This window comes from Equus przewalskii, chromosome 32, assembly GCF_037783145.1.
Source record: "Equus przewalskii isolate Varuska chromosome 32, EquPr2, whole genome shotgun sequence".
Taxonomy (NCBI): Eukaryota; Metazoa; Chordata; class Mammalia; order Perissodactyla; family Equidae; genus Equus; species Equus przewalskii.
In genome coordinates this window covers 23,220,768-23,292,856 of record NC_091862.1, presented here as the reverse complement: position 1 = coordinate 23,292,856, position 72,089 = coordinate 23,220,768, and the positions used below count along the sequence as shown (strand labels likewise).

The following is a 72,089-nucleotide window of genomic DNA, read 5'->3' as shown; positions in this document are numbered from 1 at the left end:
CCCTTGAAGAGACTGAGCATTTTGGGCAGGCACAGCCAGAGGGCAGTCTAGAGACGCGGGAAGAGGCCGGGCCCTGGTTACGAAAAGGTAGGCTGGAAGGCACTGAGAAAAGAGTTGTCTCAGACTGCCTGCTTCAGTATCTTTTTTCTTAATTTTATTATTATTTATTAGTCCTTACTCCCAACGGGGATTGTCTGAATTCAACTCTAGTGAGAACAGATAGATACCAGAGCATTTTCCACTGCCTTTGCTATTAGTCATCATGCTCCTTGGCATACATTGGCCAACTCAATTTATGTGTGTTTTGTTGTTGTTATTTCTTTTCTGTTTTACTAAAATAATCATTCTGACAGAATGGCAAACACTTCGCTACCTGTATTTTTTTCTTTCCAAATTATTCACCAGATTGTATGTGTTTGCGTAAGCCCATTTTCCACCATGACCCATACTGGATAATTAACCACCCTCGCTCCTTCTAATAACGGGGACCACAAAATCGATCTCTCAGCTGTTCTGACCTAAGATCCAAATACTCATGCTGAAGCCAAGGCTTTTAGACTTCCTATAAATCCAGGCAACTTTTTCCCTGGCTATTGTTCACAGTCTTGGAAATGTGAATTCAGCTGGAACTGTTTCCGCGTAAGTGGATAAAAGTCTGTGATGAGAACACTAATCTGCGAGTCACCTGGCTCTCACTGTGTCACAAGGTCTTCCAGCAGAACAAACATTCTTGGTCTAACTACTGACAGGGGTATGATGCTCTCTCTTTCCCTTGGCTCCCGAAATCTCCATTAGTCATATCCTCGTTGAGACCGTTTGCTAAAATTCTCCATAGCTTGAAAGTTGAATCTATTCTTGCTGCTTAATAGGCCATCTTATGATCTAGTTTTCTTTTCAAAAGCTTTTTATGTTCCTTCTTCTCAAAATCATTTCTACTTTGCCAAACGATACTATTTTGAATAACAGTAAGAGCATTCTAGAAGTAAATTATGATGCGAAAATTGGCTTCATCAAAATAGGAGCAGATGGAAAAAAAAAAAACTTTTAATGGGCCTAATTCAAAGGACCTGAGCCAAGGAGGAGAGGCAGAAATCAACTGAACCTCTAGAACTGCATCTCTCAGGGAGGACCACCCACTTCTGAATCACCTGGATTGCAGGTTAGAGACGCAAAGTTCTGAGTCCAACATCCAACTTTTAGACTTTATGAGTATCAGGCCTAGACATCTGCATTTTGAACACCCTCCCCAGGGGCAGTGACATTTGAGAACCTCTGCCCGAACAGCTGGGCCCATGCCTGCAGAACCTTCTCTACGTGGCATTTTCCTCACCTGGGTAGATCCCCTCCCTCACTTAGGAGGCAAAAACAAGACTTTGAGTCCTTGTTAGTCTAATACTGCTCCAGGACCATTGATGATGCCCGAGTTGTTCAGAAATCCTATTCCAGGGGCAAAGTGAGGGGGTATTATGATAAATCAGCCCTGGTCCACCTTTTCTGTTGAAAAGATGGTGCCAGAACATCCCCTCCTGATCATAGGGCAACTGGTATCATGAGAGAACACCATGTAGCAGCTACGTAGTTCAGTACAGCCTTACGTGTATGGGGGAGTCTAAAGAGCACCTCTCTCAATTTTCACACGTTCCTACCATGTGATCATCCCCGTAAATTTCTCTGTGCTACCCAGAATCATTCTCAACCTCTTCCCACATCATTATTATTTCCTTAGACACCTAAGTTGAATTCACTCATCTATCACTGCATACGGTAGACGTGCTCACAAAAAATGTTATGAAATGGTGTTTTTTGTCTTTGTTTTTAAACCAAATCATCTTCCATTGACTCAAAATTTTATAGGATCTCAAGAAAAATTACGCTTCAACAATCATCCATTCTAACTCCTCGTGTCACAAATGGGGAGACTGAGTTCTTCCTGGTTCTAGAATTATATGATGCTAGATGTCTTTGTCCTTCAATTACAAATTTTACTTTTAGAGATTGAGTCTCTTTTCAAGAATATGAGGGTTTAGTTCCTTATTTAGCTATCCCTAGATCTTAAACTATCTTTTGTGACCTGTACGCTTGAGAAGGTTTTTTAAAAGGTCAAATTTGAGACAAAGGAGAAAATTGTTTAACTCTTGCCTCCCCCCACTTCCAATTTACCTGTATTAGCCAATTTTTCTGTTTTAAGACCTTAGACTATATTTTCCAAAGGTAATTTTCTCACAGACAAAATAACCTCTTTCTTTCCTAAAAGTTAATTGATTTAATTCCTCTTAGTAGAAGGGCTTAATATTTCAATGTATATCTGTTTCTTATTCTACAATTGATAGTGACATACCTCTGCCTAATCAATTCTTTCTTCTAAATAACCCTTCCCATTCAGCTTAGAATCACCTTTTCTGGCACCCATAATCAAAACTTAAAAGTTCCAAAGTTCTATTTCTCCTGCACATGTGAGGTGGGAAAAGCGAGGGAGATGGGCTGAACGGTGAGGCAGAAGAGAAGAAAAGTGTGATTGGATGTCTAACGACTTAAGCAGTCTACTTCTGAGGCAGCTTCCAGTTTTACAGTATAGTCTTCTTGAACTCTTCAATTGCAACTTTATCCACGTCACACAATTCATTAAACAATATTTACTTCCCATTTACCTCTGTGCTGAGCACCTGGAGACACAGAAGCAAATAGACAGTAAAATCCTCAAATGGCTCATTCTCTAGTGGGAAAGAGACAGAAGAGTAAATAATACAATGTGTTGAGTGAACTTACAGGGTTGTGAAAAAAGGAAATTAGAAGCAGAGAACTCTTTTTTTTGGAAAGAGTCCAGATTTCTCCTCAAATATTGAATGATGTAAAGAAGGAGGAGATTTTGAGATTTTGAGATGACACCTGTTTCAGAGTAGATGGCAACAATTGATTGATAAGGTTAAATATCAGGTAGACAAGAAACTTTGTTACCAATTGCCACTGTTTATCCAGGAGGCATTTGAGGACGCCTGATATCAGGTAAAACAGTATAACGGAAGTTGAAGTAAGTGAAAATATAAAAGAAAATGAACTTTAGCATCAATGGAGGGATTCTGTCATGCATAAAAAGACCTAGATTTTAAGACTAAATAGTATGTGTTTTATTCCTCTATTTCTCAGGATGTTGCATCAAATACTTTATACAGAAAACTCTGCCATTAAAGAGTCAGAAACTTGAAACAATGAATGCTCATTTTTAAAAAATAACTTCTGTCAGGGCCTGGCCGGCGGGTCATGGTTAAGTTCATGTACTCGATGCTGGAGGCCTAGGGTTCGCTGGTTGGGATCCCAGGTACGGTCTTACATACCACTTGTCAAGCCATGCTGTGACCATATCCCACATTTAAAGTAGAAGAAGATGGGCACAGATGTTAGTTCATGGCTAATTTTCCTCAAAAAAAAAAAATTAGATTCTGTCATTCAAGGACTCTGGTTAGTCAGCAGGGGAAGTTGGCCATTCTAAAATGCAATACAACAATTTGTAAATGACTGGCTAAACTAAAGGGTTTCTTAAAATCAAATGACCAAAGAAACTCTCGAACAGTTTTGGTTTTGGCAATATCTGGAGATATTTTCATTGTCATGACTGAGTCGAGTGGGGAGGAGGTGTTACTGGCATTCTGTAGGTGAGGCTAGCGATGCTGCTAAACATCTTGCTATACACAGGACAGCCTCCCACAATAAAGAATTATCCAGCCCAAGACGTCAATAGTACAAAAGTGAAAACTCTGCGTTAGAGTTTAGCCAAAGTGCTGTGACATTGGTATATTAAATCTGTGGAATATGCATGTTTATAAAGAAAATAGAAGTTATCATTAGTAGATAACCTGTGTGGAACATAGAAAAAGGGGCTGCATGAGAATTTTGTTAAGAGTGTATTCAGAACTACCCGAGGGAGAGTATCCTTGGCTGTTGGATTGTGAGTTCCTTATCCCATGATCACAGTTATCCCTCTCTCAGCTGCAGGGCTTCTTATGAGATCATCTGAATTCCTTTTAAAATTGATCTCTATGTCCACCAAAGAAACATTCTGATTATGATTTTGCTTCTTACATTACTTAGCATCAGTGAGAAATTGCCTTTGGCATTCTAGAGAAAGCTTTCATCTTCCTTTTTAGACATTGATGTTTTAGTTTCCCTTTGATTCAGAAAATCTTCCATGGCTTCTTTAATAAGAGTACTATATAGCGTTACATAAAAACTTCTGGGCTACCACTTTATTTCTTTTTTTTTATGGGAATTTGCTTCTGACTCATCAATGGGTGTGAAATAGAACTGTGGAGGAAAAGAGATAACAGGCTCTGATCAAACACCAAGCATCACATTTTCCTGAAATTCACAGAAGATGCATAATGAGATATCACCTTACATATTCTCGCAACCTACATTTACCCAGAAGTACCAAAATGCAAAGTGGCCCCCAAGGAACCCCTTCCATCTTATAGGCTGCATGGCCTCAAAAGACCAAATAAATTGTGAGCATTTGAGCTACAACTGACACCTCTTGTGTGCATTTTTACTTATCTGAATTAAGATTTTCCACCGAGTTCAAGCATCTATTTAAGGTTCAAGAACTTATGATTAATATCTAAATTGCTGATGAGATATTTTTCTGATCCTGATCATTGCTGAGCAAATGGCATGATGTTAAATGCTGGAACAGCAAGATTTATTTTCCAAAGGTCTGTACTCACAGAACATGAGAGGGAGGCAGGAAGGAAAGGGGTGGAAGTCTGAGCAGCTGAATGATAAACAAAGAACCCTTTTGTTCTTTTCTTCACACTACAGAATCAAAGGCATTTCAGCTCACTTCCCACACCTGAGATGTTGTCACTGAGCCACTTCCTTCTCTCTGAAGTGGTTTTAGACAGTCATTTTGCTGTTCTGAAATTCACATCCTGTTCTTTTCCCAAACCACATCCATCCATGCTTTCCTCAGCTCATCCTCCCCAGAAACACCTAGTCTCACGGAGGGTTTGCATACGCAAGCTGAGAGCCTTACGCAACAGATAGAAAACAAGTTAAACTGGGAGGTAGGAGGGGAGGGAGTCATTTTCCAAGGCAACTGTAAGACCTTTTGAAATGCAGCCTATTTTGCCAGATTTCTGATCTTTGCCAGCATGAAGGCCAACCAAAGCAAATTACTTTGTGATAAATGTTGTCCATCCCATCAAGTTTCCTCTAAACTAAGTGTGTTGATGGAAGCTGACAATTTAACCTGTTTCACTGGGATGATTACCTGAAACTCACCTCACACATTCCAATTACTGAAGCACATGGCAAGCTTTGACTTGTTCATAGTTTCCTCCTGAGTTTTGAAGAGTAGAAACCTGGTATTTACCTTTATGGTTTGTTAGGGTTTAAATTTCTGTTGCTATTGCAGCTGTCTTAGTATTGCTAATCCCAAAGCAAAGAATGATGCAAAAAATTCATGCTCATTTTGAAAGTGTTAGAGAAATTTCTTTTAAACATTGACTCCTTGAATTCTGCAGGAAATGATGTCATTCAGTTCAAACAAACACTGCTCTCCACAGTGTTGCTCGTCAAAGGCACATGCTGTTCTGTGTTCTTGGAATTCATCAGCTTTCTCTTATGAAAGGTGGACAAGGCCATTAATAAATAATGGCAGGAGAGAGTTTTAAGGAATTTTAGTGATGGATGAGTTCTTGAATGATTATCTAATTCATTCCTTTAACTTCAAACAGCTCTTTTGATAAGCCATCCATGATCAATGCCTTTCTTTTGCATTTTCAAATATTTTTAGAGAAGATCTGCCTTTCAGATTAGATAAAATGAGTAAACAGTCAACCTTCAGATGGGCACTACATGGGACTAAATATATCCACTTTCACGTCTGTGAGCAAATCCTAGATTTGACTAGATCTCTTCACATTCAAGAATACGTAAAGAAATCTTTAGAGAAATGATACTGAATTGTAAGAGCATGTAAACATAGTTCCAAAGACTTATAGAAAGAGCTCGTCTTTGAAGAATAACTTTAAATAAGAAAGAAAAAATTATAGATAATATTTTCTTAATGTCATTAAAAAAAGCAAGACTACATGGCAATATGGAAGAGGAATAGGAAATTGCAGAGAAAATTCATTAAGATGAAGACAGATTAAAAAAAAGTACTCTGAAATGAAAAAGCAAAAAAATCTTCTAATGCAGAACCCAAATTAATACCTGAATTGGAGGCATTAATGAATAGAACTGGTAATGCACAAAATAAATTGGTCTTGTAGAATATCAAGTTATATATCTCCCAGAATGTCAAGTAAGAAATCAAAGAGCTTAAAATATTGACAGTGAAGATGATTAATGATCAACATGGAGGCCAAGGGAGAGAGAGTAATAAAATTATAGGTGTTCCAGGAAAAGATATGCGACTAGCAAGAATATAATGGAAATCAAAGATTTAGTAAAACACAATAAATACCAAGAAAGGTCAAAAAGGAGAAGCGTAAAACAAAATAACAGAAGAAAAAGCAAGTAAATTAGTTAAGACAACAATAAAGGTAAATAGGAAAAAAATTCCTTTCTAAAAGGCAAATGCCAAGGGTAAACATAAAAATTCCCAGGCTACTAGGCTCCTATTGCATAAATCAAAATGATGAAAAAATATTAAATATAAAAGAATAAATAGTATTAGGCAAATATTAAACATAAAAGAGACCAGGGTTATGATATTTTAACCCAAAGTAAAATTATAATTACAATGAGAAAAGGACTCTTTCCATTAATTGGTAAAAGCTATAATCAATAACAAAACTAAAACAATCAAAGATATTTACATGCTCAAAAACACAGCATCAAAATACTGAAAGCACAAATTTTAGACAATCAAAGAAGAATTAACAAAACCCAAACACATGTTTCAGCCAGAGGCATATTGAGGAAATAATAGCCATCTATTGACTTCTGTACTTTAAAATTGTTTCCCAACAATAAGCCCTCTTAGGTCCTGGGATTTCCTAAGCCTGTGTTCATTCATGGAGCTTGGGGTTGCTAGAAACTTCAATTTGGCCACCTCCAACCTTGAGCAGCTTCATATGGGACTATTCAGGGAACCATTTGATGAGAGTGCAGTCTGCAGCATGGCCTACAGTCTCTGACACCAACTGATGCAATAGTGACATCTCTTCTCTACATCACAATACACAGGGCATGGTCAAAGAAAGGCTCTACCACTTAGGCATCTGATTCAGCAGCCACCTGAAGAGTGACCTGCTGGTACCTGTTAAAGACAAAAGGCCGTGCAGCTGCTAAGAAGTTCATACAGTGGTGCCCGAGGAGCAAGCTGTGCAGCTAAGATTGTGGCTGAAAGTTAGTGAAGATGAGCAGGAGGCATACCCAGGCAGCAGCCTTAAAATCTCTGCTATCATATATTTTGGATACTCCCATGCCTTTGTGGTTGATAATGCCTTTCAAGGCAGCAGCCAGCAGCAGAATGACTGTTATAGCAATGCATGCACAAACCACAAATTAAAGCTTCATTGTTATTTTTAAATATTGATATAAAAACTTTTATTACATATAAATCTGTTTGCTTTATCACAATGTATTTTAGGAATGCATTTGTCAGAGAAATAAAAGGAAGAGCTGTTAGTTTCTTCAAATATAATTTTAACTGTTGTAAAATTTAGGGTGGCTATTTTTAAAAATTTAAATTTGTTGTTATCTGTGTAAACAAAATTAATTGTCAATTGTAATGATAAATTATTTGAAAAAATTATCCTTAAAAAGTCATGTCTAGGAATTGTGTGCACATTTAACTAGAGAATAAGAACGAATGTTCATGGAAGTAAGTTCAAGTGCTCATTAGTAATATTTGGGGGGATGCTCGGCCCTGGGGCTGAGTGGTTAAAGTTCCTTGCACTGTGGCTCAGGCTCATGGGCTCAGATCCCAGGCGTGGACTTACTCCACTCACCAGCTACACTGTGGAGGTGTTCCACATACAAAAGAATAGAGGAGAATTGGCACAGGGCTAATCTTCCTCAAGCAAAAGAAGAAGACGATTAGCAGTGAGTGTCAGCACAGGGGCGAATCTTCCTCAGAAAAAATAAAATAAAATAAATAATAATTGGGAAATATTTTAAGTTTAATGGTATTATATCAAATCAGCATTTATTTTATTTTACAATCTTGGTATTCCATTTTATTATCAAGATTATATAATATAAAGAAAACTGTAATTTTTTTTCACCAAGTCTATATATATCTCTATATAAACCACAGAGAGAAAGTATTACTTCCTTTTCATCTGTAATCAGTTTATATGTACCTCAAAGTGTAGCTGTATTTGGAGATAGGGCCTTCAAAGCGGCAACTAACTTCAAGAACGTCAAGGGAATAATTAAAAATTTATTCAAAGACCTAGGGAATTACAAATATATTCAAGATAAGTAGGGCCATAATAAATGAACTTACAGGGCATCTCACTAGTGAAATGAAGATAGATAGAACACAAAGGAAGTTCCAGAACTGGAAAATGTAATATCTGGAATAAAAAAATTCACTGGATCAGCTTAACATCAGAGTAGAAACAGTAGAAGAAAGAGTAAGTGAACATGAAGATAGAATAATAAAAATTATCCAATCTCAAGAAGAGAGAGTACAGGACTACCAACAACAAAAACATGCAGAGCCTATTGACTCTGGGGAAATATAAAAACTCTAATATACATGTAGTTAGAATCCCAGAAAGAAAGAGAATTGAGGAAAGCTTAAAGAAATATTTACCAAAACTTTTCCAAATTTGGTCAAAAACATGGACTTAGGGGTCAAAGAACTACAAGTAAGGCACCTTAAACACAGGCATACACACACATGCATGCGTACATACACACACTTCAGTACATCATAATCAAACTGCCGAAAACGAAAGATAAATAATTTTGAAAGACGTCAGAAAAAAATGGCACATTGCCTAACAGGAACCAATATATGAATCATAGTTTATATCTCAAGAGTCATAGTGGAAGCCAGAAGACAATTAAATGGCATCTTCAAAGTATCTAAAGAAAAAAATCTATTAAGCCAGAATTCTATACTCAGAAAATATTCCTCAAAAATGAATACAAAATAAAGACTATCGCATATAAAACAAAAGTAAGAGAATTCACTGCTAACAGAGCTTACTTACAAGAAATGCAAAAAGAAAGTCCTATGGCTGAAGGGAAATGATATCAGATGGAAACTTGTCTCTAAATGAAGACGTGAAAAGCCCTGTAAATGGTAAATATGTGGGTAAATATAAAAGATAGTCATTTTTCTTTTCTTATTTTCTTTAAAGGTATATGACTATTTACAGGAAAAATTCTAATACCATATTGTGGGGTGCATAATATATGTGGATATAATGTAAATGAAAAACTCACACAAACAATGGAGGGAAAATAAATTACAGTATTACAAAGTTCTTGCATTTCATGTGAAATAATATAATATCAGCTCTAAGCATATGCAATAAATTAGGAATGCATATTGCGATCTTTACAACAGCCTATATAAATGAATAAGTAGTGCAAGGAAATACACTAAAAACCAACAGAGAAATTAAAATAGAATCCGACAAAACACAATAAACAATTATCCCAAAAAAGGGCAAGAATAGAGCCAGAATAAAAGAAAGATGGTACAGTAGGAAACATAGAAAACTAGTAGACATAGGTCCAGCTATATAAAATAGAAAGAAACACTCTAATAAAAGACAGATATTGTCAGTGGATTAAAAAAATAAGACCCAATCCTTAGTTGCATATGAGGAACATTTTAAATGTAAAGAAACAGAAAAGTCAAAATAAAAGAATAGAAAAAGATATATAAAAACAGTAAGATAGGAAAGCTAGAGTAGCTATAATAATATCAGGCAAAATAGGTTTCAAGACAAGAAATATTATGGGCAATCAGGAGGGACATTTCAAAATGATAAATGATCAATTCATCAGGAAAAAAACAGCAATCATGGTTCAGTAACAAAATTCATGAAGGCAATAACTGATAAAATTAAAGAGAGAAATAGCCAAATACATCATCATAGATGGAGATTTAAACAACTCTCTCAGAAATTGATAGAACAACTAAACAAAAAGTCAGTAGGGGTATAGAAGATTTAAACAACAGGATCAATTATCATGACCAAATTGATGTTTACAGAACAAATCTCCAATAACTGCAAGACACACATTCCTTTTAACTGTGTATAGAATTATTACCAAGAACACCCACACTCTGTGAAGCTAAACAAGTACTAACACACTTCAAAAGGTAAAAATCCCACCAAGTATGTTTTCTGAACATAGACAATTAAAGTAGAAATTAATAACAACAAAACAGCCCCAAATATTTAGAAATTAACCAGCACACTGCTGATCCCATGGTTAAAGAAGAAATCAGGTGGAAAATTATAAAATATTTCAACTGAATAATAATAAAAGTATAACATATCATGATATGTGGAGTTTAGGTTAAAGCAACACATGGAGCAAATTAATAGCTTTAAATGCTTATAAATATATATTTTAAATAGTCATTTAAATTCAATAATCCAAGCTATCATCCTAAGAAGGTGGAAAAAGACAATCGAATTAAATCCAAAATGAATGAAAGAAAGGAAATTTTAAAAAAGTGGTAATCAATGAAGTAGAAATGACACAAACAATAGAAAACATTAAGAAAGCCAAAAGTTGGTACCAACCACTTCTACTCAATATTGTACTGGGAGTTTGAAACAGTACAGTACTGCAAGAAAAAAAAATAAATGCTTAAGGACTAGAAAAGAAAAAGTAAATCACTTTTTATTTACAGACAATTTGATTATGCATGTATAAAATGGTAAGAAATTTACAAGGCAAATATGAAAATAAGAGAATTGAGCAATGTCACAGGACATAAATCAAAGGAGAAAAATCACTGTCTTTCTAAGTACTAGCAGCAAACAAGGGGGAAGTTAACATTTTAAAAAATTCTTTCAAAACAGCATCAAAATCATGAGCTAGTAAGAATAAATTCAAAAAAATGTAAAATTTCTACCTCCTAAACTATAAAATATTGCTAAGAGAACTTTTTAAAGACCTAAAGAAAGAGATATACTTTGTTTACGGATTGGAATATTCAACATTTTTAAGATATTAATTCTCTCCAAATTTTTGTATAAAATCAAGGTAATATCAATTACTTTCTCAGAAAACTAAAAAAAGATATTTAAGAAGGTGATTTGGAAATTTATATAGAAATGCAAAGGACTTAGAAGAGCCAAGCTAATCTTGAAAAAGAACAAAGTTAAAAGACTTACTTTACTTGAATTTAAAATTGACTGTCCTAATCAAGAAAGCAAGATATTGGTGTCAGGATAGACAGAGTTCAACAGAAGAAAATTCGAGCCCAGAAATACACCCATATTTGTTTGGTCAATTGACTTGGACAGTATTTTCAACAAATGGCCATGGAAGAAGTGAATATCCACTTGGAGACAAAAAAACAAATAAATCCTTGATCCCTACCTCAAACACGCACACATGCAGGAAAATTAAATCATGTTGGATCACAGATAAAACCACATAGGCTAAAATCACAAAGCTTCTAGAAAGAAAGATAGAAGAATATCTTCATGAACTGGATGTAGCTAAAGATTTCTTGGAATACAGAAGCAGTGACCATAAAAGCAAATGAGTGATAAGTAAGATTTCATTGGAACTCAAAATTGTCCTCTTTAAAGGACTATGTTAAGAATATGAAGAGGCAAGTCACAGAGTGGTAGAAAACATTCTAAATACATATAGCTGACAAATGACTTGTATCAAAAACGTATTGAGAATTTCCACAAACAATAAATTATTGGCAAAAGACTTGAACAAACTTATCACAAATGACACTGTATGAATGACCAATAGTACTGGAAAAATTTCTCTACATCATTGGTCATCACAGAAATGCAAATTAAAACCACAATAAGATGCCACTTTTCATCACTAGAGGGGCTAAAATTACTACAGCTAACAGCATCTATGTTGGTGAGAAGCTAGAACAGCTAGAACTCTCATACCCGGCCTGTGGATATGTAAAATGATAAAACCACCTTTGAAGTGGTTTGGCTGTTTTTCATAAAGTTATATATACATCTAGCCTCTGATACAGCAATTCCAATAAAAGATATTTACCCAAGAAAAACAAATATATGTGCACGTACTTTAAAGACTTGTACACAAATGTTCATAGAAATGTTTTTCATAATAACTCAAAACTGGAAAACTGGAAATAATCTAAACATGTATCAACAGGAGAAGGATTTTAAAAATTGTGGTATATTTACAAAATAGAATACCACTCAGCAAGAAAAAGGAACGAGCTATTGATACATACAACAATGTGGATGAATTTCACTGACATTGTGTTAAATGAAAAAAAAAATTCTCTATGATTTCATCTATGTGATGTTCTACTACAGGGAAAATTAATATGTGATGAAAAAAATCCGAAAGCAGTTGTCTTTTGGTGGGAGTATGAACTGGGAAGGGAGACAAGAAACTTTCTTAGGTGATGGATGTGCTCATTATCTTCATGGGAGTTTGGATTACACAGCTGTATGTGTTTGTTAAAATTCATCACCTTGTATACTTAAGATATATGCTTTCACTTTATGCAAATATTATCCCTACATCAAAAGAAATAAAAAATAAAAAGGAATGTAAATAATTTTGAACTCTATTTAGTGTGTTTGCTATTTTTGCAAAGTTTTGAGTCAGGAATTCTAAACTACTCCCTGTGTATTCTACTCTTGAGTGAACGAATAACTATATTGAGGATAGTGGGAATCGACTTTCTAAACTCTTGGATAATGGCATTGTAAATACAGAAAGCACTGAAACTAGAGCACACCCTGTAGTGTTAGGCTGGAATTAGAGACGTCAGTATTAACTCCTTACAGATGATAGATAGATAGATAGATAGATAGATAGATAGATAGATAGATAGATAGACAGACAGACAGACAGACAGATAGATAGATAGATAGACAGATAGATAGATAGACAGATAGATAGATAGATAGACAGACAGACAGAAGATAGATAGATAGATAGATAGATAGATAGATAGATAGATAGATAGACAGACAGACAGATAGATAGATAGATAGATAGATAGATAGATAGATAGATAGATAGACAGATAGATAGACAGACAGATAGATAGATAGATAGATAGATAGATAGATAGATAGATAGATAGATAGACAGATAGATAGACAGATAGATAGATAGATAGATAGAGAAAAGAAAGAAAGAAAGAAAGGGGGAAAGAAAGAAAGAAGGAAAGAAGAGAGACTGTGTAGATAAAGGGAAGGTGTAAGAAAGAATGTCAGGTATGGGGCCCAGAGGCAATGATATAACTGGAGAAATAAGCAAATGTAGCACCTAAGTCTTGGTTTCTATAGACCATTCTCAACTGAAAGAAACTAGGTCTTGGAGAAAAGATTTATTGAAGGCTGGAGCAGAAAAAGTACAATGTGAGCCTGTCATATTTTGTTGTAACAGAAGGTTAAAAAGTGCTTAAAGAACCATAGAGTTGGGGCTGGCCCTGTCGCCAAGTGGTTAGGTTCACACACTCTGCTTCAGCGGCCCAGGGTTCACGGGTTTGGATCCTGGGCACAGACCTACATTGCACTCATCAAGCCATGCTGTGGCGACATCCTACATAGAACTAGAATGACTTACAGCTAGAATATAGAACTATGTACTGGGGCTTTGGGGAGAAGAAAAAAAAAGAAGATTGGCAACAGATGTTAGCTCAGGGCCAATCTTCCTCAGAACAAAAAAGAAAAGAAAAGAAAGAAAAGAAAAGAAAAGAAAAGGTGATTCACATTGATTGTCAAAGGGCAATTTAGAAAAAAAGAATTATAGGATTGTATAAAAACAAGAACAACAGAGAATCATGCTTCTATGCAAAAGCAAAGAAGGTTGGAAACACCTAAAATGGGAAGATTGATTTTTCTCCTTAGAGAGTTGGAGGAGAATGGTCAAAATGCGAGGGGAGGGTGGCAAGAAGGGAGAAAGATGATCAAGAAACACAGGAGGTCAGCTGCAGGATCTTTAGGAACAAAGATGGTTAACAGTCTATGTAAATTTTTCTGCTCCTAAAATGTAAACCTCTAACTTTTGGCAAAGTTTTCTGTGCATAAGAAAGTCCTTTGTGAACAGATTTGTTGTAGAAATCAAGAACTGTGGCTGCGTGCATCTCTGGGAGATGCCATGATAGAGATAAATGAGAACTGTAAGATGCAAAACTGAAAATAATAATTCAGTAGAGGCAAAAGTCCAAACCAGAGGTCATCATTAGATGGCACAAACTCCCTCCCAGAAATTCATAGAAATCTTGGGAGGGCGTTCAAGGCCAACTTACCCAGATCTTAAGACATCTGAAAACCCCAAGGTGACAAATAGACTATAGGCTGCCCTCTTTCCCTACAACCACGTTGTTAAAAAGATATCTGTTTTCAGCTGCATTTCAAATTCTCTTATTTCTTTAGCAGCTTCTTTGTCTTGCCAAGACCACTTTTCTGTCTTTTTAATCTAAATTAGCTCTTCAAGTAAATAGGTGTGGAGAAAATCGAGGGAGAAGAGAGAACAGATCTGCAAGTAGAAATCAGAACTGAAACGGGAAGGAGAGCCTGCGCCTGCTCAAACAATCTCACGGGGCAGCACGCGCAGGACAGCGGGAAGCGGAATGGATATTGAGCTTGGCCAATTGAAGGACTTTCCAATCACTTTTGAAGCCACCAGTTGAATTTTCTCTTCTGAAATAAGTAGTCAGGTAGTGTCCAATTGCTCTGTTCGGGACAGACACTGTTACAGAGCCATCAGTGGTTTAGCTTCTTAAACCGTCAGCCAAATTGAAATCACTTGGGTGTCTGACACCTCATTTTTTATGAAGTTTGGAAATGAGATGTAGTGAGAGGAGACTGGTCTCCAAGTTAGAGAGAGTTCACAGCTCTAGAGGGAGTGAATACAAGCCAACTACCCCCATCCCGAAAAGGAAATGCTTCCCAACACCTACATGTTAAAAAAAATAAGTTGCATTTCGCATGTTGCTTTATTAAAAAAAAAAAAAAACAGCTTGAAAAACTCTGTAGTGTCATGTACTACAGCTCCTTTTGTGACATTTTCTTTTCTGATTTCCCAGGATTTAATTTCTCCCTCCTGTCTTATTCTGCATTTATCTTGAGTCAGAGCAGTTACTCCCTTTCAAAGTATTAGCGCTCCAGACAGTTCAAGGACCTCCCACCAAATGGTCAGAGGAGTCATCTAGACTTTGTGCTTTGCTTTGATTTCAGTAGCCACCTTCTATAATGAACACCTAGCAACCCATCCTATAGCCTAGGAGTAGAAATATTAAATATGCTGCTGCTGAAGACCACCTTTTTAATTTGTATGGAAACAGGGTTTAATGACCAAAAAGAAGGATTATGGATGAGGTGAGTATTGACATAACGGTCTGGTACGTCCATAAATGAACCAGAATTTTTAAAATAAGGATTGATCAATTTTGTTGCCTGTCAAATCATATTTAAAGACAGGATTTATATACAGCTTTTAACATCTGATATCTTACTGTCTCGTACAAAATTCCTACGACAAGACAGAACTCTCATTGAAAACAAGATTTGACCTGGACCACATGAAAAACAAATGGTTGTCTCTGAGATGTTTGTTTATGCTAACGGGTCTTTGGCTGCTCCCAAGTGTTGATCTCTACCTCAAAAATCAACATATTTGCGCAGAAACAAATTTAGCTTGGGTTCACAGTTACTATTTCAGGAGTTTGGTTTTTTGTTTTCGTTTTTTAAAAATTCACTGGTCTCCTCAATTCTTGATAAAGACTCACAATGTTTGTTTTGTAAAATAAAAACCAGAATTGAACAATATCATTTAAGATGGTCAAGAATGTCCTCTGGTGTTGAAACCAGAATTGAGAGTTTCTGTTTCTGTCCAACCTACGCTATTTTCTGATTCTTCGCTGTGTTATAAAAGGATAGATTGAAGTTTAGAAAGGACTCTATCCTAACTCTCCTCCCCCAAATCTTTCTTCCCTCCTGCCCCAAAACGTTTCATTTAAAGGATGACAACAGATGGTCCACAATGCTTGGGACTTTTAGGAGTGACCAATACTATGAGGAAAAAAGCAATATTAGGATAAAATAAGAATGAGATGAGATTGAATGAGCAACTTGGAGGTGCCTATGCGAGTCACACAGGCGATTGCCAATCGAGAGGCATTACTCTTTATAAAGGGAAAGGAAGAGCCTACAATGTTCTCTCATTTGATTTTCAAAAAATTAAATTCACTTTTATGGATAAGAAAGCAGGTCTCTGAGAAATTAGGTCATTGTCCAGAATGAAGCTACAAAAATGAGGGGCTGGCCCCGTGGCCGAGTGGTTAAGTTCGCGCGCTCCGCTGCAGGCGGCCCAGTGTTTCGTTAGTTCGAATCCTGGGCGCGGACGTGGCACTGCTCATCAGACCACGCTGAGGCGGCGTCCCACGTGCCACAACTAGAAGGACCCACAACGAAGAATACACAACTATGTACCGGGGGACTTTGGGGAGAAAAAGGAAAAAAATAAAATCTTTAAAAAAAAAAAAAATGAGTGATGGAGTCAGAACGAGATTCACAGCCATCTGCCTCCAGCATCTATCTTCTTTTCATTAAAAAGCGTAGAGATGTAACATGTTTATGGAGTTACAGCGGGAAAGGAGGCAGAATTTAAGATAGAGAATGTGAATGCAAGGGGAGAGAGGGGGCTCCAGTCAGAATGCAGTATCTCCAAAACAGAAGAAAGACAGGCAGAGGAATTTCTCAGCACAGAGGCCAAGGGAAAATGCCAAGTTGGATTTCAGGAAGTGATAAAGGAAATGGGTATGGATTTATTTATTTATGTTTGTTTGCTTGAAATGTAAGGGTCGCCTCCGCACGGTGCTCTCGTTCTCAATGCTTCCTGTTTGCAGGCTCTTTTCTCCCCACCTGTTAGTCTCTTCTTTTCTGTAACTTCATCCTATCTGTCTCTACAGACTTCTTTACAGCGTCATTTAAATATCTTCTTGTGTCTTTCAACAGCAAACACCTTTTCCTCTGCCCTATCTGTCCTTTCAGCTATGGCTCTATTTCTTTCCTACTTCTTTTCAAGCAAACATGTTGACTCCGTTGGTTTTACCTCCTCACTCCCCATTCTCTCCTCAGTCTGGGTTCCTGCCCGAACCCATTACCAACACTTCATTAATTCTAATGAACGTTTCCAGACCTCCTCCTCGCTTGTCGTTTCAGCAGAATTTGACACCTTTATCATTCTTTGGTTTCCCTGACATCACTTTCTCCTGGTTTTCCTCCTGTTCACGCTTCAGTATCCTTTGTAGAGTCATCTGTTTCTGCCTGTCCTTCAGGTACTGGTGATCCTCAGAGTTCTGCCATAGGCCCAATGCCTTTCCCACACTAATCGCTGTCCTATGATGTCCTTATCCAGGCCCATGGCTTTAATTACCACAATCTCCAGTCTACTCTCCCTCAAGAGTTCCCCAACCTTATTTTCAACCATCTACAGAACATGTACACTTGGATATCTCATTGACACTTGAAACCAAGCATCTCTAAATCTGGACATACTATATTATTCCCCAAAACATATATTTCCAGAGATGTTCACATTAGCAAATCACTCTACTCACTTTTTAGTTGTGAGAGGTGAACACCCAGAAATCTTGGCTTGTTCCCTCCTTCACCAACCCATTTCCACTGCATCTAATTAATTGCCGAATCAATTTTACCTCCCAAATATTCAGATCTGTCCACGTCACTCCCTTCTCACTACCACTATCCTAACTAAGCCAACATCATTTCTCACCCTCACAATAGCAGCCAATTCTAACTATCTTCTCTGCTTCCAGTCTTGTACACTTTAATCTGTTCTTCATACTGTTCTCAAAGTCCATCGGGTCACTCTTTTTCTTAAAATATTTTAATGGATTCCTAGGGTGTTTTAGACGAATTTCAAACTCTAAAATAGCTTGCAAAACTCTATCTGATCTGATCTCTCCCTCGCTCTCCTACCTCATTTCTCGACACGCTCTCCTTCCACTCTATGCTCTAACAACAGAACTTCCTGGGACGCTGTTCCTTCCACCACATCACCCTTCCTTTTCATCTGGCTAACTCCTGTTCATCCTCCAGGACTCAGCTCAAATATCACTTTTTAGAGGGGCCTCCCTGGCTCTCATGTGTGGTTAGGTTTTCACTCCCATGGCACCTAGCATTTTTATTATCACAATATTCATCATACATTATGGTAACTAATCATTGGATTGTCTTTCCCACTGGACTGTGAGTTCTACAAGCACAGGGCCCATAGGAACCTGCTTGCTATTATATTTGCAAAATGGTGTGTCTGACACACAGTCAGTTCTCAATAAATACTTGTTGAATAAATGAACCCAGCTCAAAGGACAATCCCATAAAACCAGAAAGTCTTCACCAGGAAGTCTAAGGTGGCTGGACACAAAGTGGTGCCCTTCAGTCCCATTGCTTTAACCTCATTGTTTGTTCGTTGCTCCACCAATGTCAAGGACAGTGAATACATGGGATACAATATGATCGGAAGCTCATGGAATGAATTTATTGATAATAGAATTTTAAAATCCTAAAAACAATCTAATCATGAAGTGTTTAGAAGAAACTGATCACCACCATCTCATAGACTAAGAAATAAACACAAGCTAATAATCTCTTGTCCAGTTCATAACAAATATTATTGAATCCAAAAATAGATTTAATAGAAATAACATTACAAAAATAAACAGCTGGACTGGCCTATAAATTTCATTATTGTCAAAATATTTATTAAAAAATGAAACATCTTAAAAGTTATAGCAGTAACTCTGACCTCAGAAAATCAGTCTTCGAGAAATAATAACCATAAAAAAGAAAATTCTAAACGGAGGAACTTATACCACATAAAACTTCATGTGGATTTTGAAAGCGATCAAATAAAACCCATAGTAAAATTAATTAATCCCATTGAGAATAATTTTAGTAAGATAAAAATGGAAAAAGAAAATTCAAAATGGTTTGACTGCCCTTTAGAGAGAAATGAACAATAAACTAAGTTAGCTTAGTGGATTTTTATCTGAAAAATAATATTTAGCAAAAGTTTACCATTAAATAAGTGTATATATGCATCATTAAATATCTATATACACTCAATACATATCACTAGCCATGTGTGTAACTGTATACATATATGTATATATAGTTGGTGATGTACACATACGTGCATATCATTAATAGAAAAAGTGTAATCTCTCTCTGTCTCTGTATATATAATAACAAATATTAAAAATCTCCTTGGAGCAAAGAGCAAAATCAGCTGGGTCAAAACAGTTGGATCAAAAGTATCTGTGACCTAGGTCTTATCTCTTATGGTCAGTCTCATAAGCTCACAGGAATGTCTAGTGAGAATCAGAGGATTGCTTGGTGAACACAAAATCAAAACAAAAAGAATGAATTCCAATTAGACAGGAGTAGCCCAAGAGAGCCTAATGTGTCCTACTTCATGACCAGGACCGGACAGCCCAAATATTTTGGCCTCATAATTGAAGTTTTTAAAAGTTGTGTGAATTTTTTGGCCAGATTTGGAATACAAATTTTCACTCCCTTACTCCTCAACATAAGCCCTTCACTCCCAATGGACTGGTTTTCTCATTTACGCACAAATAATGCCATTTGTGATCCATCTTTGCAGTCTACTCCCTGCCTGGAATTCCCCTCTCATATCATCTTATCCATGTCTAATCCATGCTTTCTGCCCCATGAGGTCTACTCTGATCAACACAGCTTCATATTTATCTTCTACACCCCTCTTTAAATTCCTAGAAATTTTTATCGTTTGTGGAAATATTTCCTTGGCATTTATGTTTGTCATGTTTTGGAGGAATAGCACTCTGTGGGAAGGAAAGTGTACTGTCTGTTTCTCCTAACTAAATAACTACTTCCTTGAGGAAAGGGAAAGATTATGCCTTCGACAGCTTTGTATCTCCCCTTCTGTCTTGTACTCAGTTGGCAACTGATGCAAGTTTTATTGTCTTTTAGATTCTAAAGGAAATGGAAAGATCTTTAGAGAACGTTCTGTCATAGCATCGTTCGGAGAGACGTATTTCTCCATGAACACTTAAGAGGAAGTGGTAATATCTTGTTTGGATAATATCATTTAAGAAAGCCAAAACTGGGATGTACAGACCAGAGACTGTAAACTAATAGCCTTTGGCCACAGACATGTTTTGTTCAGCACTTACATTGTTGTTTTCAACTTAATTCATGATCAATCTTGGAAAATGAGAAAAATTCACATTAAAATACAGATTTATTCTTCCTCTTGAAAAATCAGAGGTGTTGACAATACTGAGTCCACGTGGTTCAGCAAGGTTGCCCCCTTGTAGGTGCAAGTTCCTGCATTTCACCATCTCCTCCGTTCAGCTTTCTTCACTAGTTTTCCACTTCCAGCCTGACCCATTTAGGCATTTGAGGTTGCTTCCTGGACCCCTTCCGTCGTTCTGAAGCAATGGCGATGTTTGCAGTTAGTTTTAGAATAATTTATTTTCCTAGAAGCAAACCTCCTTCTCATAAGAAATGTGCTCCTGCTTTTTTGCCGTCAAATAGGCCAAGTAAATTACGAATCAGATCCTATTCTACTGATGTCTGCAGCAATACAAATAAAAGGTAGCTTGCCAAGTATTCAAGGAAAGAAACCAAGCTACTACTTATGTGATGAAGTCATAGGATGGCTCAGGAAAAAAGAGAATATATTATTAGTCAGCCAGCCAGAGTGTAGGATCTGCAGGAACAGGCATTTTAGTTCACTAAAATTATAGCAGAGAGGAGCACAGGCTTACTCAAAGGGATGTGCAGAGAAGTAGACAGAATGCTAGCCCAGCTCTGTGAACAACTGTTTTTGTTCTCACACTCAGGATACCTAATTTAGAAAGCTGCAAAAAGCCTCGACTGTCACCGAACCTCTCAGAAACACTGTGCAGCATAGTCCACACCAAATGACACCAAGATTTCAGTAGTTTATAAAAAGTTGATTCATTTAACATAAGAGTACATTAGGGGTGGGATCCAGAAAGACAGAAAGAGGAACTGAGTTCAATCAGGAGGAAACAGGGAAAAAATATATATATGTGTTTTTGTGTAGAAAAGAATAAGAGAATATTTAGGGGCTTTGGAACACATCAGCTCCCAGAGACATGTGCCTGTTTCTCACCGAAGATATTGTGAAGATTTGAAGTAAGAATATATCACTAAAAGGAGCAGAGTCTGTATACTCTAGCCTCTGCCCCTAAACTATCAGATCATGGGTTTGTTTTTGGGTTTTTTTGCTGAGCCAATTTTCCTCTTTTTGCTTAAGGAAGATTGCCACTGAGCTAACATCTGTTCCCATCTTCCTCTATTTGTATGTGGGATGCTGCCACAGTGTGGCTTGATGAGCAGTGTGTAGGTCCACATCTGGGATCCAAACCCACGAACCCCAGGCCACTGAAGCAGAGTGCATGAGCTTAACCACCACACCATGGGGCTGACCCCCAGACCATGAGGTTTTTAACAGGCTGTTTATTGAAAAGGCACTGTCCGAAAAGACTTGGGAGATTTTAACTCTCTTGTTTTACAGTGAAAAAATTGTAATCCAGACAATGTGCTAAGGTCATGTATTCAGAAATTATTTACTGAGTACTTCTTTCTGATGTGCAAAGATTGATTATCCAAAGTCACTGCACCCAGAGAACTTACGGTCTAAGGCAAAAAGGCAGGAACCCCAAAACAACATATACCAATGAAATAATTAATGGTAATGATAATAATAATCAGTTACTCTGTGCTGCAATGTGTCAGATGCTGTTACATGATGTATTTCTGTCACCTCATTTGTTCTCCCAAACCTCAAAATTATGCAGGTAAGTATAACTGTCCAAAGGTTAAAGATGCAGTTATTTTGACCCAGGAGTTAAATACACTCATTCATTCAACAAATAATTCTAATTCAGGTACTTGAAATAAAGCAGTGATCAAAAAGAAAAAGAAATGAGACAATGGATATATACATATGTATGCCTGGTAGGAATAAACGGTATGAAGAAAGACAAAGTAAGGCAAGAGGATAAGAAAGGGAAGGTTTCTTTGTGAGGTGATAGTTAAGAAGAGACTTAAAGCAAGTGAGGAGAAGAGCCATGAAGATATTTGTAGAAGAATGTTTGAAGCACAAGGAATGGAAAGCACAAATGCTCTGGGACAGGCGTATGTGTGAGAAACGTTAGTTCCCCCTTTCCTATTTCTTAGGGGATAATAAGATAAATCAGACTCAAATCCTTCCCTCAAAAACCTTTTCAGTTATTAGAAGGGTAATAAACATGCACTAATATTTAAAGAAAAAAGGTAAAGTAATAAAAAAAAGATAGAAATAAAATTAAAGGTCAAAAGAGGTAGAGATTTTGTTTAATTTGGAAAAAGGGAAATTACTACAGATCAAAGACTGAAAATCTCCCAGAAGCAGCTTTACACTCTACCTTCAAGAACAGGTCGTTTGACCACTGGGCAGGTGGATACGGGTAAGTCCTCAAGAGTGAGAAGCACTTGATCGAAGTAGAGCACTGCAGAAAAAGTAGTTTGATTTGGCCAGAATGTAGCAAGAATGAGAGCGAAAAGAGAGAAAACGTCTAGAAACACTGAATGAGGGCATATTGCGTCCAAGCTAAGGTGCTTGCAAGCCAGTATTGGTAGGAATTGATGACTTATTGAATATGGGGGTTGAGAGGGAAGGACGAATCGAAGATGACATTGATGTTTTGAACCTTGGTGACGAGGAGAAAGGTTAATAGAAATAAAGAAGTCAAGAAGAGGAGCTGGTTGATGATCTTGAAGACAAACAAGCACATCTTTAGTACGTCAAATATGGTTGCTGGAGCAGTGGTTCTCAAGTACGAGCACGCGTCAGACTAATAGGGAGGGGTTGCTAAAAGACTGGTTGCTGGGCTCCCCCGGCAGAGTGTTTGATTCATGAATACATTATAATTTGCAATTCTAACAAATTCCCAGGTAATTCTGATGCTGTTGAAGCAAAGGCCACACTTTGAGAACTGCTACCTTAGAAGAATATTTAAGTTGAAACAGACCGAGGAAAATTCAGGACTACAAAAAGATTATCTTCCAAGAGTGACAAAGCAGCCAATCAGAGCCTACGGAAAAGTGGCAAAGTTTCACACAAGTCACTGTGGGCATCTTCCTAGAGAACGAGGATTACAACTCAACTCATCTATTTAGGTCTCCATTTTCATTGTCACGTAGTTTCTGATCTTTAGATGCCAATGACATAGTAACTGTCCTAGGATTAAGAAGAGATGCTTACAAATTAATCTGAAAGTGTTCGGGAAAGCGCTGTACAATAGAAACATAATGAAAACCAAGTATGTGATTTTCAGTTTTCTACTACACTTATTTAAAATATTTTTTAAAAAGTAAAAACAGGATCCAGCCCCATGGCCTAGTGGTTAACTTTCATGTGCTCTGCTTCAGTGACCCAAGTTCGGTTCCTGCACCGGGACCTACACCACTTGTCAAGGTATGCTGTGGCCACAATCCACAAACAAAATAAAGGAAGACTGGCACAGATGTTAGCTCAAGGTGAATCTTCCTCTGCAAGAAAAAAAAGAAGAAGAAGAAAGGAAAAAGAAGCAAATGAAATTATGCATAAAATATATTTATTTCAAAATGTAATAAACAGAATAAATTATTAAGGAGATATTTTACTTTTTTTGTAATAAATATTTGAAATCAAGTGTGTATTTTGCACTGAGGCCATCTCAATTTGGACCAGCTCCACTGCAAGTACTCAATAGCCACCCGTGAGAAGTGACTGTCATCCTGGACACTGCAGTCAATAAGCCATATGAGGGAAATATCCATTAATAATAATGACAGAGTTAAATATATCTGCAAGTTAAGAGCAGCAGTCAGGGAGATGGGACCAAACCTAATTTAAATAGTTCTGGTCTTAACTTTATGCCAAGGCAAATGCCAAAAAAAGTAGAGGAAGATAGGGCCAAAGAGGAGATTAAACAAAACTAAATTGACTTCTCTTCAAGCCAAGATGAAGTAACAGGAACCAGATTTACCTTCATGGCTGAAAGATCCAAAAAATAAAAAATGTGTACAAAACATATGAAACAATGGTTTTTATATATTAGGTATCAGTCAGTACAGAATACAATTCCTAAGACAGAAGAAATAAGTTGAGCCTTTCAAATGCCTCAACTTACTCTTGGGAGAGAGTTTCTAAGTCAAAGTAGACTCCATATGAACTAGAAAAGTGTTCAAATAGGCTGATACTCACATTCTTTGGGCTCTGAGGATGGGAAAGTAAGTGAGTTGGTTCAGATGGATGAGATAAATTTTACAGTTCTAATTCACTTTTGTCAACTATTCACTTTACGAGTGAAACTACTGTAATTCACTCTAAATTTTAAAGTTAACATAATAGGAAGAACTCTCAAATATTTACTGGTAATTGCTCAGAGCTGCAAATCTGATCCCATGGATTACAAAATGCACTCTCTCTTCCTGCTATGACTCATCGCTGCATTTGTTTTGTATCTGTGCGTAATCTGCTCGGCTTGTTTGTCTTCATTTTAAGTTTAAAATAAAACAAAAGCTTCGGTAGTGATAGTTTCTCCTATTCTTATACTCTTACTTTAAAATATGGTCATTATTTTCATATATTTAATTTCCCAAGTTTCAGGTTTAATATCTGTTACTTCCTAATGTGTGGATATGAGAATGTTAGAATTTGTCTAATTGCTTGTAGTAGGTATTACAGAAGTTCTGATGAAATTATAATGTAAAGGTTTTTAAAAGTGAAAAAAAAATGAGAGGGAGCCAAAATGGAGCCCAGGAATCTCCCATAATTGAGAATACTGAGTTGAAAGCCCAGAAAGGCCAACGTAGGTTAGTTTGCAGGGCAGGTCATGAGAGAAAATAGAACTGCATAGACAGAGAACTTCAGAAATGCCTGAGTGAATCTGCAGCTGAATACCATAAGGAAATGACCTGAAGCTGGAGAAAAAGCACCCTAGAGTATTAGAGGGAACAATCTGTGGCACTCACACAGAGTTGCAAATAGTTTGTGTTCATTCCAGCAAGGGAAAAAACATTGTAACTCATGGGACTTTGACTACAGAATACAAAGGCATTGCCTCAGTAGTGGGACAAAATTAGCCCTAAACGAAGGAGGTACTGATCCTTGTAAGAAAGCAGAAGAAGTAACCCTCAAAAGAATAAAACTATTCCCAAATAATTTTTGTGCGAGAACAAAATTTAAGAATGTTTATATAAATTCAAAAATATCAACCACCAAACAAGGTAAAATTCACAAAATCTGGCATCCAATAAAACAATTACCAGGTATACAAAGAAGCTCAAAATATGACCCATAATGATGAGAAAAAATCAGTCAATGGAAGAGACTCAGAAATTACAAAAATGATAGAGTTAGTAGACAAAGACATTAGAACAATCATTGTGATTGTATTCTTTATATTCAGAAAACTAGAGGAAGAATTGATCATATAGAGGCATAGAAGATATTTTCAAAGGATCAAATGAATCTTCTAGAGAAAAAACTACAATATATGGGATTAACAGTGGATTAGACACTGCAAAAAAAAGATTAATGAATTTGAACACATAGCAAAAGAAATTTTACAAAATGAAACACAGAGAAAAAAGAAATTGAAAAATAGCAACATCATCAGTGAGCTGTGGGACAACTTCAAGTGGCCTAGTATATATGTAATTGGAATTCTGAGAAGCAACAGGAGTGGGAAGAAAATATATTTGAAGAAACGATAACTGGAAGTGTTTCACATTTGAAGAAAACAGTAAATGCACAAGTCCAAGAAGTTCAATGAACCTGAAATGCAAGGAACCTGGAGAACATTACACGAAGGAACAGCGTAATCAGACTAGTAGTGTCTTAGTCTCCTTGGGCCACCATAACAAAACACCATGGACTGGATGGCTTAAACAACGGAAACTTGAATTGATCTTCTTGCAGTTCTGGAGACTGGAAGTCCAAGAGCAAGGTGCCAGCAGAGCCGATGCCTGGAGAGCTCTCTCCTTTGGTTGCAGATAGCCAACTTCCCACTATGTCCTCACATGGCCTCTCTTTGATGTGGGTGTGTGTGGACAGAGAGAGCTCTGGTGTCTCTTCCTCTTCGTATAGTCTTATCTTGAGGACCCCATCCTCATCACCTCATCTAAACCTAATTATCTCCCAAAGGTCACTCCGGTAAATACCATCACATTGGAGGTTAGGAATGCAACATACGAATGGGGGCGCGGGGCACACTGCAGTCAATAGAAGCCAAAAAACAGTGATAAGGAAAATATGTTAAAAGCAGCTGGAAGAAAAGACAGGTACATACAGAGGAACAAAGATAAGGATGACAGCAGATTTCTCATCAGAAACAGTGCAGGCAAGAAGACAGTGGAGCGATATCTTTAAAGCACTTAAAAAAACCTTTCAACCTTTTCAGATGATCTTTAGCCATTTTTTAAAAAAATAAAAGGCAGACTAAAGAAAAGAAAAGATAGAGACACAGAAAAACCTTGATTGGGAAGATTTTTTTTTTTTTTTTGAGCAATGAAAAATATAGCTCTGCAGCTTAGTTGTATCATTTGAAGAATACACTTTTTCTCAACGCTTATGGAAGAATCTAGAATAAAGAAATCATCTATAAGTTCTATTTTGCCTCTCCCACATTGATCCTTACCACAGTTGAAGAAGGTGCCTTCAACACAAACTCTATGTAATAAATGATTGGTTGGAAAGAGATTTTTATACTTGTCAGAGGTTTGACAACTTTTTATATAGGTTAGCTCTCACCCCTCACTTTGAACCAAATAAGCATTGCAGAGTTATTCCTTTAGGAAAAAATTCAACTAATTAATCTCCCTTAGTCAGCTAATGCTGGTGACTGGTCAATGCTCTTCTGACTCCCTGTTCCCACTCCTAAAAGCAAAAACAATTGTACCAATAAGTAGGAAAAATGAGTATGTCGAATGCAAAGTGTTCCCTGAACTCCGGTATAATTTCTCACCTTTTTCATATTTGAACTTCAACTAAATCAAGATGGTGACTCTCCAAGTATCTTACAGCAAACTGAATTACTAACTTCTCTCTGCCACACCATATAATCTAACCAGAAATTGTTGTATCTAGGAGGGTCTTCATTTTACAGATGGGAAAACCGAGGTTGAAGAGAGTGAAGTCAACTCCCTGTGCTATTCATAGGTTTTGATTCTGGGAGGCATGTGTTTGCAATGGAAACGACACAACTTTTAAGTTAGGTGGACCAGGACTTGAATACTGTCTTTTTAACGGTGTATACTTGGACAATTTACTTAGCTCATTGAGCCTAACAGTCATTAACTATAAAATGGAGATGCTAGCTACTAACAGTTGTAACAGAAATTGGTGATTCTATATGTGGCAGTGTCAACATTTACATGTTAATATTTGGATTGCCTAAATGTAATTTTATCATTTATTTACTATATCAAAATTCAACTTTTTTCTAAAGCTCTCAATCTCCACAGAGTGGAAAAATTATTATATCCAATTTTAATAAATCTAGAGCAATCCAGAGATCTTTTAAATCAAATTCTCATCTGAGTCACCTTCTAATACTTAGATACTTTGGAATTCATATGCAGTCTTTGGAGGTTTCTTCTCTCTCCCCTTCTCTATTATTAAGCTCAAGGTTGACCTAGGTTCCCAGGGAGTTATGTGAGTTGCGCTGTCTTGGCACCAGGGAGGAGTTAAACAATGTCCTGGGCTTTGGTTGGAGATATTTCATCCCCATAATCTCCGGCCATGGGCCCACCATAACATTGGACATCCTCAGCTGATGCTCACTGAAGCTGGTCTAACCTCACTGGCCTTTTGGGTATTGTGCCAACATCCATCACAAAAGCCAGTGAACTTAGTCATTGTCTCCAGATGAAAGGTCCCTGTCTTCTTCAGCTTCTTTATCTCAAACTCGAATTTTAGTCACCCAGTTCTCTCTGCACTTCCCTGCATCCTCCTCAGGTGCTCAGAAATTATCAGCTGCTTTCCCTGAAACTCCCCCGAATCTTCTCTTAGGCCCTCTCGCCTAGCAATCTCCCTGGGTCACGGCTGCCTGACCATGCCCACACAATGCTGACTTCTGGGACTCTCATATTCTGAAACAGAAAGCGGAGCACAAGCCTTTTCTGCTTTCAGATTCCCATCTCATATTATCTTACGTTTATATTGCCTCACCTCTTTCTGTTCTGGTGCAGGCCCAGGGAATGAGAGATGCTAATCCCCATGGAACTCAGGTAGCATCTCCACCCTAACCAGCCTTATCTCCTCTCTCTCCCCAAATACTTCTCCTGACTCCAGAGGGCCTTTTATTTCCTACCCTGTAGAGAGGAAGAAAGAATTTCTTTTAGGCTAGGCTTCACTTTGTCCTGCTCTGTGATTTATACCATAGCCACGGATGTTTACTTTCTTTAAATCCTCTCATATTTCTAGAAACCAAAAGTCCAACATCGGTATCTCCTGGCTGAAATCAAGATATCAGCAGGGCCACTCTCAGCAGCTCTGAATGAGGGAATCCATTCCTCGTTTCTTCCATTTGCTGGAACTGCATTCCTTGGCTCATGGTCCCTTCCTCCACATTCAAAGACAGCTTCAAATCTCTCCCTCTGCTCCCATCATCACATCTCCTTTTGCCTTCTGAGTGTTTTCAATCTTCCTCTGCCTCCTTCTTAGCAGGATGCTTATGATAGCATTTAGAGATCACTCAGATAATGCAGGACAATGTCCTCATCTCAAGAGCCTTAAGTTAATCACATCTGTAAAAACCTTACCATTGATGGGTAATGTTCATAGGTTCCATGGATTAGAAACTGATATTGTTGGGGGTCACAATTCAGCCCACAACAGGTGCCAATATAATTTAATGGGAAAGAAAATCTTCTCGACAATCTGTACTGGAACAAAGGGATACCTGTATGGAAAGCAATGAGGTATCATCACTATTTCACACTGCATGCAAAAATCAACTTGAAATGGGTCATAGTCTTAAATGTAAAAGCTAAAACTGTAAACTTCTAGGATTGCTATTTTTCTGAATTTGATAGTTTTTAAAGCAGCTAGTATGTTGTTTAATAGACTCGTCATACATTGCTTAACAACTAGGATATGTGCAGAGGAATGCACCATTGGGCAATTTCATCCTTGTGCAAACGTCACAGAGTGTACTTATGCAGACCCAGATGATATTGCTTATTCTACACCTAGGCTATATGGTACCAATCTTATGAGACCACTGTCAAATGTGTGGTCCGTTGCTGACCAAAATGTTGTTATGCAGCACATGACTGTAAATTAAAGTTGATTAGTCTGAGTATCTCATTCATTCATTCATTCATTCAAATGCTTAATGGAAATTTTAAATAATGAGGTTTTATATCCCTCCCGCTTACAATAGAAATGTACATCAATTTATAAAGTGTATACACTAGAATAGGACAACTTTATAATACCCAAATCAGTGAGGATAGTAAACAAAAAAAGTATTTTGGGAAAATTAAATTAAGCCAGGAAACAGGTTAGTAAATAAACTGCATGTTGGGAGTCTCAGTTCAAGTGGCTCAAATTTTGACCTTTGCATCTGCCAGCACAAAGAGGACAAAATACGTATGATGTCCATAAAATAACAGCATACTTGTTACCAAAAAAAATCATAATTTTCCTGACACTGAGACATGGGGAAAAATTCTGCCTGAGTTTTCATGAAAAGAAAGCTGAACTGTTGTGAACATCAACAGCCTCTCAATTACAGTCATGCCACGTAATGACATTCCAGTCAGCGACAGACCACACATAGGATGGTGGTTCCATAAGATTAGTACCATATAGCCTAGTTATGTAGTAGGCATCTAGGTTTGTGTAAGCGCGCTCTATGATGTTCACACAATGATGGATGAAATGACCTAATGCATTTCTCAGAACGTGTCCCCATCATTAAGTGATGCGTGGCTGTAATTTAACAAAGAGCTTCCCCAGACAACACCCCAGTATGCCCCTCAGTGTAGGTAGATGGACTAAAGCCAAAGGACAGCTCAGTAAAGCCAGTGCTGCAGAGGTCCCATAGCTGTCATGACGGAGTTTGAGCCAAGGTGAATAGGTGTTATGCAAAAGAAAAGAAAGGTGGATGACGTCTGTAAATAAGTTTGAGAGACGCTGGATTAAAAATGGTAAAGAGATTTTATCGTTGTAGGACTTTTCAGAGCCTTTAATTTACTAATACATATTGTGAATTTCAAAAAGAAAGACATTAGGGGGCTGGCTGGGTGGTGCAGCAGTTAAGTGCGCATGTTCCACTTCAGCGGCCCGGGGTTCGCCGGTTCGGATCCCAGGTGCGGACATGGCACCGCTTGGCACGCCATGCTGTGGTAGGCGCCCCACACATAAAGTAGAGGAAGATGGGCACGGATGTGAGCTCAGGGCCAGTCCTCCTCAGCAAAAGAGGAGGATTGGCAGCAGTTAGCTCAGGGCTAATCTTCCTCCAAAAATAAATAAATAAATAAAAGAAAGACATTATTTCCCATACTGTCAAACAATTTTGCCAGGAATTAACTTCCCTACTATATTTCCCAAGTTAATTTTGTGGAAAATACTTTATTTTTGAGTATCTCTAGGGGCTCGCATTTTGTCAAAGACATTTTGATTAAAGTTGATCCAGAGAAATAATCCTTCTATGTAAGTGCTATCAGTCATGGCAAATTGAGGCTGGTGTGTTGTGAATGAACTAAAGAGGCTGAAATGTGTCAAGAGCGACCTCAGTCCTAGCCCTCGCTGGCGCGATGGCAGGGACACCGCACCAGAGTCCACTGCATTTTCTGGTGGATGGCCTAGAGAGTTGAGTCTCATCTTTAAAACTAGTCACCAGTGGATGGGTCTGTATGAAGAAACAGTGACGTAGCATTTGGCCAAATGTCCACAAATCTGAAGCATTTTTTTCAGTGGCATAGGAAAAGTTGAAAAATCAAAGACTTTTACTTGGTGAGGAATAAAAATCATTTTAAATCAGTGCCTAACAACAACTGAAAAAAAAGGCTTTAAAAAAAGACAAAATCTTCAAAAGAAACCCTGTGACGGAATAAAAAATTAATTCCTGTGAAAGTAAAAGCAACTAATTCTGAATATGCAAAGTAGCCTCACAGATTCCCAAACCTCCATGCCCCGAAGCTTTTTGCTTAGAGAACAAAATGCTTCTCACTTCACTGAACCAGCTAAGACAGGGACAAGAGCTTCTGCCTCTGGGATCCTGAGTGCCTGCGGGGCACTCAGGTCTGTTCCAAAGTCAGTCTCTTCCTCTGACAGCATGGTCCCCTCACTCCCCATTTTGATATGCGCAAGCATCCTGTTAGGAGGGGACAACACACGTTAAAATGACTATAGGAGATTTCCGCCTGCTGGACAGGGCTCATGAAAGTGTTCCCAAGTTTAAGCAGCAATTTTCAAGGAAGAGAAATCGCCCGTGAGCTTCCTTATTGGACATTTTGAGCTACTGTATTGAGTAAGGAACATTATCTGCTGGGCTAAATCTTTGTCTAGGCTCGTCTAGTCTTGCTCTGAAGTAGCTGCAGGATAGGCACATGTGGTTTACTTCCAACCCATACAGTTCCTGCTATTATGATTTGGGGACACAAGGAAAGATAATTCTACCCTAAAAAAAATTTTAATGAATTATTTTTAATTATTTATAATTAAATTATAAATTTATAATATATGATTATTTTTATAAATTTTATAAATTTATATTATTTTCTAAAATTATAAAAGTTTTTTTAATTACTTTAAAAATAATTTTAGAAAGCTACTTTCCTTCAGGTCTGGCTGATATAAATAAGATGGAGTAAAATACTCTGTGTGAACTCATTTCTCAGATCTTTCCAACTAAGAGCAAAAAGAGCAGATACTTTTAGAAATGGATCCCTGAGAGATGTTAGATAAGGTTCTGAAAAATGGCTAAACGGAATAGACTCAAAGAAAAGAGGACCTAATGTTTAGCTAAACCAAGAGAGTTTGACAGACATTTAAAGCTCTGTAAGGCCAGGGAACCATGACTATGAGGTCATCCACTGCAGGAAAGGGAGCAAAAATAGCCAAAGTTCGGAGAGAAGAGTTAAGGCCAGAACATGGGTGGGGAAAGTAGACAGGCGGTTTCTAGATAGAGATTAGGTTCAACATCTAAGAGTTAGGAGAAGGGCTAAAGATGCCCCATCTCCCAAGGGCAGCATAGTCCAGAGAGAAGAGGCAAGGACTGACGAGAAGGATGGGCTGGCGGAAAGCAGTCAGTTCAGAGCCCATCACAGACGGGCATATTCCTACAACAGCTTCCTTGAGAATGCAAAGACTGAGGCTCAGCCCTGGTGGCCTGGTGGTTAAGTTCGGCACCCTCTGCTTTGGCAGCCCGGGTTCGGTTCCTGGGCGCCGACACACACCACTCATCTGTCAGCAGCCATCCTGCAGTGCCCACATACAAAAAGAGCAAGATTGGCAGCAGATGTTAGCTCAGGGCGAATCTTGTTCAGCAAAATTTAAAAAAAAAGAATATGAAAACTGAGCCTAGGACAGCCTCGCTTCCTTATTACTTTTAGGCACCCTGCTTAGGATGACTTGAGATGAACTGGAGTCAGAGAGTTAACCCTTCAACTATGGTGCAAAAGGGAACATCAAGGAGAGTTCCCGTAAATCTTGCAACTGACTTTGACAATACCACGGTATTAAACAGTGCTTAGCCACAAGGCTCTTCATCAATTTTCTGAAATCTTCCACTTCGAAATATTTAGCTGTGAATCCAGGACTCCCTAATCCTGGCCCTCAATAGACTCACCTTTCTCACGAAATCTTCTCTTTGATAGCGTCACACTTCGGTTCCCTGGTCCTCCCATCCTGGCTCTTCTCGTTTGCTTAACTGCCTGTCCAGCATGACTAACCTTTCCCTCTGCTTTCTCATCAGAAACCTCAAGTGCTTCATCCCACTAAACCTCACTCATCCTCTCTCTTGGGTCAGTTGAGCCATCTGTTTGTTTCTTGTTTCTACACCCTGAGCATTGAGAAAATCAAATTACATTACTCGGCTGGTTGGTTATACTACAGAATAATGGTTTCAGACCTTAGTTTGTCTTTCAGAAACACACTTTTTCTTGAGTTCGTTCAACAAGTTATCATTGCTCACTACGTTCCCAATAGGTGCAAAATATGTCAAGAGCTGAAATATATGTCAAAAGTACTAAATATTTATGGAAGTTTAAAAATTGAAGAGCTCTTGAGAGATGCTTGAAATGATTAAGATGCATTAATTCTCTTTTTACCTTTCCTTTTACCATTGGGATGATGGCATCTTAGAAACTCTAAGGGCACCCCCCCAAAAAATAAATCTGAACAAGAGTAGAGGCTAGATGTTAGCGTCTATGGAGAGTAAGGCCAGGGATGCCCAAAACTGCCAGAGACTGAACTGAAAGGAGGAGGCGCGGATTTCCAGTGCCGCCTTCTCGCTTCATCCCCTCTGAGGCCTGGGGGCTCCATCGTTCATCAGACTACCCAGAATCCTTGCTGTATTACACAGTCTACCCTCTTTAGGCAATACTCTGAGCTGGAAATCCATCTTCCTCCTACTCTTGTTGCAGAAAGTAATCGTTGGATATTTATGGTATGCCAGACCCTGTGCTGCTGATACAAACATGAATATGAGACCTTTAACCAAGTCACCGAATCTCCTTTTGAACTTCCATTGAACTGACACTTTTGAATTGTTTTTATCACCTTAATTTAAAAAGGTATCATAGTCTTATGTGCGGTTTGTATTAAAGGTAGACCTTGGAAATGGATGAGTATATTTCTTCCTTGGAAAAAAATGGGAAAGTCAGAAGGCGGCTTACCCATCCTAGGGCAGATACCCACCCAGATACGTCCTAGGTGGATACGACGAAAGCTGAAAACTTTACACACTGGCAGCCTGCGTTTCCAAGAAAGAGGATCTGTGGGTGTACAGTGAGGGGGACAGGGATGGAACTGGCGACTTTAATGAGATGAAGGCCTGGGAGAGCTCCTGTTGATATGGGAAGGAAAAGATAAACAGTAGCTACCCCTTATGTGTGGTTTCACATATAATCACAGTCTGAAAATATTACATGGAAAATTCCAGAAACAAACAATTCATAGGTCTTAAATTGCACGCCATTCTGAAAAATGTGATGAAATCTCACATTGTCCTGCTCTATCCCGCCCTGGACGTGATTCATCCTTCTATCCAGTGGATCCATGCAGTATCTGCTGCCCACTCATTAGTCACTCAGTAGCTGTCTCCTTATCAGATCGACTGTGGCGGTATCGCAGCACTCGTGTTCAAACAACTCTTGTTTTACTTAATAGTGGCCCCAAAGTGCAAGAGGAGTGATGCTGACAATTCGGATATGCCAAAGAGAAGTGCTTCCTTTAAGTGAAAAGGTGAAAGTTCTCAACTTAAATAAGGAAAGAAAAAAAAATCCTATGCTGAGGTTGCTAAGATCTGTAGTAACTTTTGTTATAGTATGTTGTTATAATTTTTCTATTTTATTATTAGTTATTGTTAACCTCTTACTGTGCCTAATTTATAAGTTAAACTTTATCATAGGTATGTATGTACGGGAAAAACAGTGCATATAGGGTTAGTTACTATCCAGGCTTCAGTCATGCACTGGGGGTCTTGGAATTTATCCCCCACAGATAAGGGGGACTACTGTAATATGAGCACATTTCTTTAAAGCTTAATCTACTGATTTAATAGGTTATTTAACCTGTCCTTTCTCAAGACCTGAATGCTAGTTTACCCAAGGGTCCATGCTTGCTTTGTTAGCCCCGTCCTTATATTCAAAATGTTTTACTTAGACTCTTTCAGATTAAAATATGGGGCACTGAATAATAGTTGTTGGATGATTTGCTTATCTGTTAAGCCATTTTCTGGTTTCTGTAATGTCTGAGACAGGAGGTTGGGAAAGCAAATAAGAGTCAGCCTCACCCTCCAGAAGGATATCGTCGTGGGAGGCAGACATTCAGGATGTGAGTCCCTACTCTGCCATTTTCCAGCTGATAGACATTAGACAAATTACTTAACCTCACCATTCATCAGTTTCCCTCTCTGTAAAATGGAGATATTTGTAGTATTCACTTTATAGCATTTTTTTGAGGATTAAATGAGATAATACATGTGAATATTGTTCAGCATAATGCCTGGTACAGAGAAAATGCTACACAAATTTTAGCCATTATTTTCAGCCCTGGCATTCAAGACATAGCAGCTAAGGGTATGAGAATGTCAATCCTGAAAAGCAGTAGAAATTCTTCCCGGATTTACAAATTTACAAAAAGATGTTTTACTTCAACTGAGTCAAATTTGTTTATATTCCAGAAAGGGACATCGAAGTCCCAAATCAGGGGTAAGCTGAAAGAATTTTGCTTCTTTAAGCCATATGAAATGATTTATCTCTTGGCCTTTTTCTTAGCTCTTCTCTCTTCACTCTTTTCCTGGTAATCTCATTTAATATCATGACTACAACTATCATCTTGAGAGAACTAACTCTCAAATATTTTTTCCTGAGCTCCAGACCCATATTTCCAACTTCCTGAAAAATATTTTTGTCTGGATGTCTTGTCAACCCAGATACTGTATTTTTGTCTTATTCATCTTCGTGTCTAATCTTCACCGATAAAAAGTTTAAAATGTTTGTGTTTGAATGGATGTATTGAAGTAAATACGCAGACGTGTACATGTGAATAAATGAATAAAAAATTTTGAACAGTTCTTCAATTTAGGCTAAGTAAGATTAGCGTATTAAAAGCTTTAAAACTATTTCTTATTCACAAAATCAAACTAACTTGAAAAATGACTTCTTTCTTCAGTTCAAAACAGATGTCCTAAAGTGGGGTTCAGTGAAGACCCGGCCCTACCATGTACAGTCAGTGAAACGGCTGAAGTGGCAAATAGAGGGGTGGACAGGAGGTCATCAATCTCAGTCACTACCCATCACAAACACTCCTCTGCATCACCGTTGGCTCTAGGTCAAAGGAATTTCTAAGGGTAGGAAAAAATTAGACGATCCAAATCTAGTAAACTTGGCTGTGCACTGCAGGAATCAACCTTTGTTATTAAAAGCATATGAGCCACGGGTAAAAGTGGTCAGCGATGACAGTAGACCAGGAACTAAACATATAAAAATATCCCCTTCCTCCTCTTTTATGATCCAGACTCTACAGAAAGAAGATCAGGAAGGAAGTTGCAAAAAGTAGTAAGAAACATAGCCCCACTAATTAGTTTTATTTATTTATTCAATGAAACAATTCATGAATGCACACACATTTCAGGCACTGTTGACGCTCTGTCCAAACTAAGGCATGCAAAAGGGGTGGCGCTTAGCTACCTATCCATTCTACTTCTCTGGGGGACAAGGCTCTCTAACATTGTCACATCTTTCTAATGCCTTTCAAATATGCCTTCTCTTACACACACTCGGGATGGGCCACTAGGAGACAAATGACTTCAGAAGGGAGACAATCACATGTTCAATCAAACGTTCAAAAATAAAGTCACCAGTGACATGCCGAAGGAACAAAATGAAATTGTGACTACTGATTATGCAAGCCTTCATTTTTGCCATTCTTCTTGCCCATGAGTGGTGCCTAGCATACATACGTCTGGACGTACTGACGTGGTGGGGTGAAGAGGGCATGCCTTCTGCTCCGATGACTGACGTCTTGAAGTGGAGGCGGCATGTCCTTCTGTTGGTGTCTCTCACCAGGACCACATGTTGACATCAGCCTCACGAGTTCTCTGAGTCAGCCTCCACAGAGAATTAAGTATTAAGCAGGAGACAAATATTAAGACTGGGTCTAGATGATTTTGGTTCTGCGCCCTGACCAAGTTTAATATTTGCAAGGATGTCAGGGTTTTACAGGTTGAACTGTGTCCTCTAAAATTCCTATGTTGATGTGTCCTAACCTACAGTACCTTAGAGGAGACCTTATTTGGAGATAAGTTGTTTACAAATGTCATCAAATTAAAGTGAGGTCATGAGGCCCTAACCCGCCATGACTGGTGTCCTTATAAAAAGGGGGAGTTTGGAGACACACACACACACAGAATGCCATGTGAAGATGAAGGCAGAGATCAGAATGATGTTTCTACACACGAAGGAATGCTAAAGGTTGCTAGCAAGCCACCAGAAGCTCAGGCGGAGGCATAGAGTGGGTTTGTCCTCACAACCTTCAGAGGGAACCAACTCTAATGACACCTTGATCTGAGACTTCCAGCCTCTGGAACTCTGAGACCACAACTTTCGGTTGTTTAAACCACTCAGTTGGTGGTACTTTATTATGGCAGCAAACAAATACACAGGGCTAACGCTTTGAACTGTTTCAGGCACTGAATTGTATCCGTGTTCATATGAACCCTCCTAAGAGGTATAAACGCTTGTCAAAATCTTTCCAAGTTTATATGTTAAGAGCTTTGAAAATGAAAAGAAAAAGGAGCAAATATTATCTCTTCAGAATGATTCTCCCAAAATAATGACAGTGTGCTATTTGAAAACCCCCTCTCTCTGGAACAGTGTACCCCATATCTTCACCATTTACTCCTAGCTGAGACAAAGAACCACTCCTTTATTTCAGTGTCAGATAACCATGTTTCAACCAAACCAAAAAGCAATAATTAACATAAATCATTGTGTGTGCCACTTACCATTTTACATTACCTCATTTTGTCTCATGAGAAGGATACTAATGAATTAAAAGTCCGGAACAGACCAAATCTGGGCAAGTTTGGATGCATTAATATTTACTACGAAATCATGGTTATGATAACTCTTATGTAAAGTGATAACTCTATTTAAACAAGGCATCCTTGTTTCCTTGTTCTAGGCTTTTAATCCTCACCGATAAAACCTCGAACACGAAACCAAAGCATAGTGAAGTCTCACGACTTAGAATTAGGACGACGGATTCTAACCTAGGTTTAGCTGGGCCAGCTACGTAATCTGCAGAACTCGGTGCAAAATGAAAATGCAGGGACCCTTGGTAAAAAGCAGGAAAAAAACGTCATTGAAGGTACTAAAGCATAAAGCTATTTCCTGTCTTCCACATCATGGTGTTTTTATTTCTATTTAATATTGTGCTAAGTAAAGAAAAATTAACACTTTTAATTATTAGCATAGGTTTTACCATTTAACATTATATTGTGCATTGACAGTTTAAAATTAAAATATAAGAATATTTGCCTCGTGCAAAATCACTGAAATCACATAATTCATATTTCATAGTTTTTACATGTATGTATATTTTATTCTTACCAGACAGTGAAAATAATGCACAGAACAAACTCCACTGTTATTGCAATTCCTGAGGCACTCACGTCCTACCAACACCCTCTATCTTTGGGCTACTGAGGAGCAAGGAAGGATTAAAAGAAAAAGGAACTATGGTTGCCTTATCTTTCCCTTTCCTTTTGTATCATCATGTTCAGCGTGAGTGGTTGGCTAATACAAGGAAGTCACATGACTAAGAAAGGATGTGATAGGGTTCCTTGCTTGTTCGTGTTTCTTAGAACACACTGCCTTCTCTCTGTGTTCAAAGCAAGTTCTCATTGGAATGGAAAGTGTAGTCTGTCAGGGCTGTGAGGATCCCCCTCACCCCCACCCCCAGTTACTCAGTCATAGACCTAACACGTTCCCACTTTGAGTCCTGTCGAACTCCACGGGTCTACCAGACTTCTGTGCTCAGGGACCCACATGCCACGTGCAAATGAAGTGACAAGGAACAGCATATGCTCCATGGTTCCATTGTGCTTCTCTTACAAATCACAAGTTCCAAGATAAAATGATTAAGAATTTCTGGATAGCAACCACAGAGCATCAAACTGAGCATAGAGCCTCGTGTACTCACACAGTTTGCACGCCCACAAAGACAGCCCTGGGTTCTCACCTGGGTTCTCTGAGCAGCTTGCTAACTCCCTGAACAATTCTTTAACTTCCGTGGGAGTCATTTGCTTATCTGTGAGATAAGACGGATCAAGCTCTCATACCACTCAAAAATTCATCCATCTGTCCTCTTCATGGCATTTCTTTCCAATCTTTACTTATCAATTTTTTGAGCAGTCCCACCACTCCTACTCACAAGAATATAAACTCTATGAAGGCAGGAACATCATCTTGTTCACGTGTATGCAATGAATAGAATTGTGGCTCAGAATATAGTAGGTTCTCTATACATACATGATGAATGAAGGAATAAGGATCACACCCTGCTCACCATGCAGCCTCATCTTCCTCCCTCTCTCTCTATGCAGTAAGATCCAGGGTCAAGCACTTTAGAGACAGCACGTTGGAGCCAAAGGCCAATGCTGCCTAATGATGTAGTTTGGTTGACCTATGCAGTTAATACAAATATAGAATCAAGATTTTAAATTTTGGAGATTTCACATTATAATACAGAATTCCAGCTATTTTTTATTTTTAACTCTCAAGAAATGGAACTACTCATCTGAAGTACTATCAAGTTTGTCACTGTCCTATTAGGCTTGCTTGGCTCATGAATATCACTTACAGAGGCCCCTCTAAATACTTGAGTTAGTGATCCCTGCTTTAGACCACCTGGTGAGAAATGAAATACATGATCTTGGTGATTTCAAGTCATCCCCTGGCTACACAGCTTTTTGACCATTTTTTGGCTTTTCTCTCAGGGCCAGAGTTCTAACAAGCATCATTGAACCAATGCCTGCCCAATGGCATGAGTAAGTGTGGGTTTTCTTACACAAATCCCATTCTATATACACTTGACAGTGTCTTTTTTCATCCCCAAAGCATCCAGTACCATAGAAAGCCTCTGATAAATAAGTAATTCATGAAAGATCATAATAAATCAATGAGCTACTCCCTCTCCAAAGCGACTTCATTATTTTTTTTCTTGAGGAAGATTAGCCCTGAGCTAACTATTCCAGTCCTCCTCTTTCTGCTGAGGAAGACTGGCCCTGAGCTAACAACCATGCGCATCTTCCTCTACTTTATATATGGGACGCCTACCACAGCATGATGTGCCAAGTGGTGCCGTGTCCGCACCCGGGATCTGAACTGGCAAACCCTGGGCCGCCAAGAAGCGGAACGTGCGAACTTAACCCACTGCACCACCAGGCCAGCCCTGCAACTTCATTTTTAAGAAGCTCTGGCTAGAGGTTTTTAATGCTCTACCCATACTCAAGTAATGCTATACTTGAGTGTGTGTGTGTATAGAGAGAGAGAGAGAGAAAAAGACAGACAGACAGGCAGACGAAGAGAAGGAGAATGGAGGCCATGTTTAGGACCAAGTACTCATTTTTCAGAATATGTGCATTCAATAAATATAAATTGGAATTAGAAAAATTATTGTAAATGAAAAATGCAATTTTCCTTCAATAGTAGCAATCTATATATTCTTATAGCTCAAGACTCTACACTATTTTCTAATAAAATATTAAAAACCAAACCAAAATCCCTCAAAATATGTTTTCCAGTGGACACGAAAACAAATATTAGTCCTAAGAATGTGCTTATGCAAAATCCCTTGTCTTGAAGATTTTACCATTCTCTTTGGAACTCACTTTAAAATTCAGCCTTTTTCAAACCACAAGTAAAAAAAGGAAATTGTCTCTCCCTATAAAATTAAATTTACATGGAAAAGTTAATTTGAAATCTAACATAAAGTCTGATCTCTATAAGCATTATTCCAAAACTCACGCCAAGAAATGGGTGCTTGTACAATTTCATCCCTCATACTTAATTTCTTCTTAAATAAAGCAGTTGAAAAATTCATTAAATTTTTTCTTGACTTTTAGCCTAAAAGTTCTCGTTTAACGAGACCGTCAATCGATGTTATTTTATTTATTCTATGGTTCTGCTGAGGTTAAGTCTCTATTACAAATGTCAACACTTGCTGTTATCCAGACAGAACTTTGATTTGCTGACTTGTTTGTTTGAATAGTTGCAGTGCTCTTGTACCCTTGGGACAGTAATTCTTCTAATTTTCCTCCAAAATCTTGCACTCCTTTGCCCCGGGGCCGTGAGGACCTGTGTTCTGGAGACACCATTCAGGCTCTGCTCATCTGCCTGCTTGGAGGGGGTCTTTGGGAAGGGTGGGGGTGCTTTCACCTCTCCAGCCTTTCCCATTCGGTTTGCCCATATAGATCATGCTGTTATTTAAGTGGCTTAGGCTCTGAAAAGCCCTCGTTACTCATATCAGATATGTATATCCTGGGTTTTTAAGATTATAAATCACCCGCAATAAACACTTCAGTGATTTGGACAAGAAATCCTTTCCCTATTACCTAATCATGCAGGTTTTTATTATTGAGATATTAATTTATTTTTAAATCGAAGCCTCTCATTTCTTTTCTTTATTCTTCATGGTTCCTTTGACTCTGCCAACCAGACAACAAGAGAGGGATATAAGAATGTACAGAACACAGACTTTACCCTAGTCAGACCTGGCTTTGAATCTCTGCTGGGCTTCCTGGCTGTGTGACTGGGGCAAAGAAATCTTTGAGAATCAGTGTCCTCAATTTGACAGAGGTGAGGATTAAATTACAAATGCTTGGGTCCCAGCTGGTGGCAGAATGGTTAAGTCAGCACACTCTGCTTTAGCTGCCCGGGGTTCACAGGTTCGGATCCCAGGCACAGACCTACAAACCACTCATCAAGCCATACTGTGGCGGCATCCAACATACAAATAGAAGAAGACTGCCACAGATTTAGCCCAGGGACAATCTTCTTCAAGCAAAAAGAGAAAGATTGTCATGTCTGTTGCCAATATTCCTCACCAAAAAAGAAAAAAGAGAGAAAGAAATGTTTGCACAGAGTACCAAAATGGCAGCACAAAAACGATTGTTATTCACTCTCAGTATTATTACTCTTTGTCTGCTTCATGCCAATACATTAGTTGTATAAAAATTTCTTGTATAAAATTCCCAGAGGAATTTGAGACTGTTACCTAGCTAATGTGAGTAAGGGACACGCACACATTTATATATATACGCCATATATAATTTTATTTGATCTTTCTATTAACACTATGAAGTAGGTAAAGCAGATAATATTCTGGCATTATGCAAACGAGAAACCACGCTTAGGTAATTTAAGAAACCACTTTCCATGATTAAAGAGCTACTAATTCCAGAGGTTTGACCTGGGCCTTCTGACTACAATGCTATCCTACGTTATCACATGTCCCTAGTTCATTTAATTCCTGTTTCTCAAATGATTTATGAGCACACGTCAAGTAACTATGAAGAGTTTGTAAAAGTAGGGAGTATCATTAGCAATAGTAACGGTACATTTCCAAGGAAAAGGATGTAGGTTAGAAATAGCCCACTCTGATTGGACCTACATCCACACTTTGACCATGACATTGTGTAAAGAAAGGCGGAATGAGAAGTAACCTGTGGAGAACACATTTCATTCCTCTTATTTGGTTAAGTTTCTGACACTAGCCATTCGAAATTCTGAGCAAATCCCATTTCAACGACGGGACATCTTTGCTGGTTTCCTCAGGAAGTCCAAAGAATGATAGAATTTTTTTTAAAAGCTGGAAGACCTTAGAGACAGAGGTCAAGGAAAGTGCAAGATGTTCCCAAAAATGCCGTCTGGGCAAGCATTTCCAAACACTAAACGCGCTATTGTCTTTCACAGCAACACTACTGGGAGCCATGTAATTATATTTTATGTATGCCATGTCTCATTTTATTGATATCTCCCAGGAGTTCCGAAGCGTTTTGTAACTGACTGGTTCCCCACCCCCATCTCTGAGCAATGACAGAGGAGGTAGCAGTTCTGACTCGTGCGTATAAACTGCCTGCATAAACGCCTTTGATGTACCCAGAGCAAACAGGAATAAATGTGCTAGATGCTTCTCAGCACATATTATGGTTGTTCTCCATAGTCCGGGCAACAGAATATACAGAAACAGTTTGACTTTGGAATATAAAGAACACTGGCCTCATGATATGGCCAAATATAGTTTACCAACTAAAGCATCAATTTCACACTTGATTTCTGGCTATTTTCCCAGGACACGACTGCCGTACAAGGCCTATGTATTTGTTTGGTGAGAGAGAAAGCACAACCTAAGAAGAGGGGCGAGCACACGGCTGGAAGAAGCCTTCCAAACCCTGCATTCACCTTCACGATGATTCATTTAACAAGTTTGTATTGAGCACCTACTGAATGCTCAAAGATGATAGCAAAGTAGTTTCCATACTAAGAAGGATCCCATCCAAAGTAGGAGTGAAATTCACAAGCACTTCCAGATTTTACACAGAAACATGACTTGCTTTCAAAACCTTATCTTGTGAATAATAAGTTCAGCCACATCGCGAGGGAACTCCCCTCTGGCTTCCAAGAATTAGACTAAAATAGTGCCTAGAAATGCTATGCATCCAGAACATTCGTGTCCTGGGATATAGGAAGTTCTTGGGATACTTCCATATCTCTCTTGTCCCTTGGCCACTATAACACACTCTTGTTTTCCTTAAAAGTGTAGTGGTTTTTGCCCTAAGAGTTGTAAAACTGCTGATACAATTTATTTCATTTTTCATCAGTCCCCTGGGAAGGCTGGACTGAGAGAAAAATATAGACCAGTAAATTTTCATTATGTGTACACGCAGTTGATCTAAGCGTAAAATGGAACTCACTGCCATGGTTGTAATATCTGCAACATCCAAGATGTGCCTTGAAAAACCACGTATCAGGGCCCTTTGATGATATATATCGAGGGAAAGATTGTAAAAACATGAATATTATCATGATCCTACTGAAAACCTGGAAAATAAACACTAAGCCATACATGTTGAAATGTGCTTTTTTTCACTTATAAATAGAAGCTTTAGTCAAAGTAGCTGTATTCCAATCCACCATACTCATCTCATTCTGGCTATTGGCATCTATTTATAATTAATTTATGACAAAATTACTGGACTCCATTCCTGTTCACAATGGAATAAGTGCTATCAGACTTTCCTTCCTGCTGCAAACAGCTAGACAATAGAGGTAGACAGCTACAAAGTGATCAGTGCACCCGCCAATAAAAAGAAAAATCCAGATAATCTACACAACCATGACTTTCCTTGAAGTCATCACAGAACTGAGGTTGCAGAGCCACCAACCAAGCTAAAATCTAAGGAAAGATAGGACCCTACATAGAGATAGACGCTAGCCCTTCCTTTCTTGGGACAGAACACTGGAGGAAGAGAGGCCAGAAACCACACAAACAAGTAAAAGAATTCAGGTGTAATTTTTTCAGCATTGCTTAAGATCAATTCTATTCAAACTCTTCTGGAAAATATAAGAACAGGAGAGCTTCCCAACTCATTTTATGATGCTAGCATTACCCACACACCAAAACCAGACCAAGACATTCAAAGAAAAATAAATTACAGGCCAATATCCTAGTGAATATAGATCCACAAGCACTCCACGAAATACTAGATAATCAAGTCCAAAAATATATTTTAAAAATCTATCATGATCAAGCGGGAATTTTAGGCTGGCTCAACATTCAAAAATCAATTAATTCACCCTATCAACACACCGAAAAATATAAACTGTTTGCTTGTTCCAATAGAAGCAGAAAACGCATTTGTCAAAATTGAACATTTATTGCTGATCAAAACCAAATTCTCAGCAAACTAAAAATAGAAGGAAATTTCCTCAGCTTGGAAAAAAGGTATCTAGGAAAAAACTACAGCTACCATCATCCTCAATGATGAAAGTCTGATCGCTTTACTCCCAAGATCAGAAACAAGACATAGCTGTCCATCATTACTACTTCTACTTCACTTCATTCTGGCGCTTATGGCCAGGGCAGTATGTCAAGAACTAGAAATAAAAGGTATAGAGATTGCAAATAAAATGTCTCCATTCGCCAAAAAAAGAAAAATTACGTACAGAAAAAAATTCCAAAGAAACTGCAAATATTTGTTAGACCTAATAAATAAGTTTAGCAAAGTCACAGGTTATAAGATCAATATCCACACATCAAATGTGTCTCTAGATCCTAGCAATGAATAATCAGAAATTAAGATGAAAAGTACCATATTGGGTAGCACCAAAAGCTAGGAAATGCAGAGACACAAAGCCTAAAAATTATGCTCAAAGAACCGTATGCTGGTAATTGCAAACACTGAGTATAGAAATCAAAGACCTAAACAAATGAAGAGATGTACCACGCTCATGCATCAAATGACTGAACATCGTTAAGATACCAGTTCTCCCCAAACTGTTTTGTAGATTCAACAAAATCTCAATCAAAACCCCATTTTTTGGTATAAATTGTCAAGCTAATTTGAAAACATATAGAATTGCAAAGGACCTCAAATATACGGAACAATTTTGAAAAGAAAGATCTAGACTAGGGGGTGTGCATTACTAGATTTTAAGACTTACGAAAAAGCTATATGAGTCATGATAATATATTATTATCATTAGACTAGACATACACTTCAAAGGAAATCCAAAAATAGACCCACACGTATGACAACTGACTTTGACAAAGATGCCAAGGTAATTTAATGGAGAAAAAGATTGTATTTTCAACAAGCAGCACTGAAATTTAGAAAACAAAAATTAACCTTTACTCTTATTTCATACCATACACAAATATTATTGTTAAATATGCAAATATATTGCTGAGCATAAACAGTAAAACTATAAAACTCCTAGATGAAAACATGGGTGAAAAATCTTTTCAACATTGGTTAGGTAAACATCTCTTAGGACACAAAAAGCAGTAAACTCGAAGGAAAAAAATTAAAACATTTGAATTCATAAAATAGAAAATTTCTGTTCTTTAAAAGATGTTAAGAAAATGTACAAGAAAATCACAAACAAAGATACAATGTTTGCAATATGCTTACAAACATGGAAGACCCATATGCCAAATGCATAAAGAGCTCTTAAAATGCAATAATAATAAGAAACATAACACAATTTAAAAAATTTAGCAACATAATTGAACAGACAGCTCACTAAAAGAGATAAGTGAATGGCCATTAAGCAGGTGAAAAAATAATCTACATCATTAATCTTCAAATAACTAAATTAAAGCCACAGGGAGATACCACTTTATATCCACTAGAATGTCTAAAATTTTTAAAGCATGAACATCAAATGTTAATGAGCATGTAGAACAATTGGCATTCTCATACATTTCTTGTGGGAGTAAAAAAATTGTAAATCACTTAGGAAAATGATTTGGCAGTGTCTTACAGTTAAATGTGCACTTACCAAGAAAAATCTACAAAAAGACTTATACAAGAATGTTCATAGAAGCTTTATTTAATGCCAAAAATAAAAATAACCCAAAAGTATATTCAAGAGGATGGTTAAAAATTTGTGATGTAGTCATACAATGGAATATTAGTCAGCAATAAAAAAGAATAAACTACTAATACACACAAGAATGTGGCTGAATCTCAAAAACATTTTGCTGAATAAAAGAAGCCAGACATTAAAGAGTACATCCTGTGTGATTTCATTCATATTTAGCTCTAGAACAGAAAAACATAATCTATTATTGCAGAAAGAAAGTAGGTGGCTTCCTGGAGCCAGGGTGGAGGCATGACACGCATAGCAGCAAGAGTGATGGCAGCAGTGGTGTTCCAAGGGCAGGTGGTGGGCAGGAGCTCCCCTGGTTACAGGCACTAAAGAGGGTATATTGTCTGTAGAGATTTTAAAACAGGAATAAAATGTAGCAGAAAAATAAGTTGTTGTTTTTTTTTTTTTTATCACACATACTGGCAATTCTAAATAACATCAGTAACAAATTTCTCCTCATCACCAAGTACTTTCACCATCTCCCTTCTCCCTTGGTAAGCCATTGGTGATGGGAACGTTGACTGGGTGAAGAATGTATACATTTGTCAAAACTCATCACATTGTACTCTTAAAATTGATGTATTTTATTTTACGTAAATTATACCCAAAGACGGTTGATTTTGAAAGCTAAAAAAATAAAATTAGTGGGCATCTCTTATATACAATGTACTTTGTTCCAAGAATCATGAAGCATGAAGAGATTGATAAAATACGTTCCTAGTCTCAAGGAAGACACTGTTTATTGGAGGATGGATAGTGTAATCCGGGGACTATCAGAATGTGATAAATGTAATGTAGAAGTATTAATAAAATGCTTGACAAGCAACAGTGGGTAGTGTCGTCTGGGAATATCTAGAGAAACTTCACAGAGAAAACAAGAAGACTGTGTCCATGCTATAAAAAAACTCAACTGGCCTCCACAGCGTCACATCCATCCACAGGAGATCTGTCCACATATAGTGCGTTCCATAGCACTTTTAATTTGTCTTTTTCAATGTGGGAGCAGAGGCAGGGAGCATCCACAGACAGAAGAAGTGCAATACCAGTGTGCCAAGATGGATGTTCAATTGTGGCTAAAATTTGTAAGGTGGATTACATACAATCTGCTAACATGAAAATAAAGCAAGTGTACAAATTACTGCACAAAGCTGGGATCCAGAAAACAGGGGGCTGTGAAATTCTGAGGAGGGAGAGACTGCCTCCCGATAGGGGTCTCAGAGAAGGCAAACCTCAAGGGCATGCTATTTGAACAACACTGTAAGAAGTGAGTAGAATTTCTAGAAACTGCAGCAGCTCCAAGTGGGTGAAAATGAGACTACTAAAGATGCAAAGGGAGGAAAGGATGGAGAGAGTTCGGGCAATTTAGAGAAGTCTCTTGACCTTAGCCTGATTATCTGAATTCCTTGAGATTTCTATTTGCTGTGATAAAACAAAGAAATACAAAACTATGGAAAGAGTAAAGTTTTGCTGGAACATAAGGAATGTAACATGTAAGAGGGAGGAGAAAGAAGGAGTTGAAAAAGCAATTTGTAGCCAGATTATTAAGAACTGTGAACGTCAGGTTCACAGAGCTGCACAACCATGCATATTACACACTTGCAAGCGAGATAGCATAACAGAGTCCATAGGCACAGAAGTCCCGGAGCTGGACTGCATTGGTTGCCATGCCCATCTCCACTATATACCTCTGTGTGACCTTGTCAAGTCACTTAATCCCACTGTGCCTTGCTTTCCTCTCTGAAGAATAGCTATGACAATGTTACCTAGTCACAGGTTATGTTGAGCACTAATTGAGTTACTACAACCGAAGTGTTGTAGAAATGTTAACTATTAGTATGTGCACATGTGAATGCATGTCTTATACATCCACTGACTTATATGTGATGTTATTCTGTGTTTGTTTTTCTGTTATACACTCTGGGGAAAGTCCTTGCTCCCTAAAGTAGAGAGTGAAATCAGCAAGTATCTAGCATACGCCATGTATGTGACTTCCTTCCATCTGAGTCCAGGAATTCAGTGTGATAACCATCACAGCTTTCCTCCATCCATCCAACTTTAACTGGAACCATATGGGTATTATAAAATTTCAACCTTGAGCTGCCTTCTAACACAGCCAGGGGCCCAGGTTTATTTAAGCTTTGAACTTCTGTTTTTCCTGTGTATGAGATGGGAGTATTTCTCTACCAATATTGAAAAGCTAGTACCAAATGACCTTGAGGATAGCTAAATAGTTTTCTGTATCAGCTCATCTCTTTTGGTTTGGCTCCAGTGAAGTTTAAGAAAGTGATTTGATTATAGATGGATCTGGGATTCTGCTGACTGCACATTTCTAATCTTAGCGGAGGCATTTACTCATTTCATTAAATGTTCACCCAGGGTCTAAACCTCTTGGACGAGTTTTATCATGTGTATCTGCCGGGGTTCAACCAGAGAAGCAAAACCATTAGGAGATTTATACATGTGAGGACGTTTTAAGGGATTTCACAATTATGAGAACTGATTAAGCAGTTTTTGCAAAGCTATTGTCTTCATGTCTAATGCTGTTGCTTGAAGTCCAGAGGGCAGGAGTTAGGAAGGAAAGATGGTTATAAAGTGAGAGAGAGCAAGAACAAGCCGGAGCTCACGCACGTGGAGATGGACCTGGAGTGCACAGGAACAGATGAAATGCATCAGTTCCTGTTGAACTCTGGCCTTGGTGGTATGAGGATCCTGCAAAAGCCTGGCCCTTCCCCATGGAGGCAAACACATGTATCTGGCCCAGGAGTCGGAAGAGGTGAAGAAGGATCCAGGGAAAGGTAAAGCAGGTGCAGACGCAGATCTCGCTTCAAGCCCACAAGGTGAGTCAGCATGTCAGTGAGCGTGAGGTGCAAAATGGCTGCTGCCTCCCTTTGCTCTTTGAATCTCCCAAGATCCTCTGAGGCTGCCAGCTGGAAACCTACAAAGAGGGAATTCCGGGAAATGTAGTTCAGCCTAGCCACGTTCGCATATTACAAAGCCACCGTGACACACAAACAAATTAACTAATTTTAAAACTTTCTTTAAGTGAACAGCCTAGTCTTGGATATTATAAACTTCAAAATCTCTATTTTCTTTAATTTTTTCCTTTACATAAAGTCTTTGTTATTTGCTTATGACAAAAAGAGCTGGGAATAGAGAACATTTCTTAACACCCACTATTGTAGAGCATAATATCGCTCCTAATTTATTCCCTACAGAAAACTATCGTTCATTATTTGTGTTGTAAACCGACATATAGAGCATGGAGTCACGAGGCTGGTGGAAAGTGCAGAGGTAACCGATTCCAGGCTTTTCTCTCCAGGAAGGCTTTGTCTAAATCCTCGCAGACCACAGGTCAGCCATCTCTCTCTTTGTGTGAGGTGTCCTCACATAGACTGATTAAACACTCTCTGCTTTATTTAACACTAGAGTGGACTCAGTTTATGTATCCATCAACTGGAAAATTGAAATAAGGTAGAGAAGTCAGTCCTATATATCAACCCTTACCTAACATATCTTGAAAATAAAAACCAAAACAGGATTCTGAGGATTGGTGAGAAAATAGTGGTAACTCTCTACTTAGCACTGACAGGGGCCATTGCTATGTTTGGCCAACGTTTTGGACCAGCTGCTCTAGATCTTCGTGGCTGCTCTAGCTCACCAGGCCAGACGGACTGTGCTGAGGCCATCACAAGCCCTACGACTGAAGCATGCTCTTTTTGGAGAGTCCAGTGACCATGCCTTTTTCTATGAATAGATGTTGCCACCCTAGTGTGATCATTTCCTGTTACTTCTAACCTAAATCTCCTCAACTTCAATAATTCCATTTTCTTTATTCAGGTAGAATAAGGAACAGACTGTCCATTGCCTTCCTAAAAATAGGCCTTTGTATAAATAAAGAAATTTTACTGCCACACAAATTTTAACTGATTCTGATTTCTCTAGCTGTCCCCTCATTTATTTTCCAGCCCTTTGAGCATCCTTTCCTTCCATCTCCTAAAATCTCAGCAAATTTATTCATATTTCCTAGGCTTTAAAACTAAGATGTTGTGTGAACATAACAATCTAAGGATTGCAGAGCACGTCCGTGCAGAGTAACTTGCTGACTTTGCCCAGTGTGGACACCATCTACACAGAATTCTGGACAGGAAGTTAGAGCCCTTCAGCTCGCTTCTCAGCTCTGCAACTCGCCTGACCACTTTGTCCTCATACTGTCCTCCTGTACCTGTAACAGCTTTACTTTCAGAACTTAACCTACAGTTTTGATATAAACAATCTGCAAAGAGCCCTTGAAAGGGAAATTGAATTTTTTCTCACGGCAAGCAAAAGGGAAGTCCACCTTCTTGAGGTAGCTGTGTTTTGTTTGCCAAGCATTCTGAAGTAAGAATTGCCCAGTAGAGTCAGACCAGAACACTCTCAACTTTCAATAAGTGTACAGATGGCTCCTGCCATCGGCCTTGCTGGAGCCAAAACACGAATACAGTCTTCATATGGATCCTGCATGAGGCAGTGATGCAGGAGTTGCTATCCTGCTAGCTCTGGACTATTCAGAGCTCCTCTGAAGTAATGGAATGGTACTGTCTTAGTCTACTCAGGCTGCTATCACGAAATACCTCAGCCTGGGTGGCTGAAACAACAGAAATTTATTTCTCACACTTCTGGAGACTGAGAAGTCCAAGACCAAGGTGCCAGCTGGTTTGGTCTCTGGTGAGAGCCCTCTTCCTGGCTTGTAGATGACACCTGCTCACTGTGTCCTCACCTGGGGGGAGAGAGCTCTGACGCGCCTCCCCCTTCCCCGCCTTTCAGACATCATTTAACCTTTATCGCCCCCTCACAGGCCCTGCCTCCAATGACAGTTACATTGTGGATGAGGGCTTCAATACGTGAGTTTGGAGGGGATACAAACATTCAGTCCGTAACATTCTCTCCTTGGCCTCCCAAATTCACATCCTTCTCATGCGTAAATACATTCATTCCACCTCCACAGCCCCAATCCAAAAAATCTCCCCTCCTTCCAGCATCAGCTCTGAAGTCTAAAGTACAAAGTCTCATCTAAATATCATCTAAAGCAGACACGGGTGAGACTTGAGACACAATTTATCCCGAGGCATAATTCCTCTCCAGCTGTGAACCTGTGAAAACAGACCGGGAAAGTCATTTCAAATACAGCAGAGGGAAGGGCATAGGCTAGAGATTCCTGTTCTAAAAGGGGAGACTAGAAAGGAAGAAAGGGATGACAGGTCCTGAACAAGACCAAGACATAGCAAGGCAAGTTCCACTAGACCTTAAGCCTCGAGAATAATCCTCTTTGGCTCCCTGTCAACCTTCCAGGCCCCCTGGGGTGGCAGTCTCACCCCCACAGTTCTGCAGGGTTGGCCTCACCCCTTAGGCTCTCTTTGAGATCCCTGCACACTCAGCTCTCTGAGGGGCCCTGCTCTCTTAAACTGAGGGGCAACAGCCTTGCCTCCTGTCCCTGTGGCAGGAGTGGCAGCCCGGATTATCTGTGAATCATCTCTGGGGTCTTTCTTCCCTTTTCTTGAAGAAGAGCACAAGTGCACAGGCAAATAGCTCTGTGGTCCTGTCCTGTGGAATCCAAGTAGCTCAGCAGCCTGCCTTCATTTTGTCCCGTCTCCATCCCCTTCTGTTCAAACTGGCAGTGTTTCTCCGTGCAATCCCATGAACTCTTTAGCAAGTGACAGTCCAGTCATACTGGTTTTAGAACATGCTTTCTCCTTCTTTCTGCAACACGGACGGGCTGAGAATTTTCCAAGTCTTTAAGTTATGGTTCTGTTTCGCTTAATAATTCCTTCTTCAATTCCTCTTTCTCCTCTTGCATTTTACTATAAGCAATCAAGAGGAACCAAGCCGGGGGGGGTGGGTGGGGAGTGGAGTTGGGGGTGGAGGGGGCCGGCCCGGTGGCGCAGCGCTTGGGTGCGCACGTTCCGCTTCGGCAGCCCTGGGTTCATCGGTTTGGATCCCGGGTGTGGACACGGCACCACTTGACAAGCCATGCTGTGGTAGGCGTCCCACATATAAAGTGGAGGAAGATGGGCACAGACGTTAGCTCAAGGCCAGTCTTCCTCAGAACAAAGAGGAGGAGTGGCAGCAGATGTTAGCTCAGGGCTAATCTTCCTCAACAAAAAAAAAAAAAAAAAAAGAGGAACCAAGCCGGCCCTTTAACACTTTGCTTCAAAGTCTCGACAGCTGAACATCTAGTTTCATTGCTCACAAGTTCCTCCTCCCACTAAATATGAGAACACAGTTCAGCCAAGTTATTTGCTGGTTTATGGAAGTGATCATCGTCTCTGCTCTAGTTTTGAACAACATCTTCCTCATTTCTGTCTAAGAGCTCACCAGAATGGTCTTTAACATTCATATTTCTGCGAACATTCTGTTTGTGATTATATATATATATATCTAAGAAGATGGAAGCTTTCTCTCCTGCTCTCCTCTTTTCTTTCTGGTCCTCACCAGAATCACCTTTAATGTCCATATTTCTACCAACATTCCCTTCACAGCAATCTCAACTTTTCCCACCATGCACTCAGAGCTCTCCCAGCCTCTACCCATCACTTCGTTCCAAAGCCACTTCCACATTTTTAGATATTTCTTACAGTAGCACTCCACTTCAGGAGCCCGGGGTTTGCCGGTTTGGATCCCAGGTGCGGACCTACATACTGCTTGTCAAGCCATGCTGTGGCAGGCATCCCACATATAAAGTAGAGGAAGATGGGCATGGATGTTAGCTCAGGGCCAGTCTTCTTCAGCAAAAAAGAGAAGGATTGGCAGCAGATGTTAGCTCAGGGCTAATCTTACTTAACAAAAAAAAAGAAGAAACAAAATTAAAAAATCCATTTAAGAGACCAGCCCTGTGGCTTAGTGGTTAAGTTCACATGCTCTGCTTTGGCGGCCTGGGATTTGCAGGTCTGGATTCGAGGCATGGACCTACACACTGCTCATTAAGCCATGCTGTGGCAGCATCCCACATACAAAAAATAGAGGAAGATTGGCACAGATGTTAGCTCAGGGCCAATCTTCCCCACCAAAAAGAAAAAATATCCATTTATTCACTTGCAACTGTAGACATGTACCAATGGGAAGGCAATGAAAGCTGAAATCACCAATCACTCCAAATTGTCTGAGGGCCCTGCCTCAGCCCTGACCCTGTCCAGAGAAGGGCAGGTTTCCAAAAGCTGTTTAATCTGGGGCCTCTGACTCTGGGGAGGTCAGCAGTACTTGTGGCATTAAAAGGAATGATTTGATGCTAGTCTTGTTCAAAGGGTCACTGAATAACTATGATTCTTGACCTCTGCCTGTTTCTGCTAGATTGATGTAGAAACCAACAAACGAAAAACTTCCATCAAACCAGCTTCCTTCCAGGAAAGGTAAAAGACAGTGGCCGTGCAGGTAACTCAGGGACTTTTTGATGCTGTTTAGATGCGGACAGAAGAGAAGTACAATCAAGAGCCCTGGTGTCTTGTGACTGCAAGGTCATCATGGCAACACACTGGGTTTTTGGGAAACGTGTCTCCATCTAGGCTGCCTTCTTCATGTATATTCTGGAGCCCATTCTGCAGAACAAACACTAAGTTATTATTTTCTGCTTTAGAGGAATCTACAACAAGTGATAGATTCATTAAATATTTACCAAAACTTTAGCTGTAGAGTTAAAAGGAAAATGGTTCCCTAACACATCAGAGAGTTCCGTGACAGTAAATCAACTTATAAGTACAAGGGAACTCAATACATATAAACTGAACCACCAAAAAGCTTCATTCGTGAACTATCATGAAAACTGAGCCACAACGTGCCTGTTCCTGCGGCCATCTGGTGACTGGAAAAGACGCTGATTCACCAAGAACAGAGAAGTGACTTGGGTAGGAATAAATGGGCGCTTACATGGAGGAAGAATTTTAAACCATGGAAAAACCAGTGCTCTCACTAGTCTCACGTAATAAATAAATGTCATGGAGGAGTCGGGAGGAATGTTGAAGTTTGACCATGACATTACACTCCGCGGAGTAGTGAAAACACCAGATTAATGAGGAGGACATGGATATTTAACTTGGTCCAACGAGTGGAGGCAAGATTGCAGATGAGCTCATTGTGGGTAAGCACAAGTACTGTACCATGGATACAAACGATGGGCGCTGAGCTGCGACTCACCTCATGGGGACAGATTTGGGGAAGTTGTGACGGCTATTCTGAAAACACGATCTTTAAAGCGCTTTTAGCAACGAGCAGGGAATAAATAAGTGAATAAAACCCTAAATAACTGACAAGTTGAAGTGCTGTCTTTAAAGCCCAGAAAAATATGGGATATCATCAAGGCTCTGAAACTCCAGGCACATCTATTAACATTTATTACATTTATAGAAGTTCAATTTAATAAAATATGGAGTTCTATATTAATATGTAATATGCAAGCCAAGTAATCAGAACAAACTTGCCACTGAAAACATCTAAAAATGCCTGAAAGCATATTTTTAATTGTTTCTAAAAAGCACTGAAGAGCTAGCAAGATAGCAAATGGAAGCAGAAACCCAAAGAAGTAAACAGAGCACTGAAGCCATTTTTGCACTGAGGACATTAGCCAGTTTCTGAGAACTTGAGTTCTGATTTCGGTGACTCTATACGGGGTGGAGGTCAGAAGTTGAAGCCCAGGGACGGACAGTCTACAAGGAGCCTCTCTCTCCGTGAAGGACTCCAGTCTGAGTCAAGGCAAAGCAGAGTAGACAAGTCCACGACCTCCACCTTCAGTAGCTATAACCACACGTGCCCTTGAGTAGCTGCACAAAACCACATCACCTGAGTGGGCCCTAAACCTCAAGCCAAGAGTCTAAAGTTTTGGAAAGAGATAATGTAATAGCTAAAAGTTATCCTCTAGCTGGATGCTGAGCCAGATTGTCTGCACTGAAATCCTGCCTCCCTGCTTGACCTTGGGCAATCACCTCAGCTCTGTGCGCCATTATTTTCTGACCATATTGAGATGATGATAATGCCCCACAGGGTTGGCATAAGGATTAAATGAGTTAAAGCACTTAGGGCAGTGTCCGACACATAGTCAGCTATATATAAGTGTAAATAAATTTTAAAATGTATTAAGAATAAATAAATAAAAGATGGGAGGGAGGGTATATGATTGGGATGGGCAGGCAGGGGCTTTTGCGGTGATTGCTTCATTGTTCTTGACCACAGTGAGCTTAGAGGGAAGAAGTTCATTTAACAGCATTTATGAAATTATTTACCTGCATGTTATGCACTTTTCTGCACATGGTAGTTTCTTATTTTTAAAATGAGCAAACCCTGTAGAGTGGTTCTTAAACTTTTTGGACTAAGTTTCCCTTTAGACACTTTAAAGTTATGAAGCATTGCCAATAACCTTTTTTTTCATGAGGGAGATTTGCCCTGAGCTAACATCCATGCCAATCTCCTTCTCTGTTTTAGTATGTGGGCCATCAGCACAGTGTGGTTTGATAAGTGGTGTAGGTCTGTGCCCGGGAACCAAACCCAGGCCGCTGAAGTGGAGCAGGCTGAACTTAACCACTAGGCCACTGGGGCTGGCCCAAGTATTGTCAATAACTTTTGCTTATGGGTTATATCCATCAATATTTATGGTTTAAAAAATGAAAACAGAAAATTTTTAAATATTTATTTATTAATTAATGTAAAAATTCTAAGACATATATTCATATAATAACATAGTTTGGTAAAAGTTTGTCATATTTTCCAAAACAAAAAATAATGAGAAGTGTGGCATTTAAAAATATTTTTAGCAAATCACTTTAATATCTGGCATTCAATGTGTTGCAATATGTTGTTTTAGTTAAAGTATATGAAGAAAATTCAGCCTTATACAAATATGCCTTTGGAAAGAAGAGGAGTATTTTAATGCTTTTTTCAGATAATTGTGAATATTCTTTGATACAATACCAACAGTTCACAAATGGTATTTTCTTAAAGGTTGGTTGCAATGTAGAATCAGAAATGATACCAATGAAATTTCATACTCTGTTATACTAATATCTGTGAATCTGACTTTCATTTTGAATGGATCTTCTATCCATGAAAACTCTTATTTTTTCACTGAGTTAGGCAGAACTTCCACATGTTGACAAATTTTATCAATCAGCCTGAAAATTCATGTTGATTAATATCACCACTGATCTCATCAGAAAGTTTTTAATATTGGAAAACTGTCACACTAAAAGTGGCAGATACAAGTTTTCCAAATTTCTAACTTTTGCTTGAAAGCCTTAATTTTATAATTAACAACCAAGAGTGATAATTACTTTCCTTGAACTGACAGTCTGATTTCATTAATTTTCAAGAAAATGTCTGCCAAATACCCAAATCTGAATAACCCGTAGCTAGTCTGTTGGTTGTTCCTTCAAGAAAAACCTGGCATTCCCTGAAGAAAGCGGCTAGCTCAGCTTGCAACTGAAACAATCTCACAAGCGTGTCTCATCCTTTGGGATCCACCAGAGGTACTTGATGTACACTTCCCATTTTCTCACAGCAAATATTAAAAAGACTTGGACTCAAGGATCATGATTTAATAAACAATATTTTTTGCTACTTATCTGAAACATTTCTAAGTGAAACTGGCTTTTCCTTTTTTCTTTTCTCACTGCAAAGGAGTGGTTTGGGGAATAAGGAAGACAGCTTTGGCCTTTCACCCAAGGGTCTATGGTTCCAACCAGAGACAAGACACAGGCCAGAAATGCCCCAGCCAATTTGGAAAGTCTCCTGTCCATCTGGCTGCGGGAAATGCAAACACCAGGAGATATCAAGTCCTATCACAACACCGTGGGATAGGATGTGCCAGTGACGTGTGTCTTTCTCATTGAACACGTATACAAACATTCACCTTGAAAGATACACTTAGTGCTAATTTCAAAAAAGGAGAAAATTCTTTTCAAATTAAACTTAGAAATTATACCTCTACTATAATATGTCAAACATTGATTCAGGCAGTCCTCCCTACATGTCTGAACTGTCCTTGGATCAAAAGATCCGTTAATTCATATATTCCGGTTTTCCAAATACTTCACAATTAGATTGCTAAAAATATGCTAAAAAGACAAAGTTCACAGAAAAAACTTTTAAGATGTTTTTTATTTGGGTATTGAATTTCAAGAAATTTAAAATTATCTACAAATTGAGACTGAACTCCTTCCCCCTTCCACACACACACACACACACACACACACACACTTCTTAGATGTGATTTTGTGAAAATAAAAGCTTTACCCTCAGAAAGATTAAATAACATGTGAAAGAATGTGTGAGACTGAACCTAAAACCTGGAGCATCTTTGCAGAGTTGTCACTGATGGGGCTGTGAGGCACTGCATGTGCTGGAGCCCAGATTGGCGGTCGGGGGGGGAGCAGTGTGGGTTAATTTGGTGACATCATTGCTACTCATAAGATATGAATAAAGTGCATTTTATATACACTTACTTGCGGGAAGAAAAATAAAATTATTTTTAACCAGTCACCACAGCTTTATACAGCATATAAAAAAAGAAAGAAAAGAAAAGAATGAATGAATGAAATCAAATCTTAAATAAGAGCCTGAACTTTGCGATCTGTATCAGTTTCTAATAGCTGCATAACAAATTATCACAAACTCAGTGGCTCAAAACAGCACCCATTTATTAGTTCACAGTTCTGTATATCACAGGTCCTGGCACAGTGTAACAATGTTATGACAAAATCTGCATTCGTTATCCAGGGCTGCTATAACAAATGCCTACAGCCCAGGTATCTGCTTCCACGCTTATTCAGCTGTTGTCCAAATTCAGTTCCTTGCAGTTGAAGGATCAATGTCCCCATTTCCTTGCTGAACGTCAGGTGGGGGCCACTCTCCACTTTAGAGGCCACTCACATTCCTTGCTTGGGCAGCAATGGAGGAGCTCCCTGGCCTCCAATCCCACCCAGGCCTCAAATCTCTCTCACCAGGAAGAGCTCTGCCCCTTCTAGGCGCTCACCTGCACTGGGGACCTCTGCTTCTTGCGTGGGGCCCTCATGGCTGACGGAAGGTGGTTCTTAGTTGTGGCTTATTTACTAGAAAGGAGAGAGCGGCAGCCCTCAGCCCTCCACGGGTGAAGAAAGCAGGCCCCAGGTGTCCCTCAGAGCGGCAGGTTCTTCATGAACCAGAATCCATCTCTCTGTCATGGCTGTGGGGGGCCATGTTCAAATGCTTGTGGGGCAAAGAATGACTGACTTCTTGCTTAGTGAGAGAGCTGGGATAAACCCCTCGGTTGTGTAAAAAGATACATGCAGTGTATCTGTAACAAAGTTAATACTTCCCCTGGCAACTGATGCTTGGAACATTAATGTTTAATGACTTCACACTCAATACAGTGTGGGCTGCATTCACTTTTCTTGAAAGCTAAAATCACAATAGAAATTCATATAAAGTAGAGGGGAAGGCAGCGTAAGAATGCCCAGGGTCTAGGATCTTTTCTTTTAGGCTTTCTGGGGGTTTTGTCTCAATGGTTCTGAGTCTCCTTCATCTCATGATTTATCCCTAGGCTTTAATCCTATTGGCTCTTTTCTCAGGCAAGAACAAATTCCAAGTGTCGATGCTGTGTGCCTGTGTGGGGACAGGGGAATTCATCTGAGGAGTGGCCCCTTGCCGCAGACCCCCTTCTCAGGAGGCGAGAGGGCGTGGGGTTGGAAGTCTGATGGGAGTAACAGGAACGGGAACGGGAGGGCATCAGCTGTCACACACTCACACACACACTCACACACACTCTCAGTGCTGTGGCAGCATCCTTCGGAGAAGCTTCTTTTTATTTGTTGTCTTTGTTTTTGTTTGCCGGTCTCTCAAACTGCCTGCCTGGGATTTAGCATTTTTTCCAACCTATCCTCAGCGCCAGTGCTCAGCGGACTGAAGGAAGCAGCCGGAGCCTGAGATGCTAGAGTTTGGGCCTGGAAGGAGAGCTGATCCGAGCCACGGGGAGGGGAGGCACTCCGGGAGGACGGGTGGAGTAGAAGTGAGAGGAGCCTTCTAGGTTCCTCACCTGGACTGCGAGTCTCTAGGACGACAAAACTATTGTCCTCAAAATCTAAAGACATTACTGCACAATGAGCTCCACAAATGTGTGATAATGTGATTTTTTTTGCCAGTTTTGTGGTAGATGTCTTATTGATAATGATGTGGATAGAGATGGCAATGGTTACAGTCAAAAAGCCAAAGTTGGAGACAGAAAAGAGAAGATCCCACCCCCACCCCCCCCACCCCCCACATCCCCGCCATGAGGGAACACTGAGCTACGGCCCAGAGTTAAGAGAGCATTTTGGGTAAAATATTTTGTTTTGTGGATAAAAGACGAAAGGAATTATACATAGTCCTCTACAAGTGGGTCAGAGGGGGAGGAATATTCGCTGAAACAAGGAAGGCTGAAGAATGCCAGCTACGTGTCCAAAGGTTCACAAGCACGGCCACATTAATCCATCCAGTTACCCAAGGCCTAGGTGTTTTATGCCAGTTTTTCACTTGAAATGGAGTTCCAGCAAGGTTGCACTTTCCCAGGGTCGTTCCATAAAAGGAGGCCCAGAGTTTGCAGCCTGGTGCTCTGTCTCAGGAGAGTTCACTCCACCGTTCGTTCCACAATTGCTGAAAGCAGCCCTGACGGAACACGAGTGACAGTTCATTCCGATGGAGGGTGAGTTCAAGCAGTATTTATTTAAGATGGAAATCCAGATTCCTTCCAAAAGGCAATATCATCTTCAGCCAGTTGTTTGCACAGATAGCTTTACTGCCGTCCAGAAATTTGTGCACATGATTTCTCGGTGCTTTCCTGCCCTTAGCTAATGCTGACCTTCCGTGGCAAGGAAGGGCAGGGCAGCCTGCAGCCAAGACTCCTGGTTTCTCTGTTCACAGGCCCCACAGGAGTCATTTGACCATGAGCTGGAGGGACCTGTGGCCTCTGGGAAATGCTGCTCTCTAACCAAACCAGAAAGATCGTTGTCTGCTTTTTTGCTGACACTCAGATAAGGAAACGCCACTGATTCCCTTGGACATTTATCCTGGTCCATCAGGAAGTTTTCCCCCAAATGGCACCAGCAATAAAAATAGAAAGAATAATTATTAACCTTAACATAGGGATTCCAGATGGCAATCTGATCTTTCATCTCAACTAAGGGGAAATGTCAGAGACAAAATTCAGGAGACGGAAAATGGAAGAGGGACGGCCTGTGGGTGCTTCAGCTCGGCATTTTGATGGCTTTAGAGATGAAACTCTCTCAGGCAAAACCAAGGCCTCTTCTCGGAAGGGGGCCTGCAGCTTCACTTACAGGATGCGGAGCGGGGCTCCCCGGTCCCTTGAGCGCGTGTATCGCAAATGCATCTCATTACACGAGAATGAGGCAAATAAAATTGCTTCCAGTATTTTTTGGACGAATACTGTGGGAGACCATGGAGAAACAGAAGCCAGATTTCACACATATTCAGTTTTTAAAAAAAACCATTTAAATAGTATTAAGCTTTTCCGCACATCCATATTGGCTTAAAATCCATAATACTATTATTCAAAGCACTTTTCTTTTAAACTTAATGATTCTAAATGCATGATCATTAAACGAAATGCATTACGCATTGGCCATTTGCATTTTTCTAACTTTCTTGAATTTTAATAGCTGGAAAGTATTTAATGGACAGACCCTTTGCCCACAGTCAGGAGACCTGGGTTGTCGCTATCGGCCCTGGAATTCACTGACTCCAGTTCGTCTCTGTATTCCTCTCAACTCACCAGGCTGACACCTAACTGGAGCCATTCTGACTCCTTGAGGGCTCTTGAACACTAATGGCGTTTTCCCTATTTTTTCAGGAACGTTTTGAGATAACAACAGAGGGTTTGGAATCAAACAGAGGGAAAGTCAAACAGCTTACTAACTGTACGTACTTGAGCAAGGACTTTCACCTCCCTGAGCTTCAGCTTTCCCTTCTGTCACACAGGGACAATAGTAATAAATACTTCCTAGGACTGTCACAGGAATTTATTGACTAATATACACAAACTGGTGGGTGTTCAATAAATGGCAACTTATTTTTGTTGCTGTTATTCTTCTTTCCCTCTTTTAATTAATTTCTTCTGCCAGAACTTGTGGTTTTGCCCTCTCTTCTACTTCTTATATTTTTATCCACTGAAATCCACCTGTTAGTTAATGTCCTTTCTCAAGCGTGTTTTCTTTGCGGTGCCTTCTCCAGCCCCCACAGCTAGAAGTGAATTCCCCATCGTCTCCCACCTGTGCCTCTTCTTTTGTACCTCATGTGGCACTTGTCACTTACTGCCTTGACCTTTGGTGGGGTTTTTGCCCCAATCCGATCATCCTAATTAGAATGATAGCCTCCAGAGGGCAGGAAGCAAAATGTTTCTCTCTTTAAATACTTCTTGAGGGGCCGGCCCCACGGCCGAGTGGTTAAGTTCGCACACTCCGCTTCTGTGGACCAGGGTTTCGCAGGTTCGGATCCAGGGCGTGGACATGGCACTGTTCATCAAGCCACACTGTGGTGGCACCCCACATGCCACAACTAGAAGGACCTACAACTAAAAAAATATGCAACTGTGTACCCAGGGAGGCTTTGGAAAGAAGAAGAAAAAATAAAATCTTCAAAATAAATAAAGATAAATAAATAAGTAAATACTTCTTGAATCGTGTTGAATGAATATGCACACACTCTAGAATAGTGCCATTTGGTTTCCAGATTAATTTATTGACTCCAAGCAGAGATAATCTTTTATTTTTGTATGTTCTTCAATTTTAACATTTAGATACCTCAATTTAGTAAATAGTTTTTTGTCCTGAAGTTACAACATAATAGTTGAAGTCAGAGTGAAACAATATATTGCTGAAAAGTCTTATTGGCAGGGCACTGCCACTCTCAATCTTTGAGTCCCTGTAAGCAGACATAATTCCTTCCAGAGCTGGGTGGTGATGCTTCCAAAATTACGGGCAACACAGCCATGGAACTTCCAGCAAGCCACTTCACCTTTCTCTGCTCCAGTTTTCTCACCTGTGAAATGGGTGGGAGGATATGATCAGGTAATCATTTAAGAGACTTTCTCCTCTAAAATTTCCTAGTTTTTAAAGTGAGAGCATTGAGCCTGGTGGCCCTGAGGTCTCCTCTCCATGGTGTGATTCTGTGTTGCCTTCTCTTTCCTAGACTACAAGGGTCCCAATAAGAAAAACCAAAATTAACTTCTCAGGCACTGCACCCACTATTCAAAAACTTCCCAGCTACTCCTGAGAGTTCCCGTATGGTTTCTCATGTGTACTCATAAATACATTTCTTTCTCCTCCTTAAGGATTCCATCACTGTTTTTCTTTATCCCAGCCATGTCTTCAGTTGCTCCTACTCCGCGTAAAGCTACCTGTGCTGTTTGGTCCTCACTGTTTTTGGAACAGGATTTTTTGCCTTGACTTCCTCATCTTTTGAATGAACCACATTTCATCATCTTTAAAATGAACTACACCTCCTCCAATGCTCTTATGCAAAGCCGGGGTGACTGAATCTTAGGACAAACATATTTTACAGCACCAAGAGAACTCCCATTCTGTAACGATAAGATAATTTAGGTGTACTGTAAGCTGCTTGATCATTAAAAATAGTATTAATGTAAGAGTTTATAAAAAGTAATTCTTATTTAAGATCCTCAAATACAACCTGGATTGAAGTGAATTTGTCACTCATGGGCAGTTTGAATGATGCGAATCATTTCATGAATTACCAGCACTTAGTGTAATTATTGGGAGGATGACACCCGCTTGGCTAGCTACCTTGGATGTTGTATTAACAGTAGCTTGGATATGCTCTACTGGCACCAATGCGAACTTGAGATCTGGAGACAGATGTGCAGAGACAGGGTTTCTGCTTTTCTTCATCAACTCATGCAGATCATGTGTGAGATGCATAATCCAACCTCCACAACCAAAGAATTTGAGGTACTCAAACCCTTTGTCCAACTACTTACTTCACATTGACAAAAATTTGGACAAAGGTCAAAGATTAAAAAATTAAGCCAAGTTACTAGAGATTGGAGCATTCGCAGAAAGGAACAAAGAAGTTACTAAAGACGTTTTGCTTCAGTGGAATCCCACTTTGGGGAATTCTCCTTTGGATTGTCTCCTTTCTTTGTAATAGGAAAATGGTGGTGTCACCTGCTTGGGAGAAAGGACCCTCTCAGCTGCTGAGTGTGAGAACTTGTGAATGAAGCTTCAAGATGAGGCTGAGGGTGAGGAGAGTGTCAAGGATCCCCCTCTCCAACTTCTAGTCTAGGTGAAATAACAGATTCCTCCTAGATGATGCACAGTGCAAATCATTTTCTCAATACGAGGCTACATAAAAGCTTAGGGCCAAAACCTCTTCTAGTAATAGAATGTTCATTTTCCTGGAGGGGCGCATCTGCTGGCTTCCCTGAGGACCTGTAAAGATAGTAGGCAGATGGTGGAGGATTCGGGGGTTTTAGGATCCTAGCTACCTCTCCTTTTCCTTAAAGACCCTACTGACACCTGCTATATGCCTGGCCCTGGGCTCAGCACTAGAAAGATGGGGAAATATCCAGGAAAAGTCATTGCTGGGAGTTATCACTTGGCCATAATTCCCAAAGGCTGGGCTCCATTCAGGTCCCCCACATCCAAGCTGCTGAAGGGGCTCAGTTGCAGCAGAAGGCAGATGCTCACCACCTTCTGGAAAGTGACTCCTACCCTGTGAGCCGTGGCAGGAACCCTACTGCTACACAGAAAACCACAGCAACTTAACTGTCTGTCTGACCTGCCTGCTGCTTTGCTAGGAGAGAAAGAAAGAGATTTCACTCAACTAAAGAACACCCCTAGATTGCAAAAGAAGACTTCTTTTTTTTTTCTATTTTTATTTTGAAGTGTTTTTCTTTAGAAAACTGCATCTCCGTCTTCTCTCAATCAACCTCACTTCTCCGTATTCTTCAATGAATTTATAAGCTCCTTTTGGGGGTGATATTCCAGCTATCAGAGCACTGTATATTTACATTCTTGCGTCAAGACAGCCTATACAACTAGCAAGACAGGTTGTTAAGCTATAAGAGAGACTTGAAAGAACACACAGAGAGCTTATTATAAGCAAGATGAAGCATTGAGTGATGGTTAGCATTTCTGAGAAATTCTAGGGAGAAAAACATTTGGCAGTGAGGTGGAAAAATAACCCAGTGGTGGAGAGTGTTCCCATCCCTCAGCTAATCTCTCACCCCAGCCCTCTTCCTAAGGGCGGTTCTCGCTGTGCCCATCTTCCCACTGGAGGAGAAAACATTGAATTAGGTAAAACAGCCATTCTTGGAGCAGCCAAGGTTGAAGAAGTGCTAATAAATGCTGTCCTTGTTACTTTGAATCATTTCCTCAGGGTGTTTGTCATTTGTACACTGAGACATTCTGACAGCCACTTGGCACTTGTGTTTTGTCATGTTGTAATGGAGTACATTTCCATTGCATTCAATATTTTTTCACTCCAATTACATGCAGTGAATCAAACCCTTGCTATAGTGAGATTTGACTGAAGCCCTCCCCAGGGCCCAGCTCCACTGGAGAACTCTGCTCTGATAACTGCCAGTGGGTATGCACAGTGCCTTCCTCTCAATTTGAAGAGCAGCTAATTTGATTTGTTCTCTTATTTGAGAGTGAACCAGATCATTTGCATTGTAAATAAAACCATTTCTTGTCTTTATTTCCATCATTTTTTATTGCTTTTGGCTGCTTAACTTGAATAATTTAATCCTGGGCCATATGAAAGAGAGCGGAGAAGGATTTTAAATACGTTTAGGAGGGAGCTCAAAGCCATCTCTGGCGGTAAGCCTCTCTGATTGCGGACTCTGTGAGCCTTATATGGCACCTGGGTGATCGTCTCTGCTTCAGAGCTCAGAGGCAGACTAGAATGGCAGCCTCTCACAATGCATTCTCTGGGTTAAATTCAGGCTTGGTTCTACATGCCGAACAGCATTTCAGCGACGCCCTGGTGTTGTGTTGGTGGCAGAAGAAAGAAGAAACACGTATCCTGCAGCCAGGTCCTGATGCAAGGGCCACCTCTGCTCCACTCAGCCTCGGACCCAAGGGAAAGCAGGGCAGCACTGAGCAGGATTTGTCTTCTACAGGGATCGTTACAAGATGGAGCATGGAAGAAACAGCTCTAATGAGTATTTGCCCTTTTGCTACAATTTAAAAATTTTGAGAGTGCAGCCATTCCCCAGGACAGAAAAGGAAACAAATTTAGCCACAAAGATCGCTTTTAATCCTAACTTATTTCTGTTGTACCAAGTAGTTACTGATTTGATATTTCCGAGAACTACAATTATTTCTCCAGAAAATGGTACTTGAGGATGGAGCCTTCTAGATTCCCAGGAAGGTCTCAGAGGGGTTTTTTGCAGAGTTCCAAGCCAAGATTTTCATTCCTTCCTTGCTTCACGTTTGGTCTTGGCCATGGCTGTGAGCAGCAGGTGCTGGATCATAAGTCCTGTTCGGGGCAGAGGGAAGATTCTTAGTCCAGTACTGGATAATGGGAAAAATCTCTAGGAGAGCTAGCCTGTCCTTGGAAGATACAGTCTACCCCAGCCTCAGCTGACTCTTTCCAAAAAGGTGGGATGGCGATCACCCCCCCGAGATTCTCTCTGTCTAGGAAGGGCAGCATCCCCAGGCACAGCTGACGCTTGATGGACCTGACAGCCATGCCCTGTGAATCCACAAGGGAACTCCCCGGTCTAACCTTGGCTGCTTGGGCCAGCTAAACCCACCGCGCTCACCTCCCTGGCCCCTTACTTCTGGTTGTCTCTCCTCTTTCCACATTTTATCTTCATATTGCTCTGAGCTGCCTTTTCTCTTACCCAGACTTCTGCAGTTTTCTTCTCTTCCTAACGTTTATTCAGTGCCCTGGAACTCCCTATCTGTGGTAGGCAAAGTCTCTTAATTCTGCGATTGTTCCTTTCATCTCCTAGCCTTCACTGAAAACCGGCACTTCCCTGAGGATTTCTCACCCCTAGAAAGCTTCTCCAAGGGAGAGCTTTCACAGTCTTGCATCCCCTGCACCACATCATTGGGAGGTTGGCTCGGCACGCTCCTCGTTCCCACTGCTTCCTCAGATTGGCACTTCTCTTCCCTCACACAAAGCGCCCTGTTCATTTGGAACTCACAGCAAGTGTTCCTACAGCCCTGAACACCCCTCCACTTTATGATCAGCGCCTGCTGGGACTACTGTTGTCTGTGTTATCTCATTGTGAATACGCTGAATGTTGCATAGATTTGGGATCCTATCTTTTGTTTAGAGACAAAATTCTTAAACCCTTATCTACAGCCACGAGTCTTTCATACCTCCACACACACCCTACTCCTTGCTTTTGCCATCTCTCTGTGTTCACCTCTCACTTTGCCCAAAACCCTCCTTCTTTTGAGCCATCTAATCTATTTCTTTCCAACTCATTAAGTCTCTGTTCAAGTCCTATCTTTGTCATGAAATATCTTCAGGCACACCAACCCGAAGTGATTTCTCATCCTGCATATTCATAGCATTTATATTTCTGCCAAGTGATCAAAAATAAAACATGTAATAGCTGTTGACACCTTCTGATTCCGTGAAACTTTCTGCTGAATCCCCTGCCCTTTCGAATATCCTGCTGTTGCTGTTTGTGCCACTCCAGAGGCCCTCAGTGTGCTGATCCACCCTCCTCACTGCCACTATGAGGTACAAGGGTGAACCTGGCCAGGGGCAGGCAAACACCTTGGGCCCAAAGCACACGTTTATAATCACCATCACACATCTGATGATTAGAAACAAAAAGCTAACATCAGAACTCATTCCAGATAGGAATTTAATCACTTCATTTGCACACTTGCCATTTTTTTTCATAATTGCAAAATAGGCCGCTAATTAGTGTTTTTAAATGCACTTACAGTGACAAAACCTGCCTAGAATCATAAAATTTTAGAGATGAAGGACTTTCACTTCTTACATCTCTCATTTTACACAAAAAAATTTAATGCATGTTATTTTATCAGCCAGTATAAGTTTAAAGCAGCAGAAGTTTGTTTTTCACTCACATTGTGCATCCACTGTGTGGGTGGAAGAGTTCTGCTCATCGTAGTCTCTCGGAAACGCAGGATGATCAAGTCCATATCTCAATGCACATTCCCACTCCAGCCAGGGCAGAGAAATCAGAGCTCCAGAGAGTCTTTCCCTAGTGACTTGAAGTTCTGGCCAGAAATGATAGCTGTTGCTTCCCCTGCAGAAGCCAAAACCGTTGGCCAGAACTAATCCATAACCTACCCGACTAGAAGGGCCAGAATGTTCAGTCTTCTGTGTGCTAGGAAGTGCTGAAATTGATGAGCGGCACTAATAATACCATAACTATAGCTAATGTTAAATCACTTGTGCTGTTTTTATGCCATATTATTGTAACATGATGAGAGTAGTTGGAGAGCAGTAAAATGAATATGCATTTTGGAGCCAGAAGAGCCTAGGTTCAAAACTCTATTCTGCCACTTGTTAGCTGAGCCTGTGTGGCCTGGGGCAACATACTTGACCTTTCTGAACCTCAATTTTATTTACTTCTAAATGAATATTTAACAAGGCTACTGTGAGGATTCAATGAGATGGAATGCTTTTTAAAAATCTAGAACAACTTTTAACGAAGAATAGGTACTCAATATGTCTTTGTTTCCTTTTCTTTCTCCCTCTTTATTAATTCTTTGTTCGCCTTCTTTTTTGTCCTTCTTGACTTCCTGTATGGCTGTGGATTTGTTCTTGCTCTGGGTTTGAAAGACTCACTCCCACTTCCCTCACCTGTAGATGAGCATGCTCACGTCACCGCTACAACAATGCCAAGCTTTCATCAAGACCCCCACCATGCTTATCACGTCCAGGGCTGTGTTGTGTCAGGTGATTTTCTCCTCTTGATCTGATCCAGCTGTTAGATCAATCCCTTTCAATAATTTGCAAATCACTCCTTACCCCATCCTCACTTGAATTCTGTTAATTTTTCAAGATCATGTTATAATTCATCGTATAGATCATAAGTTTTGCGGGGAGGTTAAGAACCACATTTTCAACCTCTATGTCACTCACAGAATCAAGCATTTTACTTTCTGCTACCCACACAGTATCAGCTGTAAAGATGTTCATTGGTGACATCCACGGTGTATTAGCTTTCTAGGGCTGCCTGAACAACGTACCACTGAGCTGAAACAAATGAAACGTATTGCCTCACAGTTCTGCAAGCTGGAAGTCCACGATGAAGGTGTCAGCAGGGGTGCTTCCTTCTGAGAGCTGTGAGAGAGAATCTCTTCCGGGCCTCTCTTCTAGCTTCTGGTGGTTTGCTGGCAACCTTCACATTCCTAGGCTTACAGAAGCATCTCCCTTTTCCCCTTTTATAAGGACACTAGTCATATTGGATTAGGGCTCACCCTAATGACCTCGTCTTAACTAATGACATGTGCAATGGCACTATCTCTAAATACATTCACATTCGGAGGAACTGGGGATTAGGACTTCAATATACGAATTTTGAGGGGACACCATTCAACCCATGACACATAAGTTACTGTAACCAGGATGAATATTTAATGATTTTATAGAAAGAATAGTATGGCATCAATGTTTTGGCCACGTAAAGTATAACTTTCAGCGTCAAAAACTTGATATTGATATAGAGTGAACATATGTCAAAGATTAATTTACCTAATTCCTGAGAGAACTAGCTGACGGGCTCATTTTCCAGGGAGATCAATTTACCTGCCCCACAGCTCCAGACTACACTGGGGTTTAGTGTGCTGCACAGGATACGTGAAGAGCAATGAAACCATGAGCCAACAATCTCGCAGACAGTGCCCTCAGACAAAAGTCTGTGTGAGGCATGCCTGGGGAAACCAGTGAAGATGCATTATCAGAATGAGGAAACAACCCAGAGGTAAAATCTATGGGCAGTGGGTGGGTGGAAGCCGGCCTGGTGGTCTAGTGGTTAAGATTTGGCACTCTCACCTGGGTTTCATTTCTCAGTCAGGGAACCACACCACCTGTCTGTCGGATGTCACACTGTGGCCGCTGCATGTTGCTTTGATGCTGAAAGCTATGCCACCAGGATTTCAAACACCGGCAGGATCACCCATGGTGGACAGGTTTCAGTGGAGCTTCTAGACTAAGACAGACTAGAAAGAAGGACTTGGCCGCCCACTTCTGAAAAAACTGGCCATGAAAATGCTATGAATAGCAGTGCAGCATTGTCTGATGCAGCGCCAGAAGGGGAGAGGATAGAGCAAAAAGACTGGAGAGGGTTCTGCTCTGCTGTCCACAGGGGCGCTAGGGGCTGGAATCAACTCTACCACACTAACAACGAACCCCTTTAAAGACCCTGTCTCCAAATACTGCTACATTTTGAGGTACTGGAGGTTAGGATTTCAACATATGAATTTTGGGGAATACAATTCAGTCCATAACATTGCGTACATCTGGTTTAGTCTTTTTTTGTGTATGTGTGAGGAAGATTGGCCCTGAGCTAACATCTGTTGCCAATCTTCCTCTTTTCTTTTTTTTTCACTTGTGGAAGATTGTTGCTGAGCTAACATCTATGCCAAATCTTCCGCTATTTTATGTGGGATGCTGCCACAGCATGGCTTGATGAGCAGTGCTTGGTCCACGCCCGGGATCTGAACCTACAAACCCTAGGCCACTGAAGCGGAGCACCAAAACTTAACCACTACACCACTAGACCAGCCCCCATCTGGTTTAGGCTTTTCCAGGAAAGTCTCAGGTTGTCCTTTGTGACAACAAAATTCTTGACTTCAGGCAAGCATGAGAGGAAAGTAGAAACAACTTGCTGATGTTAAGACTGAATGGCTGTTAATTCATCATGGTAATGAAGAATATCATAAAGGAGAAAAGTAAAGTTCTCTATTGAAGTAAATAAGATATATAATTCTTTTTAAAGGATTAGATTAATGTTTCCGTGAAGGTAAGAGCATGTTACAGACTTACACATTTCCAGGGCCTTCCAATTCATCTTATAAAGTGTACAACCAATAAAATACATTTATATTAATAACTTCTTTCCTGTAAAAAATTAACCTAGAGAAAACTGAGCTGCTTCGTTTATTTAAAAACGTTTCTCATGAAACTCATATAACGATGTTGAGCTAATTGATAAAAATAGAACATACCAAAAAGCCTGATTATTTTTATCATCTCTCTATTTTCATAAGGTGAAAGATAATATCTTTATCATTTTCTAATATCCACCTGGAAAATATCACAGACAGTTTTAGGTGTAAAAGACATCTTTATCTATATATTGTTTTAATTTAAGATTTACTCTCATGAACAGAAAATGAAACGTGCTGTTAAGAGAGGAATCATCATTTGGTTAAGATTGGAGCACAGGTACGTCAGAACAATGGATGGTTGGGCTAATACTGATTGAGATTAACTACACATAAATCGAAATAATACTATAGTATTTTAAAATAAACATGAGGTGAGAAAATACAATTGGAAGAAACCATAACAGCTCAGAAATGAGAACGTTTTGTTATTTGTTTTTTAAAACAAATTAAAGATATAGCAAAGTCATTACGAAGCAAAGAAAATTATTTTGCTGACATACAAAATCCTGCTATCTGGTAAGATTACCTAATGAGTACAGAATATCTTTTGATTAATTCTTCTTAAGAGCTGACTAATTTGTTGTTTTAAGACTGAAAAAAAGTGAAACTTTACTCTTTTCTTAATAAAATATTTTTCTGAATAAGCACATCAAAATGAGCCAAAATCTTCTAACAATGATATAGTAACAGAGACAGTATTTACCACCCCACCCTAAACAACTAGAACGTTAAAGAAAATTATATGCAGCAATGATTTTCAGTCGTGGGACAATAGCAAGTACGGGACCACAATTCCTAAGAGAAGAGAAACAAACGAGGTAAGCTCTATGATTGTCCCAGCTTATTGCTTAGAGGCAGTTGAATTTGTAGTTAAAATTTTCCAACAAAAAAATTTACAGACCCAGATGGTTTCACTGAATCCCTCCAAACATTTTAAAAAGAAATAATATCAATTCTACAAAAATTATGCTAGGAAACTGAAGAGGAGAAAATACTTCCCAGCACATTTTATGGAGCCAGTATTACACTAATAAGAAAACCAGACAAAGACATTACAAGAACAGAATACTAAAATTAATAACCCTCATGAACAAGAAACAAAAATCTTAACAAAATTTCAGCAAATCGAATCAAGCAATTTAGAAAAAGGATAATATTATGGCAAGTGATATTTATCCCAGGAATTCAAGTTTGGATTAGCATTAGGAAATCAATCAATGCATTTCATCTTATTAGCAAACTGATAAAAGAAAAATATATAGATCTTCTCAACAGATATGAAAAAAGTATTTGACAAAATTGAATGCTCATTCATGACACAAACACTGAATGAAGAGGAAAGAGATCTTCCTCAACCTCATTAAGGGCATCTACCACAAACTTACAGCTAACA

At 39.4% G+C, this 72,089-nt stretch overlaps 1 long non-coding RNA gene across 2 annotated transcripts; it reads right to left on the bottom strand.

Annotated features, from left to right (window-relative positions):
- Positions 1–62,299: 62,299 nt before the first annotated feature.
- LOC139080718 (uncharacterized) lies at positions 62,300–67,827 on the bottom strand. Of its 2 annotated transcripts, XR_011535438.1 has the most exons (3): positions 67,643–67,818; positions 65,448–66,065; positions 62,300–62,603 (listed from the first exon to the last, which is right to left on the bottom strand). It is a non-coding gene; the product is annotated as an uncharacterized lncRNA (long non-coding RNA). The 2 variants fall into 2 exon arrangements; XR_011535437.1 differs by lacking the exon at positions 62,300–62,603 and having other exon boundaries at positions 65,445–66,065; positions 67,643–67,827.
- Positions 67,828–72,089: the final 4,262 nt, after the last annotated feature.